The 69,190-nt window shown below is 38.7% G+C and overlaps 2 protein-coding genes, 3 long non-coding RNA genes and 2 other non-coding genes across 7 annotated transcripts; 5 read left to right on the top strand and 2 right to left on the bottom strand.

Annotated features, from left to right (window-relative positions):
- The first annotated feature begins 3,675 nt into the window (after nucleotides 1-3,675).
- LOC131246579 (uncharacterized) lies at nucleotides 3,676-7,582 on the top strand. Its single transcript, XR_009171443.1, has 4 exons — nucleotides 3,676-3,920; nucleotides 4,569-4,743; nucleotides 6,226-6,318; nucleotides 7,478-7,582. It is a non-coding gene; the product is annotated as an uncharacterized LOC131246579 (long non-coding RNA).
- Nucleotides 7,583-8,557: 975 nt separating this feature from the next.
- LOC131246580 (uncharacterized) lies at nucleotides 8,558-9,473 on the top strand. Its single transcript, XR_009171444.1, has 3 exons — nucleotides 8,558-8,684; nucleotides 8,786-9,067; nucleotides 9,156-9,473. It is a non-coding gene; the product is annotated as an uncharacterized LOC131246580 (long non-coding RNA).
- A 464-nt stretch (nucleotides 9,474-9,937) lies between these two features.
- LOC131246576 (uncharacterized) lies at nucleotides 9,938-11,469 on the top strand. Its single transcript, XR_009171440.1, has 3 exons — nucleotides 9,938-10,151; nucleotides 10,331-10,459; nucleotides 10,746-11,469. It is a non-coding gene; the product is annotated as an uncharacterized LOC131246576 (long non-coding RNA).
- Nucleotides 11,470-12,315: 846 nt separating this feature from the next.
- LOC131247139 (protein SEMI-ROLLED LEAF 2-like) lies at nucleotides 12,316-14,054 on the top strand. The gene is made up of 5 exons (XM_058247574.1): nucleotides 12,316-12,463; nucleotides 12,612-12,904; nucleotides 13,243-13,396; nucleotides 13,675-13,759; nucleotides 13,898-14,054. The coding sequence occupies exons 1-5, from the start codon at nucleotides 12,316-12,318 to the stop codon at nucleotides 14,052-14,054; spliced, it is 837 nt and encodes a 278-aa protein (XP_058103557.1).
- Nucleotides 14,055-18,135: 4,081 nt separating this feature from the next.
- On the top strand, nucleotides 18,136-22,030 carry LOC131246573 (chalcone synthase 2-like). The gene is made up of 3 exons (XM_058246836.1): nucleotides 18,136-18,146; nucleotides 20,437-20,624; nucleotides 21,015-22,030. Exons 1-3 carry the CDS (start codon nucleotides 18,136-18,138, stop codon nucleotides 22,013-22,015), a joined length of 1,200 nt encoding a protein of 399 aa, XP_058102819.1. The 3' UTR covers nucleotides 22,016-22,030.
- Nucleotides 22,031-31,005: 8,975 nt separating this feature from the next.
- Nucleotides 31,006-31,112, bottom strand: LOC131247539 (small nucleolar RNA R71). Its single transcript, XR_009171822.1, has one exon. It is a non-coding gene; the product is annotated as a small nucleolar RNA R71 (small nucleolar RNA).
- Nucleotides 31,113-36,635: 5,523 nt separating this feature from the next.
- Nucleotides 36,636-36,742, bottom strand: LOC131247629 (small nucleolar RNA R71). The gene has a single exon (XR_009171905.1). It is a non-coding gene; the product is annotated as a small nucleolar RNA R71 (small nucleolar RNA).
- Between the last annotated feature and the right edge of the window lie 32,448 nt (nucleotides 36,743-69,190).

Here is a 69,190-nt window from a genome sequence, read left to right as displayed (position 1 = left end):
CTAACAAGGCCTAAGGGAAGGTTACAATGAGGACATCTAACCGTCATTGCCCATCAATGTGGATATTCAACCAACATTGCTCCCAAGTAGTGGCCCATGTAGAGTCAAACATAAGGTGGGCCCAAATATCCAACAGGTGGCCTCAAATAGTCATCACAGGTGGGCCTTACACATGCAGCACGTGGGCCTACACATCACGGTGGGTCGATACATTGGGCCGCACCGTTAGCCTAATATGCACATCACGGTGGGTCGCATCATTGGGCCGCATCCATGAGCCGCACTAATGGGCCTTATACACATCAAGTCGGGCCTCGATAACTGGGCTGGAAACATTTCATAATGGGACACGACATACGGGCCAGAAATACGTTGCAATGGGCCTCGACCCATGGGCCAAAAATACATCTCTATAGGCCTTACCAAATGGGCCATAAATACATCCTGATGGGCCTCAACCATGGGCCTCTAACATATCATAACGGGTCTTGCATCAATGAGCCGCACTAATGGGGCTCATGCACATCAAGTAGGTTGCATCAATGGGCCGCACGAATACATAATAGGTAGGCCCTGCACATGCAGCAGATGGGCCTCACCAGATGGTTTGTGTGGATATAGAATGCATACATCTAGTGGGTCACACATCCTACGGACGGTGTGAATAAAACATACATCGACGCTGGCCCTATATGACCGGGACGGTTAGGGCGGAACATATGAGGTGGGCTCTGCTCACGGGTTCCAAATACATTACAATGGGCCTTACCAAATGGGCTTTGAATACGTCTCAATGGGCCTCAACTCATGGGCCCTGATATATATCATAATGGGGTGCCTGCCCTGGATGGCGTGGATAAAAATACATCATGGTGCATCCCATCCAAATAGTTGGACAGTATGGACATAACATATATATCATGTGGGATCCATGTGTACAACGGATGCATCAAGGTGGGTCTCACACAGATGGACTGCATGGAACAAAATACATATGTCACACGGGTTCCACATCCCACGGCCAGAGATTGGGTGATGAGGATAAATAAATACATCATGCTGGTCCACACTGCATATGGACGGTATGCTTATTCAACACATATACTAACATATAGTAAGGAGGGCCCCACCATCCAGTAGCTGTTGGACGATGTGAATATGGAGTGCATGCATCAAGATGGGCACCTCGAATGGACCACAAAATACATCAAAGTGGGCCTCCTCACATGGTCATACGTACATTAAATGGGCCATACCAATGGACCTCATGTATATCAAATGAATCACACCCAAATAAAAGTGACGATAATGATTTCCACCATTTAAGTTCCTAAGGCTCACCATAACATATGTTTCCTATCCAACATGTTCATAAATTAACATAATGATAGATGAAGTGGAACAAATATCAGCTTAATAGGAAACTCCATTGGCCCTTAGAAATTTTGAACGGTAGACGTCATTGTCCATTACCTTAAATGGTGGGGTCCACTTGAACTTTATATCTGACTTATTCTTTAGCTCATGTCATAAAAATGAGTTTTCAAAATGAGTGGACAGATTGGATGCAACACAAGCATCATGGTGGGGGTCCACATGAACTATGAATCTGACTCATTCTTTAGCTCACGCTATGAAATGAGCTTACAAAATGGATGGACATCTCGGACGCAACACATGCATTGTGGTGGAGGTCCACATAAAGGCCCACCATCATGTATATGTTATATAATATAATATATATAAAAAAATCTATATATAATAGATATGATATATACAATATAATATATATACACACACACGTACACACATCAGCCCACACGCGGGGTGATCCCAACGTCGTTGGTGGGGTCCACTAGCCATCCAGCAGCAGCTGGACGGAATTAATAAAACACAAGCATCACGGTGGTTCCACCGTCCACCTGGACGGTAGGAATAAAATACGTACATCACTGTGGGTCCCACGTGGGGCCCACCATAATGATTAAATGCCATCCAGTCCGTTCATAAGGTCACGTAGACCCAGATGAAGAGGGAGAACAAATTTCATGTTAATTCAAAACTTCTGGATGCCCAAAAAGGGGGGGTTTTAAAGGCAGACGTTCAATCACACTGTTGCCTGTGACGTGGGCCACTTGAGCTCCAAACACAGTTGATTTTTTGGGTAGGGCCCACTTCCCTAAGAGGCCTACCACATGCACGGTGTAGATGTTCTACTCACATCACAGTGGGGCCCACAGTTGAGACCCTTGTCCGTCCGTCCACAGCACAGGACGTCCTGCCCGTCCTCAGGAGTGTCAGCAGCAGCAGGCGCTGCTGCTGCTCTCTGCTTTTTTTTTTTAAATTTGAATTTTCAGGGTTTTTCATACATGGGGCCCGCATCAGGTAAATCCACTCCATCCATTACATTCCATGGCTCGAGACAGTCTGAACGAGTCCAAGTTTGGGGTATTTTGAATATATATAAATATTATGGTGGATTTTCAATGGTAGAAAATACTATTTTTTATGGTATGGCCCGTCAGAATATCAGATTCATTTCATTTTTTGGTTCAACGCCCAAAATAATCTGGGGAATGAAATGGGCAGCTTGGATTAAATTAACATATCAAGGTAGGGCCTGTATGAATGGCCCACCCAAAAGTCTAAAATCTCACCTATGTTATGTATATATATTATATTTATATATTTGGGTTAGCTTGCCAGTTCACACCCATGCCAGTTCACGCCCTCCATGTTAGCCAGCTTCACGTCCAGCGTCCCTGGATGCTGGACGGCATGGATAAACCCAGTATCATGGTGGTCCCACCTGTATGCGGCCCACACTTTATTAAGTAGGGTCTCACATGAATGTGGCCTACCTAATAGGTCTGATAGTGCTTTCTCATCATCCATAAGGTAGAGTTCACAAGACTTGGATGGTTTGGATAAGACATATATCAAAGTGGGGTCCATTCTAAGTGGGCCACACATCACACAAAAATGAAAAGAGAGAGAGAAGCACCCACCTTAGATCTTGGACTCCTTCTTCCACCAATGTGATCTAGAGCTCCAAAGGAACAAGATTCGATGGTTGAGATTGATTTTAGAGGGTTGGATTTAGGGGTGGAGAGCTTACAAAAGGGTTGGAAATGGAGAGCTCTAATGGACGTTGGGAGCTCTCTCTCTTGTTAGGAAATAAGAAAGAAAGAGGGAGGGAGAGAGATAAGAGAGAGAGAGAGAGAGTAATAAATGCATGTCATAATGAATGTAAGGGAGGGATTAGGGGTCTAGACTAGCTATAGGTGGTTAGGGGTCTAAACTAGCTATAGGTGGCTAGGGGTCTAAACTAGCCATAGGTGGGTAGAAAATTATGAGGATGATGATGTCATGCATGCATAGGGTGGCGTGCCATGCCATAGGTGGGTCCCACAAATGTGATCAAGGTTCAAATAAAGCGCAGCCTACATCTTTTGATGTATATCTCGGATTGTCATACGAGATGCGGCATTGGAACTGCAGCGACGATGCGGTCGCAATGACATAGGTCTTAGGTCAAGCCGACTCGAAATTACAGGATGACACTCAAGGTCGCATGCAAATGCTATCTATGCATCGCAGGTCGCCAGAATTAGATCGGGAGGACCGCAGGAGCCTATGGAATGGTATAGGCGCTAGGATACAAGTCTCACAAGTAGTCTAAACATTAACACATCCATCCAATCTTCTTCTCCTTATTTCTCTCTCTCTCTTATTTATTATTATTATTTTTTGTCTGTCAGCACCAAGTCGATGAGAGATGATGGAGGAATTAATGTGATTAAGAAAGCCATCGAGAAGCTAGGCTTGCGACACAGGAACACATTTCTGCATATGGAGAGGGTAATGAAAGAAGATTGACGGGTCGTCATGAAACTGCAGATATCCTCACATTTTCTTGGGTAAGGAAAATAAGTGGGATGAATACACAAATATTGGGAAAAACTAGCTTAGCCATTTTGTTTTCTTTTTGTTTCTCTCCAAATCCAAATAACTCGATTAAGGTCGAGTGGTTATCAAAATTTTTAAATGGATTTGCTGTCATACAACATACATACACACTCGATCCTGGACTTTAAACATTATTCATATCTCATCCAAAATCTTCATGGAACCTTAATTCGATTAATCTAGGATCATTAGATCGGTGTGGTTCTTTGTGTGTGGCCAAACATATGAATGGTCTAGATCCCATAAATGTGAGTGCTTGTTAACTAACTTAGACATTGATGTTTATAGCACCAGGTCACACACATCAATGCTGGTATTCATGGGACACCCAAGCCATGTATCAGGGGGAACCAATAGTGTATTTCATTTCAAGCTAGTTAATTGTCATGTAGACCATACATTTTCTAAAAAAATAAAATAAAATTGGATGGTCTAGAATAGTTTCAAGTTCCAAATTGTTTTGGTCCATCTGTTGTTTTTATATCATACCTGCAGTGAAGAGAAATGGGTTGGATTTTATAAACGGATCGTGTACTTTTTTAAATGGGTTGGATTTTGTTAAATAAAATGAAATTGCTGATTTTATAAATGTGTTGCAGGTAAAGATATTGGCCGGAGTAGTGTTTGGTTCAAAATAATGTGATATTGGCTACTATTCATGGTGGTCCACACTTGGTGAACAACCCAAAAATGAGCCCTTCGTTGATGATATTCCACAGTTTGAGGTCCCTATTGCTGTGATCCATCCTGTTCCAAGTCCGGTAAGAAATGAAAGTATTTTTATTTCTCTTGATGTGGGCTCATCTATTCTACATTTTTCAGCTAAGACACATCATTTGTTCTCCTTCTTATAGTTAGGATACAAAGATACTCCAAATAGTTAACATATTTGCATTGTATATCATCCTATACTTCAATTTCAAGTGTAAATATGAAACTCGTGGCATATCAATGTTGCAAGTGGTACAATAGACCAGTCGGTGCTGTGTGTGAGGTTCCAAAGGGAGTCACAGGGGTTGTTTAATGACTGATGCTATGCATTTCAGCGGTTGGGAGTTTCTTTCCAGCTGGCAACCAATCACGTCCAGAAAGCACTTAAATTTTTAATTGATTGTTTTGTTTGCTTCTCCAACTGGAAATTGGCACTGTTTATGGTCATCAATCATTATATAGCCCATGTTGCATGAGAATGCCATTAACACTTGAAGAAAGAAGGCAAATGGAATGCTTCAGTTTTGTCTGCTTCCCCAACTTTCAAAAAATGTTTGTGAATGAAGAGGCTCTAATCTTGAATGAAGGCAAATGCTTAGCTATGAAAAAATGGCACACAGTTTATGTGCAACTAATACTTACAGAGTTCTCATCTGGGACCTTTCCAATTTCTGATTAGGTTTTATTTTTTTAATTTCTCAATGATATTGTCTTAAAAGTTGAACTGAATGATGTGCAATTTCAGTTTTAATAATTCATTGCTTTGAAGCATTTCTAGACATTTTTGTTATGTGTATGCATGATTTGCACACGATCTTATTTTCTTTCTTTCTTACTTTCTTTTTTTTTTTTAATTTTTTTTTATTTATCTCCAATGAATGTTGATGCCCACCTAGGATCTCTTACAAGTATGTCATGTTGGCCCATTGACGCTGTGAAGGAAACACTGTTCGCATGTAGTTTCTTGACATTTCATGTTATACCGATAATGGTAGAGTGAGGGTTTCAACAACAAATCTTGACTCTGATTTTTCTAGACATGTACTTGTGAGTTTGATTTATCTGGCATTTAAAGTAGCTGCTGATTATTTAATATCTAGAATTCTGTTTGTCAGGAGCCACGACTGCAATATAGTTGTTTGTTTATTTATTTATTATTTTAAGATGTTTAACTGGGAGGTCATGAGATTGATTTCCCATGTGGTGTGGGTGTGAGTGTGAGTTTGTGTTAAATAAAATTTAAAAAAAAAAACATTTTCATCCTTCATTCCAATTGGATTATTTTGAATACATTTTGCTGGAGATGAACAAATATCTTTCATGTTAAAATCATCCTTGCAAGTTGTTGGCTTCGACTCGGGTTCTCTTCTAGAAAGATGAGTGCAAAATAAGCTTCATTGACTCCTTTGCCTATGGACTTTTGGCAGTGGACACAATTTCATGCCCATGTATAAATATGTTGAAATATATCTACATGCTACATGAAAGGAAGAACCTCTCTCGACATATATCTAATCTCTTCTAAAATCTACCTCTCATTTGTAGGGATATGAAGATATCAAGTGAAGAGGAATGCCGGAGCTTGTGCTGAGGCTACAATGCCAGAGCTGCAAACATTTATCCCAATGTCCAATCAAGGTTGGTTTCTCAATTTTATTTTATTTTATTTTTTGTTTTTGTTTTTGTTTTAGGCAAGCATTTGGCATTCCATGCTAGGCGTCACTTTAGGTGGTCCCCACATTATAAGGATTTTATTAGACTTTTGGCATGCAACTGGATGATTAATAGCATGACTTGGCTACAACTTGGAACCAAATCTTATGGTAGATGCAAATCTGACCGTATATGCACCTTCGGCCCACTTTGAACCATCTTGATAGTTTTGGAAGAAGTGGGCATCACACACATGTCGAAGGAAATGAACACAGAGAACTTTAAATTAAGAGCAATGCGACACTCAAAACTGTTCTTGCTGAATTTTCTTTATACCATGCAGAAAATGAAGAAATGATCACTCTTTAGATTTGGATGTTGAAATGCTTCATATTCTAGTTGATACAAACATCAATTTCTTTAGGATTAGACCTGTCTCCATCTTCCTCCAATGGTTCAACTGCTTTATGAAACTTAGTTAATAGAGCAGGATTAGAAGGTACAATAGAGACAAGCATCCCTATGAAGAGAGGTCGACATCGACCATGGTAATTGGTCTGATGATTTGCACCCTTCACCCTAGATTTGACAATCATTGTGTATCAATAAACTCTATTATCTTCAAAGTAGAATGCTCATTCTTAAGCTGGTAAAACCATGCCATGAGGACCATGGAAGAGGTACAAAGAGGGAATTAGAAAAGTGGAGGTACTTTTGTTATTAGGAAAGACTCTAGGAAACCAGATTGATACAAACCTGTGTTGTATCCACATAAGGTTCACAATTTAAGGGATGTGGTTTGCATGGTGTCCATTACAACAAGTAACTTGGTGGTGTTAGGATGTGGATTGCGTGGCTGTTGGAAAATATTTCACAAAATAATAATGAAAATGAAAAGATAAAAAAAAAATTAATTAATTAACACTAGGCTGAAGTTTTGGAAGTAAGAATACATTAGGTAGAACAGTGATAACGTAAGGCCTAGGTGTGGAACCAGCTGTCCATTCCATTTCAAGCAACTTTCGGGCCGTTAATGTCAGCCATACATGTTTCTCTAAGTTCTCAACCATCCTAGTTTTACGTTTTCCTTGCATTTAATTTTCATCCTTCTTCAATTGACTGATTCTTTGTTTTTATGTTGCAGAGTCCTCTAGTGGTGGTTCGCCCTCAAATAATTATAGAAGCCGCACAGGAGAAGTTATCGGTATAGCTGTTGGATGTGCAAACAGACTCACCAAGATTTGTATTTTCAGCATTATTGTAATTGTAATTGATTGAATGAAGAATTGTAATTGATTCATTATTGAATGATTGATTGTAATTAAATGAATGAATAAATGATTATGCAGGTGGTAATTGAACGAATGAATGATTATAATTTTTTTTTAAATGTATGCAATAGCTACGGATATTGACTGTAGCTGGTAATCTGACAACCGTAGCTATTATTAAATTCGGCATATTGCTACAAATCCAGCAGTACTACTTTTAGCTACAAATACTTACCATAGCTGTAGGTATTTTTGGCTACAGAAATAATTGATACGGATTATATCTGTAGCTATTATAATCTATGGCTACGGATTAAATCTATAGCCATAGGTTTTAGACCTATTGCTACAGGACCTACAACTATGGTCGTGCTACGGACTAAAACCGTAGCCATAGGTCTTTAGCTACGGATTTTATCCGTAGCCTTTGCCCTGTTTTCTCGTAGTGATAACTTATTTAAATAATGATAGAGAAAGAAGAGGGCTAATGGGGAGGATTTGACCCGAGTAGATGTGTTCTTGTTGACACATATACGCAAGAATGGGATGCATGTGGATGAGGCCTCATCAAGAGCAATTATATGTATATGTATCTTCTTATTTTGTTTAATCTTTTAGTATTATACAATTTAAATTGGTGATTTTTAATTGTAGTAACAATTAAATGAATGAACTTCGCAGCAGCCAGAGGCTTCACAGAACAGCACTGGGAGGAAAGATATATTCTCAGAAGTCATGGTGACGAACGACATGGCCGTGTCCACACTTACGGGTTAGGTCCCTCTCCTTCTGATATATGGGGCACAACATCCCATAGTGTCCAGTCCCAAGGGATGGCCTCTAATGCTTAAAAGAGAGATGAAAAATATGAGGAATTGCATGCTGAAATATCTTCCCTAAGAGAAACTATGGCTGATAGAGATGCTCTAATATCTTCACTAAGAGAAACTATATATGGCAACATTTATGGCTGCCATAACGAATCCAAGCATTAATCTACCTATATTATTAGGTGTTTCAGCTAATCCCAACTTGAACTAACCCTCCTCATCATCAAGCCACTTGGTTCCAACCCCTCAGGTAATTATAATATATACATGTATATTTTTACATGTAATATGTTTTCAATTATACATAGTTCGAGCTGTATACAATGATTAGCATTGATTTATCATTTGTAGAGAGATTTGGCGAATAAAGGGAATTCTATGGGTTGCACTAATGTGACTCAAGTTCTTCTTAAGAGTATTGTAAGGCCTGGGGATACTATAGCTAAAGGAACCGTTTTGAGCATGGATCCGTTGACAAAAGTAGGGGGGCAAAAACTTGGAGTTGGTTTCTGGGAAGTATCTATTCAAGTGGTAATGGTACGTGATGAGGATTTGAGAAGGATCCATGGACGATATAAAACAATTGGGGATGCAATTGGAACGAGTATTGCTTGGCCCACTACTTTATGTATGGTATTTTTTTATTTTTTATTTTTAAGCAATAGAACTTATTGTATGAGATTGTAAATAGTAATTGATTTGTTTTTGTTATTTTTTATAGGTTGTAGACAGAAATGGATGTTGACTACATGGGAGAAGTTTTTATTAAGTACTTGGAACTATAAACATCTTTTATAAGTAGGGGTAGTAGGGATCCGTGGTTTTAGACTTTTGGATTGAGTTAGACACATCTAAACAGTTTATTTTTATCTTAGTTTAATTATAGAGGGCACATCTAAACTCATCTGATCTCTTTAATTTAATCTTAGTTTTATAAGATTATGATTTGTGATTTGAATTCTGCATTTGGATGTCTTTAATTTAATCTCTTCTGTTTCTTTTCTTTTTACATGTGGTCACTTGGTCATCATATTTGTAGTGTAAGAGTTCCTATCATACCTTTTAATAAATTTGCATATAAGTCTTAGGCACCATTTGGTCATCACATCGATCTTTATGAATATAATTTTTTCTGAAACCATATGGAGCTTAAGCTCCTTTTTAACTCCGCCAATGCAACTTCTTGCATTAATTGCCGGTCCCAAGCCCGGGTAAAGGAGGAGGGAAAAGGGCGTCAAGGTGAGTTGTGTCATTTTCTTCCATTTTATTTTACATACAACGTTAATCTTCAGGTCACTCGACTAATTTTCAAGTCACTTGACTAATTTTCAGGTCACTTGACGTAGTCGGCATGTCCCACGCTCTATTGTTGCAGTGTTTTCCGGATGGTAAGTGGTGGGTTTTAATTGTATAAATAGTTGTAGTTTTGTTAAAGCATTCTTTTCGGATGTCAGAACTTCAGGATTCTGATGGTAGTTGGAGGTGTTAGATGACACAGGAGTTTTTGTTTTCCCGACAATTCAGGTGCTGCCGGTTATGATAATGGGAGCCTTCTCTCTCTCGCCTCTGGTTTTTGGATTTTCAAGTTCTTTGTTGTCTTGAAAAAAGAAGAAAAGGGTGAAAAGCTTTGATCATTTACACTCTGCTGGATCAAACACGGCATGACGAAATCCGCATTATTGGTTGCCAGACTCTTTTTTTCTTTGTAAATAGTCAGGTAGGCACTGTCTTATTCTTTGGGGCTTCATGTTTCTTACTCTGGAAGTCAGATCTAGTCTTGAGAAATTAGACACTGGGATCACTTGTGTGTGGTCTAATTGGTCATAGATCGTACACGCATGCTAGTAACTTTCTCTGAGAAAGTTTAGATTCATGTCATTTTTCTTATTGTAATAGATGGATGGTACTTACATGTTCAACTTAGAAGGCTTGATTCCCAAGCTCTGTCAGCTAGCCCAAGAAATGGGAGAGGATGAAAGGGCATGCCAACTGCGTTCAGAAGGGCTATAGGCCCTTTCATCAATGGTATCTTCTCTCTCATGGCCATCTGATTGTATATTCAATATCATTTCCATAGAATGTGTCTTATACTAGCTATATATTTTGTAAAAAATCATTTATTTCTTGTAAATAGATTTTGTTCCTTTCCTGAACTAAGTTAGAAAATGTTCTCTTGATGGTTATGGGAAAGAAGTTTGGCAGTGTATGATGCTCTCTTATCGTTCATGTCACCTGATTGAGATAATGAAATTCCTATAAAATGCAATTTCCTTTTAGCCTTTCGTTTCACTATTTATTAAATTGCATTCAGGAGTACACACACCCAAATGAGAGCACTGAGATTACTTTAATGTGATTTAGAGGGCCCAAGGGTCATCTTTTCTTTCTTTTTCCTTCTTCCCACATGAACACCAAGCTAGAAAGAGCCCAAAAAGTTCAGTATAAAAATTCACTTGCAATCCACAACATATTCCACAACATATCTAACTGATATGGCTACAGAGTACAGATACCTATATCTTGAACCTTGTCATTAAGTGAACAAGCCTTCACATTAGGTATTTTCCTCATCCTTTTTCTAGGTCCTTTCAACGGTCATCAAAGTTACCCTCATACTCAGCCTGTCTCCAGTTTTTTAGCACATGACCGAACCATCTCAATATGCTTCTATCATTTATCTCCCATTGGGGCTACTCTTAGCTAGTTAGGTTACTTAGGAGGACCTCATTCTTGATTCTATCCTTCCTAGTCTTCCCACACATCCATGGCAACATCCTTGTGTCTACAGTGCTCTCACTCATTTCATGTTGCCTCCCAATTGCAAAGCACTTATCCTCATATGGTATTGTCAGTTGAATAATGACCGACCTTTAGTTTCATTGGCATGCGAGCAATCACACAACAATGTAGAGGCACATCTCCACTTCATCCAACCATCTCTAGTTATATTGGAAACATCATTATAAATTTCTAAAAGTTCATATGCTTATTGATGAATATTCCAACAAATTCATTTCATTGATGAATCCTAAATGCTTTTTATGGTGCTAGTGTCCTGATGATGTAGCACCACTTACATAGGTTTGACGACGTAGCACCACTTACATTACATAGGTTGATTTTTCTTAGGACTGTACTCAACAATTTGTTAAATTGCCATGGTACTGTCAGCTTCTTTCTGAGATATGTCATGCCTCCCTTTTGTTGTATAATTGTGCTCAGAGTTTCACATCTAGCCTTCTTCTCAACCTTTTTTGTTTTTGATAATTGAATCTTTTAGTGAAGACATTAGACAGTTAGCCTTCTTCATTGTAATTGCTCAATGTACACCATATGATCTAGAGAAACAAACCCTACAACACTATATTGACTGTGGAAGCTTTACTTTGGGATCTGTTATCTCCTTTTGTTATTGGATTTCTCAAATCAGAAATCCATTCATATTCCTCCTCCAAGATAGTTTTGCTCTATTAAACTGCACTTCATTTTATTACTCCGTAGAGATTTCATGTTCTGTTTGTGACAGGTTGTCTCAATGGTCTTGGAAAATTATGGGAGTCCTCAAAAAATTTCAGAGAATCCTGACCAGCAAGGCCCACAAAACTATTGGGTACAAGAAGTGCTTAAAGTTGAAGGCTAAATCTCTCTTTCTCCTGGTGTCATCTCCACGGTTCCTTCTTGGAAGAGCATTGTGAATGACAGAGGCGAAGTAAACCTGACAGTGTAAGATTGCATGCTCTGAGATTCTGTAAATGGGATTTAAATTTAAATTTCTTTTTCTTTTCTTGCAGTCAATCATGCCTTCTCTTAAAATTCTGGTATGTTTCAATAGGGAAGATGCCCAGCGTCCCTACTTTTGGTCTAGGGTTTGTGTGCATAACATGGCTAAGCTAGCCAAGGAGGTTACAACTGTACAACGTGTCTTGGAATCTCTGTTCCGCTACTTCGATAATGAAAATCTCTGGTCGCCTCAACATGGGCTTGCCCTTGCTGTCTTGTTGGATATGCAGATGTTAATGGAAAAAACTGGTAGAACTTTTCTCTACTACTTTAAGGTTATTTTTCTATTTTCAAATTTTATTACAACTCCTTGGCAACGAAAAGATCTCTTAGGAGTGATTGACACGAACATGATTCTGGCTTTTTATACATTTTATTGATACTTATTACCATGCAGGTCAAAATACACACTTGTTGCTCTCTGTCTTAGTAAAGCATCTTAAGCACAAGAATGTCATTAAACGACCCGACATGCAGCTTGACATTGTTCAAGTTACCACCTCCCTTGCTCAGCAGTCAAAGATTCAGACTTTTGTAGCAATAATTAGTGCAATATTTGAACTAATAAAGCATTTGCAAAAATGCATACATTTCTCACTCGATGATGGGAACCCAAGGGATGACATAATAAAATGGAATGCAAAGTATCAAGCAGCAGTAGATGAGTGCCTTGTGCAGTTATCAAATAAGGTGGCATGGCATTTTCTCTCTAAAATTCTTTGTAGTAAATAATAATTAAGATGACACTTCTCTTTCTAGTAAGGTTTCCAAAGTAGATATCGTTGCTCTTAGAAACCATGTTAGAAACTGATTCTGGTATTAAATATGCTTTCATCGTTGCTATTAGAAAGCATGTTGGAAACTGATTCTGGTATTAAATATGCTTTCGGTTCTTATTAATAGGTTGTTTCAAGTTACAGAAATAACTACTTTCTATTTAAACCAGGATCTACAAAGATTTGCTTGGCACATTTTGTCTTTGGACAATGAGTACGGGACTAAGAAAATGCTGGTGTCTTGGTAAACAGGTTGGGGATGCTGGGCCGATTCTTGACATTATGGCTGTTGTGTTGGAGAATATCTCAACCTCTACCATTGTGGAAAAAACAACAATTTCTGTTGTTTATCATAGTGCACAAATAATAGCAGCAATCCCAAATTTATCATATCATAACAAGGCAAGTTGATAGGGTGTATATTTGGCTATTTAGTATTTCTTCAAACTGTCACTTGGTTTTGGTTCTATTTTGCCATGGTTGCATTTAATAACTATTTTGACTCACAGGCTTTACCTGAAGCATTGTTTCATCAATTACTCCTTGCGATGGCCTATCAGACAATGAGATCCTTTCTCACACTTTCTGTTTGCTATTGTGACGGAACTATTTACTACACTCCATTTTCTAAAGGTGGAATGTCCATTGACCTTTGCTATTATGTTTTTTGACTGATTCAGGCAGTAGCAATGGGCTTCCAAGTCATGGCAGCAAGCTTTAATCTTCCAGGCTCCGGAACTTTATATCTATCTGTTGGTGGGATGCTACTGTGAGTAATAACACCCTAGCCTGGAGATGCGATGATCTTGAAGAAGATACTAAATACTTATTCATTAGCTTGATTTTCCACTAGTATTGGCAAGATAATATGTTGAATGAGTTGACAGAATTGCATGTTTCTCATCAGTGCTTACGGTATGATGAATGATGCAAGCATTCTGATGAATGATGTGAATGGTCATCATGTCATGTTGTATTACTTCAAAAACTTTAAGGAACATACTAAGGTAATTTCTAATGAAGTTTATCTGAATTATTACTATTTCTTTGGTAGAATTTTTTGATATCTGCCAATAGTATTTCTTTTCCTTAGTCATAGATGTTTCATGTCTGCATTACTTGATATCTGTTAGTCTTGTTACCAAACAGGGGCTTGTCACACAAGTTCTATATATTGATAAGTATTTTTAATTGAAAACATTTGAAGCTATCTACCTTGTAGTTTGAAGACTTGCTTTAATGATCTAAATAGGAAGTTGTTGAATTTTGAGTCGGGTTACTCTTGTTTGGTTGACTGTCTTTTCATCTCTATTCTCATTTTAGTTTTTATGAAATCGGATTATTGGGCAATTCAAATTCTTGTCATTCAGTCATAGGGTTTTGATAGTTATGCAGATAGAGATTTGATTGTAGGACAACAAAGGAAAGGATTAGTTAGAATCAGTAGGAAATTGTGTGAAAGGATTAGTAAAGAATCAGTAGGAATTTCTATTATTGGTACTTTTAGCGGCGTTTTTTACAGATTTTACTAGCATTTTTTGAATCTCTTGTCGGCATTTGTCTTTTAGCGGCGTTTCCTAAAATGTTACCCGTACTTGTTATAACTTTGAGCGGCATTTTACAGTTTTGCCGGCGTTTCTTATCTCTTCAGCAGCGTTTCTCATAATTTTTATCGGCGTTTTACTAGCTTTTAGCGGCAGCCACAGAAGCGCCGCTAATGATAATAAGCATCGGTAAACGTTCAACTTTTAGCGGCGGCCATTAATAACGCTGGTAGAAAGGTCGACCACCGGTGCGACGCCCCCTTTGGTGGCACGAGCCCGACCACCGGTAATACTTTTGCCGGCAGTTTTTGGGACTTTTAGGGGCGGTTTTGGCCGCCGGTAAAGGACTATTTTCTTGTAGTCGCAAATCGGTTGTCAAGGGTTGGAAACTAGGTGGGGCCCACCATTTTTCTTGTGATAAATCCACCCATCCATATGTTTTGTCAGTTCATTTGTATGGCATGAGCCTAAAAATGAGGCAAATTGAGATCTTAGGTGGACCACACTATACCACAAGAAACAATGTTAATTTGACACCCTTAATTAATGACTTTCTAGGGGTAATTGGATGTTTCTTTGCCATCCAACCAGTTGATTATGTCACTTAGACCTGCATGAAGGGAAAACACAATTGATCCAAAACTTTAGTGGCATGCCAGGAAGTTCTCAACAGTAGGTAATCAATTCCCATTGTTTCCGATGGTGTGGTCCACTTGTTCTTTGCATATCCCTACACCAAAATCGTCATTTAGGAACGGTTTAAAACTGTTCCTAAATGAGGCGTCGCAAAAAACAGGAACGGATCAAAATTGTTCTGGGTACTGATTCAAATTTTAGAGACAGAATTTTAGGAACGGTTTTAAACCGTTCTAGTGCCAACAGTCATATTTGGCAACGGTATTTTTTCTTATTTCGAAACGATTTTAAACAAAAAAACCTATTGTAAAAAATAAAATATAAAATATAAAAATATAAAAAGAAACAAATATATTTGAAGCCATATTCATTTAAGAATCAAGAGATAGTAAAAACAACCATGATGTAATCTGAAACATTATTTGTCTGACTTGCAAACCTAACAGTAAAAACTAAAATCTATAATGGAAGACTTGAAAATAAAAAGACAATTCAATGAAGTCCGTCAAGCAGATGAAGAGCTCCACAATGTGATGGCCTTTTATGTATTTATTTTGCTGTTTTCACGTCTAAGGCTCCTGTTTTATGTAAGGGAGTCCCTAGTTTTGTATAGCTTCATTTTTTGGAAATGAACACAGACACTTTATAAAAATAAAATAAAATTAAAAAAAATAAGTAAAAAATAAGAACAAGTGGTAGACTGAGTGAAAGATACCTTGTTTCAACATTGAGGTATTGGCATCGATTCCCTAGTGGAGGTGGCTAACAGTGAAGCGTGATTTGACAGTGGGTGTACTAACAAGCTAACAAAAAATAAATAAATAAATAAATAAATAAATAAAAACAAGTAAAAAAATAAGAACAAAAACATGTGAATAGATTGAAAGAACAATAATCAACTATCAAAACAGTGTGAAAAAAAATTGTGAGAATAGAACACATATGGGGGACTGTGTTGTTAGTTGACTCACTTGGTTTTTGGATATGCTCGATGCACTCCTGACCCGAGGGGAGCTTGTTCTACACCAAGCGGGGCTATGAATGGTAAGGGAGATGTAATCAATTCAATCTAGAGAAAGATTCTGAGGTTAAGATAGTTTGCCATGTTTATTGCGAAAACCAAACCCAATTGTTGAGCCTCTAATACAAAAAACAAACAAAATAAAGCAATGTCTAGCTGAATCATGTGAAGAGGCAATCCAAGTATAAGGCCATCAAACTCATCATGCAGACCATCCATGTATGCTAGATCAGACCATTGGCATGTCTGATTTAAACCATCCATTGTCTTTGTATAGTGTAGTCCACCTCATATTTGCACTAGGCAATCTTCACGGTGGATCATATGTCATAGACACATGACAAGTTGGCATCTGTGCACCCAATCCATCTGAAATCTAATCCAGCTATTGTAGGTGAATGGTCCTCTTCTTAAAACTCAGATGGGTGATGACCAAAATATAAGAATTCCACCAACCAAAGATAAGCCCTCTCCATATCATATGCATCTAATTCATTAGGTTATGCTACGTTAGGAAAGCTATATACGCAGTGTGCTTGAAATGTTGTTCTGGAATAGAAAAGAAATATATGTTAATGCTATGCTTGAGACTACAATAGAAAAGCAACTAAGAGATTGCATTACTTGAGTCTCCTTTAACCTACAACAACCTAGAAATTTTGCCAAAGAAGATTCGAAAGCCCTCCGTTGGGCTTCTTCAGCTTTCACCACCTCACACCACCCAGAAGGTCCACACGTATCAAAACACAAGTTTCAAGATGGGATGGGAGGAATCCAACTTCGAGAAGTGTTGCAATACACTAGTGCCCTGTTTGGTAGAACCTAAACATTGAGTTGATTTAAAAAAGAAAAGAAAAAAAAAAAACCTCAAATCATTCTCATTTTTTAACGCCAAAACTCTAGAGCATGCTATCTAGAAGTCTCAGCTTCGACCAGGAACAAAATCTAAATAAAAAAGACATGGTCTCTCTCACATGAAAACGTTTATAGAAGCATCCATGCCTTAGGACACCATCTAACCTAAGCCACAAGAGTGCTTGTAATAGCGGACCAAGCGATGGATCCTGCTCTCAACTAGGATCAACCTGAACTTAGAATCCTTGTCCTTCCTGTTCCTCCCCAGATGCTTCCGGATGGCCACTGCCTTCTTTATAAGGTGATACAAATCCTCCGGAATAATATTAATAACACTTATAATTGAAAACAACATGGATAATAAAGACATTATTCACAACATAAGAAGAAGAAGGTATTAAAGGATGGTCATCACCTCTTCAGATTGGCAACAGGTGGGAGCTCAACAACGGTCTATTGTTGTTGATGACTGTAGATGCGGCGGGTTGCAGCGGCTGGTGGATGTTGCAGATCGAGACAGGGAGAGGGAGATCGAGAGAGGGAGGGAGAGGGAGAGCGAGAGGGTCAAGATCGGGAGAGGGAGAGGGAGATCGTGTGAGAGAGTTCAAGAGGGAGAGTGCAAATAAGGGTTTCGGCCAAAAAAAAAAAAGGGCGAAACCATTTCGATAGGCTGTGGCACATATATGCTACTGTGTTGTTGGGGCCGTGTGGGGTCCACCGAGATCTCCTAATCAGATCCAATCCATCCATCTATTTTACAATGTAACAATTGAACAATATCCTAAAAATTAAGAATATCCAAAACCCAAGTGGGACACACTAACAAAATATTAGAAATAGCAACGTTGGTTGTTAAAACAGGTACAAATTTGAACAATAACAGTTCCAAATTAGACACGGCTTACAACCGTTTTCAAACCAAAATCCCAGCCATTTCAATTCTACGATTTTGGTGTAGTGTATGCTTTAATTTTCTCCTCATGCCTTAAAAATAAGTTGGCAAAATAGATGGACAGCATAGATAAAATATATATGTTATGGTGGGGCCCACGAACACTATTCAGTAGCTAGGAGTGTGAGTAATGTTAGATGATTGTGGGGTCATTAAATAAGGTATTAATTCTCGTTATTTAGAAAATAGGTTATTCTATCTTTATCCATAAGAAACGGTGGGCAGTAATATTACTAACCAATTAAAATGATAGGCACTGACATGAAAATAGTTCAAAGGAAAGTACTATTTTGGCAATAGCCTAAAAGGTAAGCACCCAGATGACAATAACTAAAAATTTTAAATAAATGAAAAGAACAAAAGAATTGCAATCAAATCACGATAAATTAAGAACAAAGCCCACATTTTAAAAATATATATTGTGAAATTATCATGATACTGCCATTCAGATAAATTTCTAGGAAAATCCGATGAGATTTTTAAAATCTCAGTGGCATTTATCACAATGCCACCACTTATTTTTCATTTTTTTCTCAATATTTTTTTATTATGTACTTTTAGCATTATATTGACAACACGGGTCACCAAGTCTCAGCAGTCAGCCCAAAATCATGTTGGACCCGACCACCCCACAAAAATGGATTTTCATCTCGTCCATGGGCTATGAAAACCTAGCTCCCTTTTTATATATATATATATATATTTTGGAAGAATTATGATACATATATATATATATATATATTGCAAAATCTTTACAGATAAGGATTCGGGTGGGCCCATGATTAGGGCCCACCTATCATAAGAGATGGCAGGAAAAACATAAGCCCAAACAGGCCGCAAAACTAGCCTACACGAGGCTGCCCAGCCCGGTTCTGTCTATGAATAGGAGACCTCTAATTTTGGCAGGGAGATCTTCCGGCGTCTGGAAAAACCGATCCGCTTGGCCAGCACTCCCCAGGCAAGCCAGCTCATCAGCCAGAAAATTGGCCTCTTTAAGACAATGGACAAAACGAACTTCGATTGAAAGAGTGAGGTCCTTAATCCTAGTCATCCAGTACCACATGGTCCAAAAAAGGAACGAGTCCTTCGAATGGTCTAAAATGACAGACTTTGAGTCGCAGGCTCCCTTTTTATACTCACTAAGGCAACTTAAATCAAGAAGTCATGTCTAATTCTAACATAGAAACTGGCCTTCACACTGCATGCAGGAAATGAAGGCTTACACGGTCCATGTTTTTAAAAGAAAAAAAAAAGAAAAAGAAAAAAAAAAATGTCCTCAGCACGATGGCAATGAGCTGGGCTGGCCAGCCTTGATTCAGGTCCTTAGCTCATTAAAATGTCCTCTTTTGTGAGTCTGGTTTTGTGAGTGAGTCGGTATATGATAGGTGTGGCTCCTTTTCTTTTTGTTGGAGCCAACCCGAAATTAGGTTGTAAATCTGTCCTCTTCTATTAATAAATTTCTTCTTTTTTTTGGTCCTTAGCTCATTATAAGCTGGACTTGGACATAGTCTCAGCTCCGCACAGCCCATTAACTACCACTCATCACATATATGCTTTCCAAAAGAGTCGTTACTTTCAAGAAACCTCCTTTAAAAATAAAATATCATGAAATTTCATAATATTTGGTGCAATCAAATGCACCCTTGTTTTTTTCCTTTGTTTTCTCTTTTTCGGTATTAAATTCTGACTTGGATCATTCCTAATTAGAAGTTTGGAATTGGTCAGGCTCATCAGCTCTGAGATTGAGTTAGGAATGATTTGGGATTCAAGTTCTATTGCTTTAAGGCGATGGAGTTCAATTAAGACCATTCATCCGGTGGACCGCACCATGGATAGAAAATGCACAAAAATCCCACTGATTAGAGGATCCTAGTTATCAGATTGTTGCAATACAAATTTACAGTTAAAGGCAATGGTCCAGTGATGGGGGATGATCATCTTATTGGCAACAGTTTTTAACATGAGCAACAGATAGTGGGCCCCAACTGGCTAATAGTCTCTATCAATTTCTGAGAAGACGAAATATACTGTGGGTGGGATGGGATGCTATTTAATTAATTCTATTTTTTAAAATTAATCTCTCCAATAAGGATTTAAGCCCACTTCTTCATTTTGTCTATTCTTCAAGTACTGTCAACTTAATTTCAAATCCACTTAAACCTTGGATCTGTCTCATATTTGGGCTTCATACCCTAATTTAGGATCAGTTAAAATGAATGAAAGGTGTGGATAAAATTCATACATCAAGGTGGGCCCCACATAACTCATGCCAAGACCGAGCCAAACCCCTGCCGTGTCCCCTTGCAACCTACCCTCTTCTATATAAATAACCTAATGCTCCTTCCTTTCACCAAACCATCATAGCTTCTTTCACACACCCTTTCAAAGAATTGTTACATTCTGGTTCTGCAGAGTGCACAACAAGGCGTGCAATCGAGAGCCATGTCTACGGTGCCGATCAATGATATAAGGAGGGCCCAACGAGCAGAGGGTCCCGCCACGGTGCTGGCCATTGGCACAGCCACGCCACCGAACGAGGTGATGCAGGCGGACTACCCCGACTACTACTTTAGGATCACAAACAGCGAGCACATGACTGACCTTAAAAAGAAGTTCAAGCGAATGTGTGAGTACATGAACAACGTATTTACCTCGTGGTATTAGCTTTATTTTCTTCATTACTCCTTAGGGCCAGCCAAGTTGGGTGCCACTTAAAACTGAGTTCATCTCATCTTAGTTAAGATTCATTTTATTTAATATTAACTAAAATAAGATGAACTTATTTTTCAGTTGCACTCAAACAGGTACTTAGCATTTTTTATGTTTTACTAGTATTGGAATCGTCATCATCATAAGAAAAAGTCCGCAAGGCAGATTTTTCCACGACAATCCTTCTTTACGTAGGCTTGAGACTGGTTGATGTATGAGTTACAACGAGTTTATACTAATAAATATTTTCAAATTGCTAAAATATGATCGGCAACTCGCTATAAATGCTATGTTTCGATCCATGCAGGTGATAAATCGATGATCCGAAAACGTCATTTGTACCTGACTGAGGACATGCTCATTGAAAATCCAGACATGTGTACCTCCATGGCACCTACCCTCAATGCCCGCCAAGACATAGTCATTATCGAGGTCCCTAAGCTAGGTAAGGAAGCAGCAGCCAAGGCCATCAAGGAATGGGGACAACCAAAATCTAAGATCACCCACGTAGTCTTCTGCGCCATGGGCGGCGTCGACATGCCTGGAGCTGATTATCAGCTCACCAAGCTCCTCGGCCTCCGTCCATCTGTCAAACGATACATGATGTACCAAATAGGCTGCTTTGCTGGTGGCACAGTCCTCCGCCTTGCAAAAGACCTAGCAGAAAACAATGCTGGTGCACGCGTTCTTGTTGTGTGCTCTGAGATCACCTTCGCCACCTTCCGTGGCCCATCTGACACCTACATCGACGGTCTTGTTGGTCAAGCACTCTTCGGAGACGGTGCCGCTGCAGTGATTATCGGAGCTGATCCTAACTCAGCCGAACGACCGCTCTTCCAATTTGTGTCAGCTGCACAAACCATACTACCTGATTCAGATGGTGCAATCAATGGCCATTTACGCGAGGCGGGCCTAACATTCCATCTGCTTAAGGACGTTCCAGGGATCATATCGAAGAATATCGAAAAGAGCCTAGTGGAGGCATTCGAGCCACTCGGCATCAATGACTGGAATTCGATCTTTTGGATTGCGCACCCAGGTGGGCCAGCAATCCTTGATCAAGTGGAGATGAAATTGAATCTGAAGACGGAGAAGTTAAGGGCCACAAGGCATGTGCTAAGCGAGTATGGGAACATGGCGAGTGCGTGTGTGCTATTTATTTTGGATGAGATGAGGAGGAAGTCTGTAGAGGAAGGGAAGGCAACGACTGGAGAGGGACTGGATTGGGGTGTGTTGTTTGGGTTTGGGCCTGGCCTGACTGTTGAGACTGTGGTCTTGCATAGCCTTCCTATAACTGTAGACCACTAAGATGTGGGTTTGGTCTAAAGTACATTGTCCACCAAATAAGGTTATGATTTGAATGGTTGAAATATTGTAAGGTTAAGTGCTATTACGTTTTGAGTTACATTCTGTAATAAATTACAAAAATTTAAAGAAAGGTTAATGAGAAACGCTCCAGTGCAGTCATAGCACTGTAAGGCATATTGCTTCTGGTTGCATTGGACCCTGAGTCCAATCAATCCATCTGAATTGTACGTCCATTATATCTTAGATTGAACACATTTCCAATCGAATTCATCCTTGATTTATCCTGATTTGTATGGCCACAATGAATGGGATGGTTACAATCCCTTGAAAAAGAAAGTGATTCTTTAGAATCTTCATAAATCCGATGGGCCCTAAATAAATAAACGGATCTAAGCGCCGATGGGATTTTATTTTTTTCTTCAAATGGGAACACACCACCTGTGACTAAGATGATATAAATAAATAAATAAACAGCCTATACAAAGATTTGAGCGGCTACCACAAAAATAACGGGCCACCTGTATTGTATAATCTAATTACAAGCCCCCACGAAAGAACCTAAACACAAAAGCATTGTACATTGTAAGACACCATCAGGTAGGCCACACATGATTATCAGCTTAGATGTAACTGTTGGATTATTCAGATTGAGTGATTCAGTAAGCCCCACTACAGTTGTGATAATTGCAAATAGGTTTGAGGAGGGACGTTTGAACGATGGTCCCTATACATAGTTATTAAGCCGGATATAGAAACTTACGGTGTGAAGACCCTAGATGTGTGATGGGTAAGCTTTTTGGGGCCTCTTTCCTATAAATACATATCTTGGTCCCCCATTCACATAATAGAAACCCTAGTTCCATTGAAGATTTTCTTGAGGGTGTGAGGTGCGGAAGATTAAGATTCCCGTCAACTACATTGAGGTATCTGGAATGTCTTTCCAATCAGATATGCTTTAAGGTTATGGCATTGAATCTCTATTATTGATGCATAGATGATCCATCAATTCTACAATTCAAATCTAACATACATAACTGAAACTATGAAGCTAGCCATCCACCTTTGAGGATCTCTTCAATATGGTTGCCCTCCTTGACATCCCAATCCTGCATGCATAGCCCAGCACAACCGAGCTCCGGATCTCTCTCAAGAGCTCCTTCCTACTACGATATAGACAATTTGGTCTTCCATTTACAAGCCTTGGATCATCTAGTTAGACGTACATGTGTGCTTCTTGTGAGGAGGATCAATCACCGCTATCGGAGTCTTAACTCTCTTTCTTGGTGTTTTTCTCAGAGAAAAGTTATAGTACTCATGGTTGCATTGGACACTAGGATAGTTCAATCAATCCATATGAACTATCCATAGGGTGTACATGCACTTCATGTGCTACCATGTAAACATCAAACCATCCAGACAATTCAAAGCATCTGATCAACGACTTACAAAATGGACGCACAAGATCGCTTCCAAGAAGTAGGTCCAACCAATAATTTGAATCCATCTACTCCTTGGAGCTTACTATGGATTGCTTTTCTTCCTAAGAATCACTCGTATAAGACCATCCTAAATATCCAATCCAAGGCTGGGAAAATGAATGGCTACAAAGAATAAGGCCAATCTACAGATGGATAGGATAATAAGGTTGGCGTGATTTTTGTTCGTTCAGCTATGAAACATGTGCCACCCCCAATCGACTGTCTCGTTCAAACGATTGGACTCTCAAAGTATCATGATGCAACTACGAGCACCATAACTTATAGTGCTCTAAGACCACGGGACCACTTCTCGTTTTTTTGCAAGTATACGTTAGTTACCACCAAATTGACTGTTTGATTAGCAAAGTTAATGATTTTTAATGGATTTTTTAAAAAGTAAATTAGGTGTTAGATGTGTTGGCACAATTGAATCAAACATAAGCCCACAAGTATGATTGGAGGTCTGTATTCAGTTTACGTGTGTGTTTAAAAAGTGTGGGCATGCCAGTTGTACTCGACTCAATTTTTGATTAATAGATGTTGACTCAGCACTGAAATGACTAAATCGACTAAATAAGACTCAATTCGAAAATCTAGATGTAGAGCCTGACACTGGTTGTGATTAGCGATTAGGCGATTTGCAAAAGAGCAGGGGTGAGTCCTTCCTAATGGATTCTTTTTGTCTTATGTCCAAAGACTTATTTTTTCGCCAATAATTACAGCCAATGTATTTCTCCAAATAATAAAGATGAATAAATAAAAAGAATAATAAAACAATATCGATTTTGTTAATATTTGAATAAAACTCATTACAATTGACAAAGTATCAGATAAATTAGACAAATAAATAAAACGAGAGATAAATACTTGATTCATCTGTAAGACCAAATGATCAAGGCAAATGGTCAACATGATGTGATCAGATACACAAGTAAGGACTCGGTTGATTAGGGTCCAACAAGTTAAGGTTGCAGATGTTTAACCTAATCTTATGGAATTGTATTCGCATGCTGGCCAGTAGCAATTTATGCTAAGATAAAAGTAAAAGAAAAGAAGATAGATTGTGTTTAGCATGGGCCTCGAGCTCTTCATCGATTGCTCATTTTATAGGTTGTTGAGATAATAAAATTCTCACTGGGTTTCCTTGTTGATTAAAGATCCTTCGCAATACACACTTTTGGTGTATTTCAGAATCTCATGTTTTTTCTGAGATTTGGGTGCAATCAGCGTAAATTGTATTTTTTGCTCCATTTTTATAAGAAGAATAGTTTCATGTGCAAAAGTGTTGTTAGGCTATTAATTCATTGCAAACGTAGCACGCTGATGATACTCCAATAATCTAATTATCAATTGCAATACTAAAATCAAATCAATAGAATGATGCAAACTATCCAAACGTTGACCATTTAAATGGATGGATATAGGTGAGTTGCTCATTTGTAGCCCACACAAGGTTTGAATTTCCCTATCTTTTGCCCAATGTATTTCAATGGGCTTATTACAATCATTTTGTCAAAGATCACATATGTATACAATTTTGGAATATTAAAATTGATTCAATTAATTAAAATTGAGTCTTTTCAATATTTTAAAGAATTTCAATTCATTCCAAATACAAGGTCCCAAATGGAAGGTTTGGATTCCAGTGCATTACAATTACAAACTGTCAGACATAGTTGAGGATTTGGAATCACCTTAATTCCATGTAATTTTGATTTGGATTCGAATGCATTTCAAACACAAGCTCCTAGATTGTGATGATACTGTGAATGCATGATTTTATAGAATAGGGCATCTAGGCAGTGGAATCCACCTTATGAATGGTTTGGATCTTACACCCATGCATGATAATGTCACATATGTGAGAATGGCATCTAGAAAAGTTGCGTGGTACATGCATGTCGGGTAAGCAAAGCTCATTAAAATTAATATGACAGCCCAAAATATAGAGCTCAAGAGCTTTGAACTTATCTCATTATTCTTTAGATCATACTTTAAAAAAGTCAATGGACATGGATGGAAAATGTACCCAAATGCCTGTTCCCACTTTCCATGAATCATATGTTAGAAATTGCAATGATTCATTTAGGTGTGTTTGGATGTTCAACTCCACCCAATTATCAAATCCAATTGTCAATTTGAGGCACGTCCAAACATGCTTAATTTCCATTTCTAGAAGAATCCGTTTCTCCTAATCTCGAAAGATGGTGAGAATATATATATATATATATATAAGAAATTCAAAAGATTTGATTTCCGAAAGCTCTTTGTCACATTGTGTTGAGATTCCAGACCTATCAAACAGACGTGTTTCAATGGATTAGTCAGCAATGATATATGTTGATTTATGAATTTGGAAGGTACTTAATTAGAATTTAAAAAATAAAAAAATAATAAAAATTACTGACTTATGTGGAACTGTCGGTTTTAACGGGCATCATTTGATGAAAAATCATTTAAATTGACCAGGGATTTGATTGTTTTTATGCGAGCAGAGCTTCTTAATGTTATAAATTAACAATATTTCAAAACCTCGGTCGGACTAGCAAGCTGGACTGGTTTGGACCGGACTGGACAGCCTTTGGAGGTGGGTCGCTGTCCTCGTCACATGTCTTTTTCGGTCGGGCCATCGAACCATTCAACACAAGACGAATTGACCACCCTCCCTAGCGACAAATATATATTGCTCTTGACAATTTCTCAGGAGATTTTTAGGTTTTAACATTTTTCTCTCTTTTTTATGAAAAAATATTGCTGAAAGTATTTTAAAGTATATATTATTAATTATTAATTATTAAAAACTTCAAATAAATGGGCAGAAAAGGATTAATTTAAGTTTTTAAATGATTTTCTTTATAAATATTGACGCAAGGATGAACGTGATGAGGATAACTACTCCGAATCCGCGGAGCTTCTCTGGACTCCTCACAGAGACTTCTCGAATCCACGAGGAAATAAAGCAGAAAATAGAAATAAATTCTAAGAAATTCAAAATTGATTAATTGATGAATAAAAACGAGTTCACAACCCTTTAAATGGGGGTACCAAGCAATGGGAAATAAATTAAAATCAAACTACAACTCAAACTCTTAGAATCCGCGACTTACTATAAATAGTAAACTTACTATTTATAGACGGTCGTAATGTCTACTAGTGCGCAAGGTTTTCGGCCAAAAATAGTAAGTGTCGTATTTGGCTTCACCAAACCATTCTCTTAATTATTCTAAGCTCTTTTCACATTGGGCACAACTCCTAAAGCCCGACGGATGAAGAGTTATAATCAAACTAAAACTTACTATTTATAGTAAAAACGAAATTAAAACAGGGAAACGACCGTCAATCCAGGGGTTTTTCTCAATTCTGGGCTACATAACCCCGCATAGCCGGGTTAGTTGGTTTCAGTAGCTCGTTCTACCCCAAAATCATATATTTTACGTCAGATAACTCATTCCGGATTGCAAGATACGCCCGATTTAAGGTTCAATGGTCTGGATTACTTCTGTCATCGACCGGGCCTTTTCTGATCCATCTTGGCGATGTAACTGTTCGCGACCCGCTCTACATCCAATATAATTCAAGCCATGAAAACCTCACTTCTACAATTACTAAGGCAACTTGAATCAACGAGTCATGTCTAGTTATAAGAGAAACTGGCCTTGGCATGGTATGGAAGAGATGAGAGCTTCCAAAGTTCAAGTTTTAAAAAACATGTCACCAAAACAGTGGTAATGTGGGCTGGCCAGACAAGCCTCAGTCCAGCCATTGAGTATTGAGGTCCATAGGTTAGACCCGGTCTTACATATGTTTAGTGGCATGAGAAGTAAGCCCAGCCCATAAAATTATTTTAATATGGCCGGTTGAGCAATTGGATGGATCCGATCCCAACCTAGATTGAGGTCCTTAGTTCATTAGTTGTAATAGGACATAATCAGTCTTGGCGAGTCCATTAATCACTTTTTCAGGGGATTAGAAGTGAATTTGATCATTCTGTCTATTTTAGATTACTGGGTGATGGAGAATTCATTATTCTATTGTTGTATGCTGATGATATGTTTATCGTCAGAGATAACATATTTAAAATCAACATATTGAAAGCTCGGTTATCCATAACATTTGGTATAAAAGATTTAGGGGCTACAAAGAGGATTCTCGATATCAATATATATAGGGATAGAGAAATGAATAGGATATGCTTGTCCGAGGAGTAGTATCTTGAGAATGTATCAAGCAAGTTTGGACTAAAAAAATCTAAACCGGTTAGCTGTTGAGGGTTAAATAATGCATATTAGACCCCAATTATTACTTGATTTTACGTACATGATAATGTTTAATGTCCTATTTTAATTGTGTTTTTGTTGTAAGGTGAATTTAAAGAGCTTGGACTGAAAAGGGTATTAAAAGTATTGATTTAATGCTCTAAAATGACCAAGGTAAGGGACGGACCCCAGGGGACCGAGATCGAAGAATATACACGCTAGAGATCCAAGAAAATCAAGTTTAAGAGGCCTGAAAGTCGTCCTAAATGCAAGATCATAAGGTTCTCACCATCCGTTTGGCTCAAAACTTTATATCTAGCCTGAGAACCCTAAATTAACCGTACATGTTGAAATTCAACACTTAGATCCCTCTAAAAGTGGCCCAACGGACAGATCATCCCACAAATCGTCAATCTAGGGCCCACCTGATATCTGGATATACTTTAATTTTTGTTTCAACCACTTAAATGGGGTGGCACAATGAATGGACGGAACGGAGTTTACATGTACAATACTATGGACCCCACGTGGGGATCCGTGTGCACACTGTACAAGTGCACCGGCCGTGCACCAAAACATCCAAAGTCGGTCAGCGCACGCTGACCGACATATTTCTTCAAAAGCTCAAGAACCGGCAGCGGACGCACGAGCTTCATCCCGTTTTGGCTAGTGGGCCCCACCCATAGTCCAAACGAATGATCTGGGTCTTCCATTGCGTCGTTGGGGTAGGGACGACCCTAACTATGGTGGCCTTTTGGCCCAATACACACATACACACGTTGATCGCCAAAAAACGCAGAATAGATGGCGAATTGATTTGATACAGTGGACCGTACCAAAACTCGACCAAAACCACTCCTTTCTGACTGAAATTTCTCCAGTAATCCAATGAACTAGGTGGATTTTACCAAAAACATCACTGTAGGTCCCACTGAACACGTCAACATAATAACTTTCTAAAAATGGATGCCCAGACGCGTCCGGGATTGCGGGGAGTTGTGGCCCACCAACCTTGATCAATTAGATGATCTGAACCGTTCATAGGAATTCCAGGCCAAAAAATACCAAAGCCATGGAGAAAAACTAGGTTTTCGACGTTACCTGTGGCCGAAAATTACATCCAAACGTGGGTCACTTTGCGGTTTCCACTGCATAAACTCCACAGGCTAGCACCGACCTCTCCAGCTTATAAAAGAGAGAGATAAGGACGTGGGAATACCATTCTGAAACGTGGAGAAGAAGGAAGACAGAAATCACGTGGAGTGCCGCCGGTTAAAGGAATTTTTCTTCTTCCCTTTTCTTAATTTTTGTTTATGATTTTTTATTTTTTATTTTTAAAGAGATTTAAGCTTGATCATGAATATGTCAAGCTAAACCTCTTAGCTAGGGCTAAGAGGTGAAGCTTATAGCGTGATGGGTTGATTTTCTACAACTTTGATTCATGTGTTGAACTTTCCTTGATTTAATTTTTATTATAAGATATACTTTTAGTCTTTAATGGTTTGTTGTGACTTAAATTACAATGAATCTGCGATAGCTTGAGTATATTCTTTTCATTATAAGGATTGTGAAATTGGGAACTCTGTTGTTCACCATCGTCTCCTGGGCATGGTTGGATGATGGAACTCATCCTAACGTTCACAACTCCCTTAGATTGGATGTGGATTGGTTAAATTTTGTTGTTTGCTTTATCTCATGGGCATGGTTTTGTGATGGAATCAATTCTAATTCTCATACCTCTCATCTCTTGAAAACTAGATCAAAAGATGTTCAGCTTTAGTTTTTAATGTAATATCTTCCAACTGGATAAAGATGGGACTCTGATTCTAGTTATGTTTGTGAATCAAGCATAGATCGCCCTGATCTCTACAAGTGGATCCTTAGAAACCCTAGTTTTCTACCTTTGAATTTCACAAGTTTTAGTTTAAGATTTCACCATTGCTCTCTAAAAATTTCTGATTTTGATTACATCTTCGCCTAGTTCTAGTTCAAGTTACTTTCAGATTGTGTACAAGGTTCAGTCCCCGTGGATTTGACCTCGGTCTTACTGAGATTATTACTACATCACAATCCTATACTTGGGGTGTGAACAAGTTTTTAGTGCCGTTGCCGGGACTGACGGTTACGTTCTTCTGAGATTAACTAGTTTTAGAATTAGGTTAAGATTAGGATTTTTCTAATTTTTATTTTTAGGATTAGGTTTTCTGTTTGATTTCTAAAAACTAACCTAACTTTCTTATTTTGTAGGACCCTGTATAGGCTTTCTGATTTGGTAATCTCTTCCTAATTTTTTTTCCTTTCTATTTCTATATTAGGATTTGTTTTATATTTTTAGAAATTTTCTAATTATAGGACTTCTTTTATTTTTAGAAACTTTCTCATTTTCTAGGATTTCTTTTATTTTTAGAAACTTTCTCATTTTCTAATTTAGGTTTAGAAGTTTCCTAATTTGTTTTAGAAATTTTATATTTCCTTATAGGAATTTTTCCCTTCTTAGAAACTAGTTTACTTTCTATTTTAGGATCTCTTGTTATTTCTAAATTTTCTATCCTTAAAAACTAACTTGGTTTGTTTTATTTTGCAGGATCTAACTTAGGAACTTCGAATTTGGTAACTTCCTTCTAACTCTTTTCTCTTTATTCCTAGATTTCTATTTCCTTTCTTTTACGTTAGGTTTAGAATCTGAATTGAGGGCTGCGAGTGTTTCATGCCCAAGTGGATCCGTGATAACACTCGACATCTCTTGACTGAAGGAGGATTGGTTGAGGGGTTGACTATCCATCGCAGGACTAAACACCGCTCGAGATCCCCATAGTTAATTGAAGTGATGGCTGCAAACCAACCTCTTCTACCTCAACCTAGGGTGGAAGACATCCAGGATGAGAATGAGTTGCATCAACCACCCCTGCCTCATACTTTGTGACATTATTTACAACAGGCGGGGGTGAGCACACCCTCATGCATGTTTTTTCCAGAAAATACAGGACACATGAATATCAAACCAGGGGTGTTCCAACTCTTTTCAAAATTTCATGGGCTTGAATATGAAAATCTGTATCTACCCTTGAAAGAGTTTGATGAGATCATAACCACTTTATATTTTCCAAATGTATCTGAGGACAAAGTCAAGTTGAAATTCTTTCTGTTTTCTTTGAAAGAGAAAGCTAAGACGTGGTTACATTCACTACGTCCTATATCTATTGGCACATGAAATGATATGCAAAGGGAGTTCATAAAGAATTTTCATAAAATGAACACCCTTAAAAAGTCAATCATGAACTTCACCCAAAAGGAGGATGAAACATTCTTCCAATGTTGGGAGCGGTTCAAGGATCTTGTCAGCTCATGCCCACAACACGGATTTGAAATGTGGCACATTACACACTTTTTCTATGATGGGCTAACATCTTCTATGCGCCAATTAGTCGAGACAATGTGCATTGGGGAATTTGTGAATAAAAATGTCGATGATGTGTGGGATTAATTGGATAGACTTGCTGAAAACGCACAATCATGGGACACATACCCAAAATCGAGTACCACTTCTAGCCCACTCAATCAAAGGAAAGAGGCAGAGTATACCTTCTGAAACAGGATGATGATATCAATGTTAAAGTGGCTAATCTCATAAGAAAATTCGAGACCATGGAATTAAAGAAGGATAAGAGTAAGGAAGTTGTTTGTGGTATTTGTGGTTGGAACAGTCACACAACTGAAAATTGTCCAACTATATCTGTCTTTTAAGAAGTACTAACTAAGCAATCCAATGTCATAAATAATTACCAAAGACCTTTCAATGGACCCACCTCTAATACGTACAATCCTAGTTGGAAAAATCATCCAAACTTCAATTGGAGGAATGGACAAACTGCTTCCCCTCAAGGTTTCTTCAACCAAATTCAAATTCTAAATCAAGGGAAACCTCAAGAGGATCCAGTTGTAAAACACATTTAAGACCAAGAACTATTTAATCAGAGTACGACACAAGCAATCCAGGAAATCAAATCCGTGATTGGAACGCTTGCGTCGTCTGTCCAAAGGATGGAGTTACAATCGGTAATTTGAGGAAAGGGAATGCTTCTTACTCAACCTCTATCCAATCGGTAATTTGAGGATAGAGATAAGTGATACCAGCTCTTCAAATCAGATGGATCAAGTTAAGTCTATCACCACTCTTAGGAGTGGGAAGATAATTGACAAAACTATTCTGGTAAGGGCTAAAAAGCCTAAGGACCTAGAAAATGACAACGATGATAAACCTAGCATTGCCCCCCAAGAAATAGAACTGGAATTTCAGGGTAAGCCAATTACTCCATTTTTCCAATGATTGGTTGCACCAAAACTTCTCTCTAACTCTCAGGACATTCTAGAGGTGTTGAAAAAAGTGAAGATCAATATTCCTCTACTTGATGTCATAAAACAAATACCTTCATATGTTAAATTCCTGAAAGACTTTTGTACAACCAAAAGACGGTAAAATATTCAAAAGAAAATTTTCTTAACTGAGAAAATGAGTGTCATCATAAAGCAAGATGTGCCGCAAAAATTCAAAGATCCCAGTAGCCCAACCATATCATGTATAATCGGAAATTATCAAATTGAGCACGCACTTCTTGACTTAGGAGTGAGCATTAATCTAATTCCCTACTCGGTGTACAAGTGTTAGAATTTGGTGAATTAAGACCTACCTTAACCACATTACAACTTGTTGATCGATCTGTTCGTGTACCGAGAGGGATAATTGAGGATGTGTTGGTTTAGGTTGACAGATTTAACTACCCTATAGATTTTATCGTCCTGGATACCGAACCTATAAGTAACATGAGCACTCAAATTCTCGTCATTCTTAGTCGCTCATTCCTTACCACTTCAAATGCAATCATTAATTGTAGGAATGAAGTCATGAGTATGTCTTTCGGGAATATAACATTGGAGTTAAACATCTTTTTCAATACATGCAGATGGTCAGAGGATGATGACGATTTCCATGACATTAACATAATTGACTCTTTCATGGAAGAAAGAACACCTTTGACCTTATCCTTTAATCCTCTAGAGACATTGTTGAGGGTCAAATATTGCATATAGACCCTAGTTATTACTGGATTTTATGAGCATGATATTGTTTAACGGCCCAATTTAATCGTGTTTGTGATGCAGGGTGTATTTAAGAGCTTGGATTGAAACAGGTGCTAAAAGCTAAGATTTAATGCTCAAAATTCACCAGAGAAGGGACAAACCCTAGGGGACCGAGATCAGTAGATTTACACGCCAGAGATTCAAGAAAATCGAGAAACTGAAACTCAAATGGCCTAAAAAGGTTCTAAAATGCGAGATCACAGGGTTCTCACTATCCGTTCGGCTTGAAACTTTAGACATGGTATGAGGATGAGGACCATAAATTAACCGTACACGTCAAATTTCAGCCATTGGATCCCTATGGAAGTGGGCCAACGGATGATCAGCCCATGAATCTCTAATTTGGGGCCCAGCTGATACCTGGATATGCTTCAATTCAAATCTCAACCATTTAAATTAGCTGAATAAATGGACGGATAGATTGGATTTCTCATAAATATCACAGCAGGCTCACACAAATGCTGCACATGCACTACAGCAAGTGCACTCGCTGCGCACCAAACCATCTGAAACAGTCAGCGACCACTAACCCATCAGGATTTAGAAATCCAGAAATTTCGCCTCTGTTTCACATACAGAGCTTGCGGAGGACGCTCGGTGGGCCATTATCACCATACTTTTGAATGATCCTCACCGTTCATTGGATTCAGAGGCCTGAACCAATCGCAATTTAGGAGATCTGGGACCGAGACTTGTCAAAAATGGTCCTTTTACTCGCTGGATGGTGGAACCATCACTGAATGATTGATCAAGTGGGCCACGATTACAGCACTCCAAAACCAACCATCTCAGAACCGTTTTTGAAGCAGAACCTAATGGACGGTGTGGATTTCTCGTTCGCTGCTGATCAAAGGGCCCACCATCAGCACTGCGCAAGGCTCGCGCAGGCGCTGTTTACGGTGCAACCGAGACCCAGTTGATCCGGGCCATTTATCGATCATGGCCAGGATCGGTCCAATGATCATGGCCGTTCAAAATCATCCCTAGGTGGGACCGACCAGAGCCATGAAGTCTAAACGGCCCAGATGGCGCGCCGGGAGCTCTTGTAGCCGAAAATTCCACTCCAACGCAAATTGGTTGCGTTTTTGCTGCGAAAGGAGTGGTAAACTCCAGCTTCCGTCCGCATTCTCCATGCACCGACTGCATGAACTGACTCTAGCCCTTACGCACTCCCAGCCGACCTTCACAACTATAGAGAAGAGAGAGTTGAGCACATAAAGGAGATCTGGAACGTGAACGTGGAGCCGTGAACGAGTGGAGTACGAGCGATCTTCAAAGAGTTCTTTTTCTTCTCTTTTGCTTAATTGCTGTTTACATTTATTTGAGATTTAGCCTAATCATAAACATGTCTGGCTAAACCTCTTAGCTAGGGCTAAGAGGTGAAGCTTGTAGCGTGATGGGGGAACCTTTTGCTTGTGTTTATTTTGACTGAATTGAACTTGATACTAGTTTGATTATGGGAATGCTTTTAGTTTTTAATGGTCTGTTGTGACTAAAATTACAATGGGTCTACGATAGCTTTGAGCATATTCTTTGACTTATTTTGATTATAATGTCAGGAAGCCCTGTTGTTCCCCATCGTCTCCTAGACATGGTCGGATGACAGAACCCTTCCTAACCTTCATACATCAATGATTGGTTGCCAATTAGTTTAATTCTATTGTTTGCTTTGTCTCCTGGGCATTGTTTGGTAATGGAATCCATTCTAATTCATACATCTTTCATCTCTTGAAAACTATATCAAAGGAAGTTCAGTCTTGATTTTTATGGTTACACCCTTCAACTGGATGAAGATAGACTCCAAGTTCAGATGAGTTTTTAATGCAGGCATAAGATCTCCCTGATCCTACAAGTGGATCCTCTGAATCCCTAGTTTCCTACCTTTGAATTCTATATATTTTAGTTTACTATTTCATCATTATTCCTCAAATCTACCTGATTTAGATTTCATCTTTTTCTAGTTCTAGTTCTAGTTATTTTCAGATTACGTACAAGGTTCAGTCCCTTAGGATTCGACCTCGGTCTTACCGAGTTTATTACTACATCATAACCCTATACTTGGGGAGTGAACAAGTTTTTGGCGCCATTGCCGGGGATTGACGGTTACGTTTTTCTGAAATTAACTAGTTTTAGGATTAGTTTAAAATTAGGATTTTTCTAACTTTAGGTTTAGATTTTTCTAATTTCTAGAAACTAACCTGTTTTCCTGTTTTATAGGATCCTGACACAAACTTCTAAATTGGTAATCCCTTTCTAATTCCTCTACTTTTTTTATTTTTAGAATTAGGGTTTGAGTTTTAGAAATTTTCTAATTCTAGTATTTTTCTATTTTTAGGAAATAGTTTATTTTTAGAAACTTTCTTCTTTTGTTTTTAGAAACTAGGTTAGTTATTTCCCTTTTTAGAAATTCTTTTTAATTTTAGAAACTAACTCATCTTCCTTTATTTTACTTTTAGAAACTTTCCTTTTTAAAGAATTAGTTTATTTTTTAGAAACTTTTTAATTTTAGGTTTAGATTTTCTATTTTACAAACTAATCTCTTTTGTTTTCTTTTACAGGATCTTAACATAGGAACTACTCATTTGGTACCATCTTTCTAACTTCTCCTCTTACTTTCTATACTCTTCTAATTTTAGATTTAGATTCTTCTTTTAAGTAACTTTCTATTTTCTAGTTTTAGAAATTTTTCCTTTTTTTAGAAACTAACTTTCTATTTTTATTTTTAGTAACTTTCTAATTCTAACTCTTTTAGAATCTAAATTTGTTTCCTAATTTATTTTTAGAAATTTTCTACTTGTAGACTTTTTGTTTAGAAACTAACTTTCCTATTTTGTAGGCTTTTAAGAAAGAAATTTGTAATTTGGTAAGCTCTTTCTCTACTTTCTATTTTTCAGATCTCTTTTAGTAACTTACTTTCTAGTTTAGGACTTTCCTAATTTATTTTAGAAATTTCCACTTTCCTTTAGGAATTTCTTCTTTTAAAAACTAGTTTACTTCTATCTTTCTTTTTAAGGATTTTCTAATTTTAGACATTCTCTTTAGAAACTGACTTGTTTTGTTTTCTTTTGCAGGTTTTTAACTTAGGGACTCCAATTTGGTAACTTCTTTCTAACCCTCTCTTTCTTTCTAGATTTTCTTTTCCTTTCTTAGGATTAGGTTTCGAATTTGATTGAGGGCTACGAGTGTTTCATGCCCAAGTGGGACCGTGACAACACTCGACGTCTCTTGACTGAAGGAGGATTGGTTGAGGGGTTAACTATCCGTCGCTGGACTAGACACCACTCAAAATCCCTTTAGTTAATTGAAGTGATGGCTGAAAACCAACCTCTTCTACCCCAACCTAGGGTGGAAGACATTCAGGATGAGAATGAGGTACATCAAGCACCCCCGCCTCGTACTTTACGAGATTATTTACAACCAGCGGGGGTGAGTACGCCCTCATATATGATTTTTCTTGAAAATACAGGACATATGGACATCAAGCCCGGGGTTATCCAACTCCTTCCTAAGTTCCATGGGCTTGAATCTGAAGAACCATATCTACATTTGAAAGAGTTTGATGAGATCATAGCCACTTTATATTTTCAAAATGTGTCTGAGGACACAGTCAGGCTGAAACTCTTTCCTTTTTCCTTGAAGGAGAAGTCTAAAATGTGGTTACATTCACTGCGTCCAAGATCCATTGGCACATGGAATGATATGCAAAGGGAATTTATAAAGAAATTTTTTCCACATCATAAAACGATTACCCTTAGAAAAGCAATCATGAACTTAACCCAAAAGAAGGATAAATCATTTTACCAATGTTGGGAAAGGATCAAGGATTTGATCAGTTCATGCCCACAACATGGCTTTGAAATGTGGCGCATCACAAATTTTTTCTACGATAGACTGACATCTTCCATGTGCCAAATAGTTGAGACAATGTGTAATGGAGAATTCATTAATAAAAATGTCGACGAGGTATGGGATTACCTCGATAGTCTTGCTGAAAAAACACAATCATGGGATTATTACCCAAAATCGAACACCACGTCTAGGCCGACTCAATCTAAAGAGAAAGGTGGATTGTATCTCTTAAAGGAAGAGGATGATCTCAAGTATAAGGTGACTACGCTCATAAGGAAATTTGAGGCCATGGAAGGAAAGAAGGATAAGGTTAATGAAAGTGTTTGCGGCATCTGTGATTACAATATTCATACAACTGAAAATTGTCCTACAATACCCGCCTTTCGAGAAGTGTTGAATGAACAATCTAATGCCGTAAATACTTATCAAAGACCTTTTAATGGACCAACCTCTAATACGTACAATCCTGGTTGGAAAAATCATCCAAACTTTTGTTGGAGAAATGGACAAACTGCTACCCCTCAAATTTTCTTCAATCAAAATTCAAATCAGGGGAAACCTCTAGAAGAACCGGTTCAAAATTTCATGCAAGAGCTGACCCAGGCAATGTGAGATTTTATGCAAAAGATGGATTCACGTATGACGGTTATAGAAAGGGGGATGCTTCCTGCACAACCGCTCCCCAATCCTAAACCGCAATACGAGATAAGTAATCTCAGCTCTTCAAATCAAATGGAGCATACTAAATCCATCACCGCTCTTAGGAGTGGGAAGATCATTGATAAAACCCTTCCGGTTAGGCCCGAAAAGCCTCAAGAACCAGAAGAGGACAACAATGATGGATCTAGTAAGGCCCCATAAAAATTAGAACCGAAACTTTTAGAAAAGTCAGTTGCTCCATTTCCCCAACGGTTGGTCACACCAAAATCTCTTTCTAACTCTCAGGATATCCTAGAGGTGCTGAAACAAGTGAAAGTCAATATTTCCCTACTTGATGTTGTAAAACAGATACCTTCATATGTCAAATTCCTGAAAGACTTATGCATGACCAAACGACGGTAAAGTATTCAAAAGAAGATCTTCTTGACCGAGAAAGTGAGTGTCATCCTAAAGCAAGATGTGCCACAGAAATTCAAAGATCCCGATAGCCCAACCATATCATGTGTAATCGGGGACCATCGAATTGATCATGCACTTCTTGACTTAGGAGCGAGCATTAATCTGATTCCCTACTCAGTATACAGACAGTTAGGTTTGGGGGAATTAAAACTCACCCTAACCACACTACAACTTACTGGTCACTCTGTTCATGTACCAAGAGGGATAATTGAGGATGTGTTGGTCCAGGTCGATAGATTTTACTACCCTGTAGATTTTATCATCCTGGACACCGAACCCATCAATAACATGAACACTCAGATTCCCGTCATTCTTGGTCGCCCATTCCTTGCCACTTCAAATGCAATTATCAATTACAGGAATGGTATCATGACTATGTCTTTTGAGAATATTACATTGGAGTCAAACATCTTTTTCAATAACGGCAGAAACTTAGAGGATGATGACGACTTCCATGAGATTAACATGATTGACTCTTTCGTGGAAAATACGACACCTTTGACCTTATCCTCTAACCCTCTAGAGACGTGCCTGGCCCACTCCCATGATTTTGATGATGAATTAGGGAGACGTGTGCCTTACTTGATACTACACCAGTACTTGAAGTTAACCGGTGGAGGCCACAATTTGAAGAGTTGCCCCAAACTGATGTAATGCCTCTACCGTTTAACCTCAAGCCACTGAAGCTTGACCTAAAACTTATACCCTCTGATTTGAAATATGTTTATTTAGATCAAGATGAGACATACCCGGTGGTGATCTCTGCCCACCTGGAGAAAGAACAGGAGAGTATGCTCATATCTACTCTCATTGAGCATAAGGGAGCCCTTGGATGGACGATAGCGGACCTCAAGGGAATCGACCCCTCGATTTGTACTCACCGCATATATCTTAAGGATAATGCGAAGATAGCTCGGCAATCACAACGTAGACTAAATCCAAACATGAGGGAAGTGGTTAAGGCCGAGGTTCTTAAACTATTGGATGTGGGTATCATATACCCCATATCCGATAGTCAATGGGTGAGTCCAACTCAGGTGGTTCCTAAGAAGTCCGGGATCACCATCGTAGCCAATGCCAATAATGAACTCGTGCCAACTAGAGTTACTACTGGTTGGAGAATGTGCATTGACTATAGGAAGCTGAATACCGTCACGAGGAAGGACCACTTTCCTTTGCCCTTCATTGATCAAATCTTGGAAAGGCTAGCTGGTCATTCCTATTACTGTTTCCTTGACGAATATTCGGGCTACAATCAGATTGAAATCGCCCCTGAGGACCAGGAAAAGACCACATTTACATGTCCCTACGGCACCTTTGCCTACAGAAGGATGTCATTCAGATTATGTAATGCCCCTGCCACCTTTCAGCGATGTATGATAAATATCTTTTCTGACATGGTGGGAAAATATCTAGAGGTCTTCATGGACGATTTCTCTGTTTTCGGTTCATCTTTCAGCGAGTGCTTAGAGAGTCTTAAATGTGTGCTGAAAAGATGTGAAGAAAAGAACTTGGTACTTAATTGGGAGAAGTGTCATTTCATGGTTCATAAGAGAATTGTCCTTGGACATATTATCTCTTCCAAAGGAATCGAGGTGGATAAGGCAAAAATTGATCTTATCTCTAACCTACCTCCACCCAAGAACATACGGGACGTGTGATCCTTCTTAGGACACACTGAGTTTTACAGAAGATTCATAAAGGACTTTAGTCTCATCTCTCGTCCTTTATGTAATCTACTTCAAAAGGATGCACCATACGAGTGGACTGAGCCATGTCAGGAAGCTTTCACTAAGCTCAAGGGCATGTTGACTGGTGCACCCATCATACAACCACCCGACTGGAGCCTTCCTTTTGAGCTTATATGCGACGCTTCTGATTATACTCTTGGAGCAGTTCTAGGTCAGAGAAAAGATAAGAGGCCTTACATCATTCATTATGTGAGTAGGACTCTAAATCCTGCCCAAGTGAATTACTCAACTATGGAAAAGGAACTCTTAGCTGTAGTGTTCGCCTTGGACAAATTTAGGTCCTACCTGATCGGATCCAAGATCATTATCTACATAGATCATGCGGCACTCAAGTATCTTCTTTCTAAGAATGATTCTAAGCCCCGCCTGATAAGATGGATCCTTGTACTCCAAGAATTTGATTTGAAAATTAAAGATAAAAATGGAGTAGAGAACATAGTGACTGATCACCTTTCTCGCCTTAATACCTCTGATTCCCTTGAGGCGACTCATATCAATGATATGTTCCCTAATGAACAACTGTTCAGAGTCTCCCATTCACCTTGGTTCACTGATATTGCTAATTATCTTGCCACAGGTTCCATACCGACACATTGGACTACGCAAGATAAGAAGAAATTCTTTACCAAGGTACGTAACTTTTTCTGGGACGATCCATATTTATTTAAATATTGCCCAGAGCAAATCTTAAAGACATGTGTGCCAGACGTTGAGCATCAGAGTGTCATCTCTTTCTGTCATTCACAGGCCTGTGGTGGTCACTTTTCTGCCAAAAAGACCACAGCCAAGATTTTGCAGTGTGACTTTTACTGGCCCACTATGTTCAGGGACACTCATAAGTTTTGCAAAGCTTGTGAGCGTTGTCAGAAGTTGGGAGCGTTGTCCCGTCGAAATATGATGCCCTTGAATCTCATTCTTATCATCGAGACATTTGATTGTTAGGGCATTGATTTCATGGGACCATTCCCCCAATCTTTTGAAAATCTATATATTTTGCTCGCTGTAAACTATGTCACTAAATGGGTTGAAGCAATTCCATGTCGGAATAATGACCATCGCACGGTCATTAAATTCCTAAAAGAGAACATCCTTTCCCGATTCGGAACGCCTCGAGCTATCATTAGTGATGGGGGCTCACACTTTTGTAATAGGTCATTCAAGAGTTTAATGAAGAAATACGGTATCTCTCATAAGGTGAGCACCCCATATCACCCACAGATAAGTGGGCAAGTTGAGATTTCTAATAGGGAGATCAAACACATTTTGGAGAAAACGGTTAACCCTGACCGTAAGGATTAGTCAATCCGATTGACCGATGCCTTATAGGCTTACCGTACTGTGTTTAAAACCCCTATTGGAATGTCTCCCTTTAGACTTGTCTATGCAAAGGCTTACCACTTGCCTGTAGAGTTGGAACATAGAGCCTACTGGGCAATCAAAAAATTGAGTTTCAATCTGGACAATGCTGGCTCGCTACGCAAACTTCAGTTGAATGAACTCGAAGAAATCCGGAACGACGCATACGAGAACTCAAGAATTTATAAGGACAAAATGAAGGCATTTCATGACCAACGTATTCTACAGAAATCATTCACACCTGGTCAGAAAATTCTTTTGTATAATTCTCGATTACATCTCTTTCCAGGTAAGCTTCGATCTCGTTAGACTGGCCCTTACATTGTGGTCACTATGTATCCTCATGGGGCCGTTGAGATAAGAGATCCTGACAATGGCAATGAGTTTAAAGTAAATGGACATCGCTTAAAGCCATTTGTCGAGAAATTTGATTCAGAGGACATGTCCATACCTCTGACTGATCCTGTTTACCAGAATTGATCTCCTAGTCTGATGGAGGTATAGGTAGGTTTCCTGTTTTCATAGGACTAGGGTAGTTTGCTTTATACTGTTCTAGGTTAATTTTCTTTCTACATTGTTTTAGGATAGTTTTCTTTTGTTGGTTTCTCTCTTGTGCTGACTTGCTTTCATGCTGAGATCTTTGTGTAAAATCTTCGTGAATCCCTCGTCCAGGTACAATCTTCCCATCACTTCGCATTTACTTTCATTGTCTCATGTACATTGCGAGCATATCTTTTACATTGTGGACAATGTAGATTTTTAGTTGGGGGTGGGAGATTAGGTTACCTAATCTCCATTTTTTTGGTCTTGAGCAGAAATTGTGAAAATTTTTAAACTTTTCTAGAATTTCGTATGAATTCGAAGTGATTTTGACGACCATCTTAGATTTAGACTTACAAGATACATGATGTTGGTGATTTATGTCTCTTGGATTTAGTTGTTTGATAGATTTCATAGTTGAGAGCGACTTATCAATCCATGATTAGAAGTTTTAAACATTGATTGAATCATAATTTTACATGTCACATCTCGCTTACACATTAAGGTTTCAGTCGATATTGAAGGATTAACTTGGTAATCACTAAGCACAAAAGGGACCAACCTTCGAAGTTCTACCATCATGTTTATAAAGAAGAATTGAAAGGATTGGGCGAATGGTCTTCACCATAGGTTTGCTCCCTACAGGTGAAGGTTTGATTCCCCAAGGTTGACATAAAAAAAAAATTTATTGGGCGACTGGTCTTTACCTTAAGTCTGCTCCCTATAGGTGAAGATTTGATTTCCCTTCTTGGCGTTACTTTTAATGAAAAAATCAAAAGCTATAAGAATGAAAAAATGATCTGTGAGGTAAGTTTTGGTTTAAGTCTTGGTTATCATAAATTCTATTGTTGGGTTCCAATGATATCCTAAAATATAGAAATGGATTTTAATGATGGTAAGCTGAGACTATACTATACACCCATGGAACTTAAATGTTTAGAATTTTTCTAATTGATGGATTAATACTTTGAACTTGATTATGAAGTTTACCGTGCGCTTGATTCCAGGAGACAGTATTGCCCAACATTCATGAATCTTGGATTTCTAGTATCTTGATTGTTTTAAAAAATCGCTCGAATTTTTAGAGATTGTCCTGTATTTCTCAACTTATTTTTCGCATACTTTGCTTGGGACTAGCAAGATGCTTGTTGGGGATTGTGTTGAGGGTCAAATATTGCATGTAGACCTTAGTTATTACTGGATTTTATGAGCATAATACTGTTTAACGGCCCAATTTAATCGTGTTTGTGATGCAGAGTGTATTTAAGACCTTGGATTGAAACAGGTGCTAAAAGCTAAGATTTAATACTCAAAATTCACCAGAGAAGGGACAAACCCCAAGGGACCGAGATCAATAGATTTACACGCCAGAGATCCGAGAAAATCGAGAAACTGAAGCTCAAGTGGCCTAAAAAGGTTCTAAAATGCGAGATCACAGGGTTCTCACTATCCGTTCGGCTTGAAACTTTAAACATGGTATGAGGACCATAAATTAACCGTACACGTCAAATTTCAGCCATTGGATCCCTATGGAAGTGGGCCAATGGATGATCAGCCCATGAATCTCTAATTTGGGGCCCAGCTGATACCTAGATATGCTTCAATTCAAATCTCAACCATTTAAATTAGCTGAAAAAATGGACGGATGGATTGGATTTCTCATAAATATCACAGCGGGCTCACATAAACGCTGCACATGCACTACAGCAAGTGCACTCGTTGCGCACCAAACCGTCTGAAACAGTCAACAACCGCTGACCCGTCGGGATTTAGAAATCCAGAAATTTCGCCTGTTTCACATACAGAGCTTGCGGAGGACGCTCGGTGGGCCATTATCACCATACTGTTGGATGATCCTCACCGTTCATTGGATTCAGAGGCCTGAACCAACCGCAATCTAGGAGATCTGGGCCCAAGACTTGTCAGAAACGGTCCTTTTACTCGTTGGATGGTGGAACCATCACTGCACAATTGATCAAGTGGGCCACGATTACAGCACTCCAAAACCAACCATCTCAGAATTGTTTTTAGAGCAGAACCTAATGGACGGTGTGGATTTCTCGTTCCCTACTGATCAAAGGGCCCACCATCAGCACTACGCAAGGCTCGAGCAGGTGCTGTTTACGGCGCAACCGAGACCTAGTTGATCCGGGCCATTTATCGATCATGGCCATTCAAAATCATCCCTAGGTAGGACTAACCAGAGCCATGAAGTCTAAACGACTCAGATGGCGCGCCGGGAGCTCTTGTAGCCGAAAATTCCACTCCAACGCAAATTGGTTGCGTTTTTGCTGCGAAAGGAGTGGTAAACTCCAGCTTCCGTCCGCATTCTCCATGCACGGACTGCATGAACTGACTCCAACCCTTACGCACTCCCAGCCAACCTTCACAACTATAAAGAGAAGAGAGAGTTGAGCACATAAAGGAGATCTGGAACGTGAACGTGGAGCCGAGAATGGGTGGTGTACGGGCGATCTTCAAAGAGTTCTTTTTCTTCTCTTTTACTTAATTGTTGTTTATATTTATTTGAGATTTAGCCTAATCATAAACATGTCTGGCTAAACCTCTTAACTAGGGCTAAGAGGTGAAGCTTGTAGCGTGATGGGGGGACCTTTTGCTTGGGTTTATTTTGGCTGAATTGAACTTGATAGTATTTGATTATGGGAATGCTTTTAGTTTTTAATGGTTTGTTGTGAGTAAAATTACAATGAGTCTGCGATAGCTTTGAGCATGTTCTTTGACTTATTTTGATTATAACGTTAGGAAGCCTTGTTGTTCACCATCGTCTCCTGGATATGGTCGGATGACAGAACCCTTCCTAACCTTCATACATCAATGATTGGTTGCCAATTAGTTTAATTCTATTGTTTTCTTTGTCTCTTGGGCATGGTTTGGTGATGGAATCCATTCTAATTCATACACCTTTCATCTCTTGAAAACTATATCAAAGGAAGTTCAGTCTTGATTTTTATGGTTATACCCTTCAACTGGATGAAGATAGACTCCAAGTTCAGATGAGTTTTTGATGCAGGCATAAGATCTCCCTGATCTCTACAAGTGGATCCTCTGAATCTCTAGTTTCCTACATTTAAATTCTACATATTTTAGTTTACTATTTCATCATTATTCCTCAAATCTACCTGATTTAGATTTCATCTTTTTCTAGTTCTAGTTCTAATTATTTTCAGATTACGTACAAGGTTCAATCCCTTGGGATTCGACCTCGGTCTTACCGAGTTTATTACTACATCACAACCCTATACTTGGGGAGTGAACAGACATGCCTAGCATGGTCCTAGGATTTTGATGATTACATGATTAGAGAGATGGGTGTCATGCTTAATACTGTGCCGGTACTTAGAGTTAACCGGTGGAGGCCACAACTTGAAATATGATTATTTAGGTCATTTCTAATGTAGTGCCTCTATCGTCTAGCCTCAAGGCACCGAAGCTTGACCTAAAACCATTACCCTTTGATTTGAAATATGATTATTTAGGTCAAGAAGAGACATACCCAGTGGCGATTTCATCCCACCCTGAGAAAAAATAAGAGAGTATGCTCATTTCTACTCTTGAAGAAGATAAGGGAGTTATTGGGCATATCATCACAGATCTCAATATAATGAATGAACTCCTTTCAACTGAATATTTTGACTCTTTAGAAGATTGCTCAGTACACTTTGTGGATAGAAACAACCCCATGATACAAAACATAGTGGATACCTGGCAAGACAATACCTTGGTAGTTGTTACTGACCGAGAAAACCCTTATTCTAAAGAATCTCCTCCCCTAGATCCTGAATGTTTACCATTAAAGGAGGAGGAGCTGAAAATTGAACCGAAGACTGCAACTTCGGAGTGCGTTGAGACTACACCACCTACTAAAAAAATTTTGAATTTCATCTATATGTAGTCTCTGATTCACCATGTTATACTGATATTGAAACTTTTTCTATCACATGTGAATCGTATATACTTTGGACACCTTAGGAGATTAAGAGGAAACCTTATGCTGAGGTCTATAAATTTCTTTGGGAATTCATGTTCCAGAGTATCCAAGCCTATTGCAAAAAGGGCTTTTGGATGATCTTGTTGAGAAACTTTCTGAGAAATTTATCAAGATATTGGCCGGAGGAAGAACCTTGCGGCATGACTGAGTAGCACTTCCCTTCATCTCCTAGTCTGATGGATGTATAGGCGGGTTTCCTGCTTTCATAGGACTAGGATAGTTTACTTTGTGCCGTTTTAGGATAGTCAGCTTTATGCCGTTGGGTTAGTTTACTTTCCAGTTGTTTTAAGATAGTTTGATTTTGTTGGATCAACTCTTATGTCGAGCCGCCTTCACACTGAAATCTCTTTGAGAAAAAGCTGCTTAACTTCGTCATTAGGTACTATCTTTCCATCACTTCTCCTTAATTTACTTTCACTGTCTCACGTGCATTGCATGCTTTTCTCTTTTATATTAAGGACAATGTAGATTTTAGGTTGGTGATGAGAGATTAGGTTACCTAATCAGTGTTTTCTCAGTCTTGAGCAAAAATTGTGAAAACTTTTAAAACTTTTTCTGGAAATTTTTGTGAATTCGAAGTGATTTTGACGGCCATATAATTTGATTTAGACATATAAGATACATAATGTTGGTAATTTATGACTCTTGAATTTAGTTATCTGTTAGATTTCACAGTTAAGTCGAATTGTTAATCCATGATTAGAAGTTTTAAACATTAATTGAGTCATGATTTCACATGTCACACCTAGCTTACACATTAAGGCTTCAATTCGATATTGAATTGTTAACCTGTTAGTCACTAGACATGGAAGGAGCCAACCTGGGAAATTTGTCCATCACATTCAAAATAATAATAATAAAAATAATACCTAGCTAAAAAATAGTTTTCTTCGAAAAGGGTTGGGTGAATGGTCTTCACTATGGGTTTGCTCCCTATGGTTGAGGGTTCGATTCCCCTCCTTGGCTTTACCTTTAAAAGGTTAATTAACATAGCATGAAAGTCATTGATGGAAAAATCAAAAGCTGGAAGAATGAAAAGTTAAATTGTAAGGCAAGTTTTGGTTTAGGTTATGGTTATCTTAAATGCTCTTGTGATTATCAATGTTATCATGAAAATAAAGAATTGAGCCTTTGGTTGTGATAAGCTTAGGTTTCACTATACACCCATGGAACTCAATGTTTAGAATTTTTCTAATCGATGGATTAATACTTTGAACTTGACTATGAAGTTTACCGTGCGCTTGAGTCTAGGAGATAGAAATGGCCACCATTCATGAATCTTAAAATTCTATTAAATGGATTGTTTTTCAAAAATCACCCGAATTTATAAAAATTTATCCTGTGATTCTCAACTTATTTTTAGCATATTTTGCTCGGGACTAGCAAAAATCTGGTTGGGGATTGTGTTGAGGGTCAAAGATTTCATATTAGACCCCAGTTATTACTTATTTTACATACATGATAATGCTTAATGTCCTATTTTAATCATATTTTTGTTGTAAGGTGAATTTAAAGAGTTTGGATTGAAAAAGGGTATTAAAAGCATGGATTTAACGCTCTAAAATCACCAATTCAAAGGACGGACCCCAGGGGACCGAGATCGAAGGATTTACACTAGAGATCTGAGAAAATCAAGTCTAAGAAGCCTGAAAGTCGTCCTAAATGCAAGATCACAAGGTTTCCAAAATTCGTTTGGCTCGAAACTTTATATCTAGCCTGAGGACCCTAAATTAACTGTACATGTTGAAATTCAGCCCTTGGTTACCAATGGAAGTAGCCCAACAGACAGATCAGCCAACAAATCATCAATATGGGGCCCACCTGATATCTGGATATACTTTAATTTGGACCATAGCCGGAAATAAACGGCAATTAAGGGATCCTAAGTGTCTGATCAACATTTTCCCATTGATTTTGGTCCACTAATTTTTTTTGAATTCTTTTCTTTTTAAAAAGGGAAAAAAAATAGCATTACGGTGGGCCTTAAATTTTAATGGTGGGCCTTTACTTTTTGGGGGGTCCCCTTTTGGATTGATTCTTCTTTGGCCGCCTTAAAAAAAATTTTAAAAAGGGAAAAAAATTAAAAAAAAACCCAAATAACGGGAAAACTTTTGTGGTTTTTTAATTTCCCTTTTCCCTAGAAAATTAAATAAAAAAATCACTAATTAATTAAATGAATTAAAGGGAAAACCAAAATTCATTTAATGGAAACCCTTTTTGTTTTTAAGGCGGGGAAATTTCCCCTGGTTTTGGGGCCCATTTGATGAGCTTTTTGGTCTCCCTTTTCCCCCTTTTTCTTCTATTTTTTTTAATAATTTTAATTTTAAAATTTTTTTTTCCCAAAATTAAAATAAAAACAAAGGAACTTTCTACCTTGTTGGGGTTTATTTTATTTTATTTTAAAATTTTAAAAAAATTTGGAAAACCAAAAACCCGGGGGTTTTTATTGCCAAAAGAAAACCCCCGTTTTTGTCCAAAACTTTTGGGGAAAAAAATTTTAAAAAAATTTTCCCAAAATTTTAATTAAGTTTTTAATGGTCAAATTTTTTTGGTTTTTCCTATTTTTTTACTTAAAATTAAAAAAAAAAAATAGGAATAAAAAACCCAATTTTTGTCTCAACCCCTTAATTGAGGAGGTACAACGAATGGATGGAACGGATTTTACATACACATTATGATGGACCCCACGTGGGGATCTGCGTGCATGGTGTACAAGTGCACTAGCCGTGCACCAAAACACCCAAAGTCGATCAGTGCACACTGACCAACTTATTTCTTCAAAAGCTCTAAAACCGCCAACAGACGCACGAGGTTCGTCCGATTTTGGCTAGTGGGACCCACCCATAGTCCAAACGAATGATCTCGACCATCCATTACGTCCATAGGATACAAACGACCATATCCATAGTAGCCTTTTGGCCCCATACACATGTACACACGTGGATTGCTAGAAAACACAAGATGGACGGTGAATTGATTTGATACAGTGTACCGTACCAAAACTCGACCAAAACTACTTTCTAACTAAAATTTCATCAGAAATCCAATTAATGGGGTTGATTTCACTAAAAACATCACTGTAAGGCCCACCGAACACGTCAGCGTAATAACTTTCTAAAAATGGACGTCCGGACGCGTACGAGATTGCGGGGAGTTGTGGCCCACCATCCTTGATCGGTTCGATTATCTGAACCATTCAGAGAAATCCCAGAAAAAAAAAAAGACCAAAGCCATGGAGAAAAACCGGGTTTTTAACGTTTCTTGTGGCCGAAAATTGCATCCAAACGCGGGTCACTTTGCGGTTTTGCGGTTTCCACTGCGTAAACTCCAAAGGCTAGCACCAACCTCTCCAGCTTATAAAAAAGAGACATAAGGACATGGGAAGACCATTCTGGAACGTGGAGAAGAAGGAAGAGAGAGAAATCACGTGGAGTGCGGCTGGTTAAAGGAGTTTTTCTTCTTCCCTTTTCTTAATTTCTGTTTATGATTTTTTTTTTTTTTTTTTATAGAGATTTAAGCTTGATCATGACTATGTCAAGCTAAACCTCTTAGCTAGGGCTAAGAGGTGAAGCTTGTAGCGTGATGGGTTGATTTTCTACGGCTTTGATTCATGTGTTGAACTTTCCTTGATTTAAGTTTGATTATAACATATACTTTTAGTTTTTAATGGTTTGTTGTGACTTAAATTACAATGAATCTGCGATAGCTTAGAGTATGTTCTTCTCATTATAAGGATTGTGAAATTGGGAACTCTATTGTTCACCATCGTCTCCTGGGCATGGTTAGATGATGGAACTCATCCTAATGTTCATAACTCCCTTAGATTGCATGTGGATTGGCTAAATTCTGTTGTTTGCTTTGTCTCATGGGCATGGTTTTATGATGGAATCAATTCTAATTCTCATAATTCTCATCTCTTGAAAACTAAATCAAAGGATGTTCAGCTTTGGTTTTTAATGTGATATCTTCCAACTGGATGAAGTTGGGACTCTGATTCCAGTTGTGTTCATGAATCAAGCATAGATCACCCTGATCTCTACAAGTGGATCCTTAGAAACCCTAGTTTCCTACTTTTGAATTTTACAAGTTTTAGTTTAAGATTTCATCATTACTCTCTTAAATTTCCTGATTTAGATTACATCTTCACCTAGTTCTAGTTCAAGTTACTTTCAAATTGCGTACAGGGTTTTACTTTCAGATTGCGTATAAGGTTTAGTTCCTGTGGATTTGACCTTGGTCTTACCGAGATTATTACTACATCGCAACGCTATACTTAGGTGTGAACATTAGCACACCCTACGCTACTCACCTTCGGCTTCTTCCGGAGCAATGTCCTATATTAGATAAAGAAAAGCATTCTATATATCGTGTGTCCTATTCGAGCACAGTTGGCGGTCTTATGTATGTCATAATCTATACTACACTAGATATTTCATATTTAGTGGGTGTTATAAGCAGATAATGTCAAACCCCAACAAATAACATTGGGAAGTAGTGAAATTATTACTTCATTACATACGAGGTATGACAAACTACGTCTTAGTATTCAAAAATTCTGAAGAGATATTGTAAGCTATGTGGATGTAGATTATATAAGAAATATGGTTAATAAAATGTCAATTTTTAATTACTCATTTGTGTTAGTGGGTGAACATTAGTTGGATGTCGAAGCTTCAGTTTGTGCTTGCTCTTCTCACAATCGAAGTTGAATACATATTACTGATGAAAGCATTCAAGGAAGTTGTTTGATTGAAAGAGATGATGAATGAGTTTAGGCTTCAACAGGAAGTTGTGCCTTTGCATTGTGAAAGGGAGAGGGCGATCATTTTGGCGAGAAACTTGGTGTATATCATTTCTAGACTAAACACATTAATATGTATCATCATTTTATCCGGAAAATGCTAGAATAATGATGTGTTACTCTTGAGAAGATTCATACATGGAAAAATTTGACGAACATGCTTACAAAGGTTTTTCCTGCAGACGAGTTTAAATTTTACTCGATTTCTCTTAGCTTGGTAAAGAAGAAATGGATACAAAGTATACATAACAAGTGATGATGATTGTGTTACTATGAAGATAATTAAAAATGGTGATAGCTATTTAGAGCAGTGGAGTAGAAGATTAAAGCCACGATGGAGATTGTTAATCAAGTGACTTTAATGCAGTACAAATTTCTTTCTCGGTTGGGCTGGCTAAACTCGTCAGCTCTTCTCAGACGCACTCCTTCTTCCCCAATGTTATTGACCTCCCTTGGTCAGTTCATGGGTCCGTCTTCATTGATAAAGCGGGCTTCGGCTCCTTAGTCACAGTCAAGGGGTTTGGAGGGGTAGCTAGGGGGTTTCGGGGTGTTTTATTTTCTTGTGCTGTCTTTGTTGAGAGGCAGTTCATTGCTGATTTTGGGCGCATAGCTCTCATCTTTCGTATATGATAGGTGGGGCCCTCCCTTTTGTTTGGGCCCCTCCTGAAGGTCTGTAAATTTTGTGATTAATAGAATTGTGGCAAGAGTTCCACCTTAAAAAAAAAAAAAAAAAAAATTCTTTCTCAGTTCAATCAAAGTATGTTTTGGTCGACCGTTGCATGTTGTAATGTATTCGGTCAACCGAAGGTCCAATTAGTTTACCAAAGTATGTTGTAAAGCTTTTAATCAATCGAAGGTTTAATTACATTGATTGAACGGGCGTGTAAGTGTTTACGTAAGTGCAAGTTTTGTTTCCTAATTCTGTACGGTAGTATATAAGTACGTCCGTAGATGTAATTAGGGTAATTTTAGAGACGTTTTGGAGGATTGCCTATTGATAATGATAGTAGTTGTTGAGGGTCAAATATTGCATATTAGACCGCAATTATTACCTGATTTTACGAACATGATAATGCTTAACGTCCTATTTTAATCGTATTTTTATTGCAAAGTGAATTTAAAGACCTTGGACTGAAAAGGGTATTAAAAGCATGAATTTAACGCTCTAAAATCACTAAGGCAAGGGACGGACCCCAGGGGACTAAGATCGAGAAATTTATCCGAGAAGATCAAGTGATTGGGTTTAAACGGGCTTGAAAGTTGTCCAGAATGCAAAATCACAGGGTTCCCACCATTCGTTTGGCCCAAAACTTTATATCTGGCTTGATGACCATAAATTAACTGTACAAGTTAAAATTCAGCCCTTGAATCAGTGTATAAGTGACCCGATGGGCAAGATCAGATAATAACCATTAAGAGAGCATCTTAGTCATCCTTGAGAGATTAGGGCCCAAACTTGACCAATGAAAAGAGCACAAAAAATGAGGAATACCTGCTCAATTTTAAGGAAATCGGATGGTGCATTCAAATATAACGCACTTCAGAAGACGGTGGCTAGAATGATGGCAAATCTGTAATTTAAGGAACTCCATATGCATGTACGTAAGTGAGAACAAAGGTTTGCTTCAACAGTGGGTATTACCTCATCACAGGTGGATGGTGTGGCCCACCTAGAGCTTGGATCTACTTCATACTCTGACTTATGGACTTACACGTTACTAAGAAGGTGATGAGCAGAATAGATCTCCAAGAATGTCATCAGAAGTGGGCCCCACCTATTTTTTGAATAAGACATCTAAACAGTGCCCTTCTCCCGTAAAACGCCCAACGGACGCACCTGAGTCGATTGGGTTTTGATAGTGGGCCCCACCCATCATTCCATTGGATGATCTGACCCGTTCGGTCGACTCAGGGGGTGGAGATGACACCAGCCATGCTTTCCTTTTGGTCTCATGCACGTGTACGCACGTGGATCGTCAGAAAACACAGGATGGACGGTGAATTGATTTTATACAGTGGACCGCACCAAAACTCTACTAAAACCACTCCTTCCCGACTGGTTTTTTGATAGGAATCCAATGGATGGAGTGAATTTCTCTATGTACGCTGATCATGGGCCCACCGAACGTCTCAGTGCAAGAAAGTGCGCAGGTGAGTGCGAACTTAAGCACGGACGCCGCCCGACCCACTGTGGGTGGTTATGCTAGCAAGATCATAGTTGAATCAATGATCCTGACCGTCTAAATGCTAGAGAATGGGGTTTCAACTCCGTGGTCAGTTTGAGCAGATGAGACTGTTTTTCTCCCCAAAACCACTTCAAAAGCAACCTGCTTTCGTGTTTTCGCTGCGCAAGAGAGACTTGCCAAACAAAGTTGGTCTGACTCCAAACCGACTCCCAGCCACCATCCTCCTTGCTTAGTCTATAAAAAGGAGAAGAACATGAGAGGGAGATCCATCTTGGGCAGCCATCGCGGCCATAGACATGGAGAGTAGAGAAGAATGAAGAGAAAGAGAGACGTGGAAGAGCTGGCTAGCTAGGGAGTTTTCTCCCTCTTTCTTCTAGTTTTTTTCTTCTTTTTCCTTTTATGTTTTTAAGAGATTTTAGTTCATCATGTTTGTGATGAGCTAAACCTCTTAGCTAGGGCTAAGAGGTGAAGCTTGTAGTGTGATAGGAGACTTTTTCTTTATACTTTTTTATTCATGTTTACATTGAAATCTCTTTGATTATAGTTTGATATTAAAGAATATTCATTATTTTTAATGGTTTGTTGTGACTTAAATTATAATAGATCTGTGATAGCTTTGAGTATGTTCTTCTCATTATAAGGATTGTAAACTTGGGAACCCTATTGTTCGCCATCGTCTCATGGGCATGGTTGGATGATGGAACCCTTTCTAATGTTCATAAATTCCTTAGATTGAATATGGATTGGCTAAATTCTGTTGTTTGCTTTGTCTCATGGGCATGGTTTTGTGATGGAATCAATTCTAATTCTTATACCTCTCATCTCTTGAAAACTAGATCAAAGGAAGTTTAGATTTGTTTTTAATGTATTATCTTTCATCTGGATGAATATAGGACTCTGCTTCCAGTTGTGTTTATGAATCAAGCGTAGATCTCCTTAATCTCTACAAGTAGATCCTTGAAAACCCTAGTTCCCACCTTTAATTTCATTAGTTTTACTCACTTTAATCACAATTATTTCCTCAAATTATTTCAAATTTAGATTTCATCTTCGCCTAGTTCTAGTTCTAGTTACTTTCAGATTACGTACAAGATTCAGTCCCTGTGGATTCGACCTCAGTGTTACCGAGATTATTATTACATCACAACCCTATACTTTGGGTGTGAACAGTAGTCTTAAAGCTGTTCTGTTTTAGAAGACCATTAGCACCACGACCATTTTGTTAATTAGAACTATTATTGATAATTTATTCTGCATTTTTTTCCTTATCTGCTTATTATACTTCATTTATATTTAGATTAATAAAATTGGCAATGTAACCTTATTTTCTAGTTTTTCTATTTATATTCCTTTTATTAAGTAACACGACCAAATTACTATCGTTATAAGAAATGTCCTTGTTTTCAAGGAAAAAAGAATCCATTTGAAGGACTAAACCTCCCACTTGCAAAATTGTCAGATTACCAAGTGGTTAAATTGACATTCAATCTTCATAAATCCAATCTTAATCAGTCTAGCTATCTTGACACCAAAGGTCATAAGTTGTTCTGCTCGATCTGAGTGAAATACAATTTTGACGTGTCTGACACTTACATAGTCACACACGCATAATTGAAATTGTGTTATTTGTTATATTTGTGGCCACATGTTCGAATTGAATAGCAGTAACATTAAAAAAGCCGTTCTAGCTTAATCTCTATATTAGAACTCAATTCTTTTACACTCATTTGGCATTTCTTATCTAATCCAATAAGAGTCAGGGAATTAAAACTTGTTGTTCCAGCTCTTATTTTAGTAAGCTCATCTGATAAAATTACTTTTTAGAACAAAAAAAGTTAATCTTATGTGAAATAAGGATGTTTAGTAAAACATTTTAATAAGAGCCTTTTTAAAGGGTATGTACTGTAAAAGCTTGCAACACTTCCATCTCAAACAAGCAGGTCCCTTCATGCATCTCACCTTGGATGTGAGTAGTCCATCATATCGACATTGGGTGTCCATCGTCCATCATTTGGAGCCCATCTTTAACGTGGACTGTCCATTGTATGAATCCAACCTTCAAAGTGAATCGTCCATCATTCGCAACCCGCCTTGGATGTGGACCATTCATTATTAGGGGCCGACCTTTAATGTGGATTGTCCATTATGTGGTGCCCACCTTGATGTAGGTCATCCATCATGTGGGGCCCACCAATAATGCCAATTGTCCTTTATGTAGAGCCTTTCAATGTCCACTCCCCGTCACATACAACCCACATTTGATGTGTCTATTATGTGGACCCCACCTTCAAAGTGGTTGTCCATCATGAAGGCTACCTTGGATGTGGGTTATTCATCATTAGGGGCCGACCTTTGATGTGGATAATCCATTATGTGGGGCCCAACTTGATGTAAGTCATCCACTATGAGTAGCCACACTTTGATGTGGGTCATCTTTCATGTGGGCCCCTCCTTCAATGTGAGTTATCCATCATGCGAGGCCCACTTTTAATGTCCATCGACTATCATGTGCGGACACACCTTCCATGCTGATCATCCAACATGTTGGGTGACTTTGGATATGGCTCATCCATCATGTGAGACCTTGGATGTGGATCGTCCATTATGTGGGGCTCACTTGATCTAGACAGTCCATCATGTGGGGCCACACTTTAATATGGGCCATCCATCATGTGAGGCCCAATTTTGCATCATAGGGGGCCTCACCTTCAATATGGGTCATTCATCAAGTGGGTCCACTTTGATGTCAGTTGTCCATCATGTTGGCACACCTTTAATATCAACCATCCTTCATGTGGATCACACCTTCTTCTTCTTTCTTTTTTTCTTTTTTAAACAAAAAAGATTGATCTTCATATATTTCTGCCAAAATTTACACCAATCCCCGGGGACAAAAAACAGGGACTGAGGTTGAGAAACCAAAAAAACACCTATAAAAGTCTCAACAACTATCGAAATGAAGAACCAAACCAAAGAAAAGAAACCAAGAAGAGTGGAGAGAAAGCGGCTTATCTACACATTCTTGAACAGGTTCTGATGGAGCCTAATCCCATCTAATCCCATCTTGTCCAGAAAAAGAAGACCCCTGACTTCCTGAGGTAGATCGTCGAAACTGGAAAAGAGAGTTGAAGCTTGATTCTCACTCCCCATTCGAGCCATCGCATCCGCAGGGGCGTTGCCCTCCCTAAGAATGTGGGAGAATACCATTTGCCCAAAATCAATCATTAACCGAATCCTAGAAAACCAATATCTCCATTTCCAACTAGGAGCGGTTTGACACAGCAGAAATCTGATAACGAGCTGTGAATCAGATTCAATTATAATCTTGTTCGGCCCCTTGTCTAGACACCTCTGAATACCATCATAAATGGCTCTAAGCTCCGCATGAATATTAGACCCAAACCCATATCCTTCAAAGAAGGCGAAAAGAAAATTACCTGAATCACCTCTACAAATACCACCCCCCCCCCCCCCCCCCCAAAGATGGACCTGGGTTTCTTAAGGCTGATTTGTCAACGTTGGTTTTGACCCATCCTGCTAGGGGCCGTTTCCATTTCACCACCAAGCAAAGAGGTGCTGTGGAATGATCATTGGAAACAGGATGTGCTAACAATGGTCCCACCGACATCTTTAGTCCTAACTTAGCTCGATTTCGACTAGATCGGCAGTAGGAAATCCACCACTCAATATGTGCATTTAATTTGAGCTTTGAAGGTATCAGCCCATCAAATACAGCTGCATTTCTCGAAATCCAAATTTCCCATAGGAGAAAACAGGGGGCTAGATTTATGGTCATTGAATTTGGATGACCTGATGCCGATCCAGACCACCACTGCATTAGCCTCTGCTCCAGGGAAACAGAATTCTGAATCTGAATTTGGAACTTCCTCCCTAGAAATTTCCAGGCCGAAGACGACAAACTACCAGTAAGAAACAGATGGTCGATTAATTCAATATCATGGTCTGACCGCCCAAAGGCCTGATCTACCTTACAACACACACATCTCGAAGCTAGTTGAACACCTCTGACTTGGATCCGAGTTTCAACAGGGATAGCTTTAATCAGGATTTTCCATACCAACACGAAAATTTTTAGAGGAAGATTTGCGTGCCACACCCATCTGGCCCAACTCTTTTGGGTCTGGCCCAATCTACAAATGCCCCAAGCCAACTTGAGCGAGAAGTTACTGGACGGAGTGAAAGGCCAGGAGGCTATGTCTGGGCCTAGGGACAGGCAGAATCCTGCTTGAAAAATAAAATTGATGACATCTTGAGGGAGATACAAGAAGGCCGCAGAAGGAGGAAGGGGACCACCGTTGCCCAACAGCTGGTTTACTATCATTAATATGGGCCATCCATCATGTGAGGCCCAATTTTGCATCATAGGGGCCTCGCCTTCAATATGGGTCATTCATTATGTGGGCCCACTTTGATGTCAACTGTCCATCATGTCGGCCCACCTTTAATATCAACCATCCATCATGTGGATCACACCTTTGATGTGGACCATCCATCAGGTGGGCCCACTTGATGTGGATTATCTAGCATGTGGGACCACAGTTTGATGTGTCCCATACATAATGCGAGACCCACCTTTGATGTGCATTGTGCATTATGTGGGCCCACCTTGATGTGGACCATTCATTATGTGGAGCCCCACCTTCAATATGGGTCATTCATCATGTAGACCCACCTTTGATGACAACCTTCCATCATGTGGGCCCACCTTTATGTCCACCATCCGTCACCTAGGTCCCGCCTTTGATGTGGATTGTCCATTAGGTGGGACCACTTACTGCAGATCGTCCATCATGCGGGGCCACACCTTGATGTGGATCTTCCATCTTGTGGGGCCCAATTTTAATGTGAATTGTCTATTAGCCTACCTTGATGTGGACCAATCATCATGTATGCCCCACCTTCGATATGGGTCATTCATCATGTGAGTCCACCCCTGTGAGAGAGATCACAGGGAGAAGAGAATATGTGGTAAGATAGAAATTATTTCTTTAAAATTTTAGGGGCAAAATTGTTCCAAAATTAGTTAAAAGATGTCTACTTACCAAAGTTAGCTCTTAAAAAATTAGTAAACTCTCTGTGTTTTTAAGGATAGATTAAAAGGTAAAATCTACAACATCTAAGATAAATAAATGTAAAATAAGCTATTACCAAACAATGTATTTTTAACTACAGGCTTACTTGTTTTTTAGAAACAATTCAATGAGGCAAAGATGCCAAACGGGCCATAGAATCACCCTTGCGACAAACGAGTTAGATTCTTCAAACAAATACAAAAGTCAATCATTGATTCTCAAGAAAATGTTACAATAACAACACGAGCTCAACAATAAAATATTGAAATAATGTGCTTATAAAAATCATAGAAGAACATACAACACTTAATGAGGTGAAGACACGTGTCCAAGTCAATCCAACGGCCGTCGATGCAATCCTGACCCGCCATTGCTCTTTTGGCCCTATCATGATATGTGTTTTATTCACACAGCCCATTTAATTTGCTAGGTCATACAAGGGCATGGGCTCAAAAAGCAAATCCAAATCTAAGTTGGGCTATACCACTGGAAAAAGTGGTGATTGAACACAGCATTAAAACCTCCCACGGGTAATAAAAGTTTTGGATCAATTAGATATTTGTGTTTTTCATTCATCTAAGTTTTTATAAAGGCTTGATGGCAAATGAACATTCAATCATCACTATTTTCATGTGGTGTAACCCACCTTAGATTTGGATATATATCATTTTTGGGCTGATGCCTAAAATGAGCTTAAAAAATGGATAAACTGTGTGGATAAAGTACATACATCACGGTGGCCCCAAAGCACTGAGCTGCTGGCAGGTCAGTAGTAAGTTACTGCATGCACCGGGATGCAGTTGAGGTCCACGGTGATGTTTGTGAAAAATTTATTGGGTACCTTCAGTTTTCTTAATCATTTTACGACATTAGATCAAAACTCCGGTGGATCCAAAACTCAAGTGAGCATAAGAGGGAAAATTGAAAAAAGAGTTACACCCTGATCCATAGCTCAAGTGGTAGACAGATCAGTGAAAGATACCTGGTTTCAACAAGTGGTAGACAGAGTGAAAGATACCTCATTTCAACACCGAGGTCTTGCTTCGATTCCCTAGTGGGGGTGGCTAACAGTAAAGTGTGAACTGACCGTGGGTGTACTAACACGCTAACCCAAAAAAAAAAAAAAAAAAAAACTGAAAACAGAGTTCCCTAGGATAAAGTGAAAGTACAAAAAAACTTAACTTGATAAGAAGCTTTTGTGGCCATACAAATGTTTCAACGGTGGTAACTGAATTCCCACTATTTCCTCTCATATGGCCGCTTTGAGTTTTGGATCCACTTGATCTTTTGTCTCTTGCCCTAGTATGATTCGAAAAAATGAATGGACAGAGCGGATTCCTCAAAAACATCACAGTGAGCCCTATCTAGCAACTCGCATGAACTTCTTTCACAGGAAATCTGCATCTGGGTGAGCATGCAATCAGCATCCCCTAACCAGCGACGTGATTGCCTGCTGACTAGGGGTGTACATCGAGACGAACCCAGCCGAGCTGGCCTCAGCTCGAATCAGCTCGGCCACTAGCTGACCTTAGCTCGAACTCGGCTCGACTCGATCCTGGAGCCTAACTGGCCAGCTCAACTCGATTCAATCAGTAGCTCGGGCCAGTTTGAGCCAAGGTCAACCCGAGTTCTGTTGTACAATATTTTCACCAACACCTATATTGCACCTTCAAAATCTCACTGTATTGAGACAGTGGCAATAGTTTTATAGGTATTTTATCAGACACCTTCCAAGTAACATAAAAAATTTTAAAAAAAGGATATTGGCTTCATATACATACCTTCTTTGCCACCGGCCACACTTCGTTGAGTCATTTCATCAAACACTTGGTGAGCAACGTTAATATCAAAAAAACTGAGTCACCGAACAAGTTCAATCCGAGTTCGATTCGAGCTTGGTTCGGTCCGAGTGGAGTCGAGCTAGGGCCCGCTCGAACTCATTTTCGAGATAAAAAAATCAGCTCGACTTAGCTCAAACTCAGCTATGAACCAAGTCAAATTCAAACTTTTTAGAGTCGTGTTGAGCGAGCTAACCGAGGTAGCTTGGTTCATGTACACCTCGAGAGAGTAGCCTGGTGGCCACTGAGAGTACTCTTTGGGCCCCACCAGGATGTATTTGTCCTATCCTTGCCATTCATCCATTTTTTTCAGAGCATTTTATGTCATGAACACAAAAATGAAACATATTCAAATCTCATATGGACCACACCAAAGGAAAGAGTGGTTATTGAACACTCACCATTAACAACTTTTTAGGGTCGACGAAAGTTTTGGATTAAGCTGATTTTTTTTTTTTCTCTTCATCAGGTGTGAGTGACCCAATCTATAGGTTAGATGAAATATAAGCATTATGGCAAGCCCTAGGCAGTTTTTAATGGTGTGCATTAAATCGCCACTATTTTCTTGTCGGGTTGTCCATTCAGATTTTGATGTCCCTCATTTTTTTATATCAATAATATGAAAAATAGATGGACGGCTGGGATAAAACACATATATTTCATGCGGGGCCCACAAACACTGTAAGTAGCCACCTACGTAATCAAGTCCTAACCGAGTGCGGATCCTCTGCCTCTCGGAGGCAGGAACTCCCTGCCTCCAGCGTTTTCATTGGTGAACGTCACTGTAAGTGCCACGTCATCAGGTTTTTTTAATATATTAAAAAAAGTACATTTAATAAGAAGTATAACGGAGACGTTAAACGGAAGCGGTTTGCGTGCTGTTGAGTAAAGTCTGGGAGCCCACCATCATCCGTGCATTGTATCAACTCCATCCATCTCTTTTATCATCTAATTTTAGGGTTTTAAAACAAAAGTTAATCATATCCAAAGATCAAGTGGACCACACCACCTGAAACAGTGTGAATTGAATTCTACCGTTGAAAAGTTATTGAGGGCCCACAGAAGTTTTATATTAAGATGATATTTGTTTTTTCCATTCATTCATGTATTTGTGATCTTATGAACAGTTTGGATGAAAAATAAACATCATTGGGGGCTTAGAAACATTTCAATGGTGAAAAGCAATACTTCCACTGTTTCCTTTGGTAGGGTCCACTTGAGCTTTTGATATACTTCAGTTTTGGACTCAACCCCTAAAATGATCTGAAAAAACGGATGGACAGCGTGGATAAACCACATGAATTCAAAGTAGGCCCAACAGAGTTTACTCAGTACGATAAGACTGGTATGCAATCCGATTTCACGTATGTAATGGCGACGCGGATTTCCTGCCAAAGCCTTTTGCAGTAAGATTCTGCACAAGGATTCTGGATTGGCCCACTGCATCGTTTATGATAAATCCAACCCGTTCATCCATTTTTAGATATCCTTTTAGGAGATAATACCAAAACTAAGGTGTATACAAAACTCAAATGGGCCACACGGGAGGAAACAGTAGGGATTTAGTGTCCACTATTGAAATATTTATATGGCCACAAAAGTTTTGCATCAGTCTAATATTTTGGTGTTTTCACTTCATCCTAGTAAAAATGACCTTATAAACAGTTTGGATGGCATATAAACATCAAGACGCCTAGGAAAGTTTCAACGATAGGAATTTCTTTCTCCACTGTTTCTTGTATGGCCCATTGAGTTTTTGATCATCTTAATTTTTGGTTACATGCTTTAAAATGAGCTCTAAAAATGGATGAATGGATTGGAATTCTCATAAACATCACGGTGGACCCCACCATACATCCCAGCGCTGGAACTTCATGCAAAAGGCTTTCCCCGGTGAATTCGCGTCCATGGTTTCCATTGGAAACGGACTAGCTACTCCCCTGCCACTCGGTGTTATGTGGGCCACCATGATGTATATGTTTCATCCATGCTATCCATTTATGTCTCTAGATCATTTTATGGTCTAAGACCAAAAATGAGGTATAACCCAATCTCAAGTGGACCGCGTTACATGAAATAGTGTTGAATGAACGTTGACCATTAAAAACTTTTTGGGGGCCATAAAAGTTTTAGATCTAGCTATCTTTGTTTTTTCCCTTCATCTAGGTCTTTATGACCAAACCAACAGATTGGATGTCAAATAAACAGTGCAGTGGGCCTTAGGAGGACTTTAATGATGGATATCCAATCACCATTGTTTTCCTGTGGTGTGGTCCATATGAGATTTATATCCATCTTATTTTTAGGATCAACCCCTAAAATTATATGTAAAAATAGATTAATGGAATGGATGAGACACATACATCATGGTGGGGCTTACAGAGTACCGACCACAACCACCACCGGGTTGGTGGTAGGGGGAGTAGCCAATCCGCTTTCATTTCCATTTTGGATTCAATGCCACATTGAGCAGTGAGACTTGCTAATAAAGTGATGTCGCTTATTTATATGGGTTCTACTATAATGTATGTTTTGTATCCACACCATCCATCCATTTGGAGAGATCATTTTAAGGCATAAGACAAAGAATGAATCAGATCCAAAACTCAAATGGACCCCACCACAAAAAACAGTGGAGAGAGTCATGCCCACCATTTATTATGACTGAATCCAATCCAAACCTCGTCACTTTGTCCACTGAACTCCGTCACTTTGTACTGCAGCCTCGTCACTTTGTCTACTGAATTCTGTCACTTGGTACCGTAACCTTGTCACTTTGTCTAGTGGACCCCATCACTTTGTATTGCAACCCCATCACTTTGTACCGCAACCCTGTCACTTTGTTCACTGAATGTTGTCACTTTGTACTGCAACCCCGTTACTTTGTCTACTAAACTCTGTCACTTTGTACTACAATATCGTCACTTTGTCTACTGTACCCCGTCACTTTGTGCTATAATCTCGTCACTTTGTCTATTGAACTATGTCACTTTGTACTGCAACCTCGTCACTTTGTCTACTGCACTCCGTCACTTTGTGCTATAACTCCGTCACTTTGTCTAATGAACCCCGTCACTTTATACTGCAACCTCGTTATTTTATGTTGTAACCTCGTCACTTTGTGATGTAACCCGATCACTTTGTTTACTGAACCCTGTCACTTTATACTGCAACCTCGTCACTTTGTCTATTGAACCCTGTGACTTTGTACTACAACCCCATCACTTCGTCAAATGAACTCGTCACTTTGTCTATTAAAACCCCGGCATTTTATTTGACAAGCCGCTACTTTATCTAGTGAAATCCTCTCACTTTGCACAGTAACATCATCACTTTGTTTAGTAGAACTCACTCACTTTATTTGAAAACTCGTCATTTTATCAAGCGAAACCCTATTTTCCGAAAATCTGTAACTTTATCTAATGGAACCCTATTTTCTTTGTCTCGTTTTACCTTATTACTTTGTTTAGTGAAATGATGTTGCTTTGTTGGGCAACCTCGTCACTTTGTTTAATATAACTCTGTCACTTCATCTAATAACCTCGTCACTTTGTCCAATGAATCCCGTCATTTTGTCGGTGGCCCAACATGATTTAAGGCCCATGTTGAATTGTGCCCTATATAATGTAGGTTAGAGGTGGGCATTGAGTCAATTCAAACCGTGTTAGGGCTGATCCAACTCGATTCAGTTTTGAAATAGGCCTGACATGAACTCGACCTGACTTGGTACGGAGTCTAACATGCCTACCCGATCCAAGTCCGGGTCTGTCCTAGACTAATTTGGACTAAATCTGACCCGATCACAAGTACCGATTCAAATCAAGTCTTAAAATAATATGAGAAAACAGATGAATGGAGTAGATATACAACGCATAGATCAAGGTGGGCCCACGGTGAGGATCCTACGGACATCACTCATCCTGGGCCATAGCTAATATTCCTTGCTAATCAAGGAGATTTTGTAAATATATTTTTTTTATCTTATAAAATTGTCATGAGATGACATGACGTAATTAAATTTTAGAAGAGAGAAATTAGAGGTGGATTAGTTACCGACACATTGAGTATCTAGACTCGCTACTGAAGTGACACCACCAAGTTCTGTGGGGCCCACCATGATGTACGTGTTGTATCCACATTGTACATCCATTTGGAGAGATCATTTTAGGGCTTGATCAAAAGAATGAGGTAGATCCAAAGCTGGAGTGAACCCCACCATAGAAAATAGTGAGGAGAGTGACGTCCACCGTTGAAGCCTTCCTAAGGTCCACCGTAATTTTTATTTGAGATATAACTTGTTCATAAGTTAACACAAATATTAAAGAAGCGGAAACACAAATATCAGCTTGATCTTAAACTTTTGTGGCCCTTAGAAGTTTTTAATGGTGAGTGTACTCTCTTCACTGTTTTTGTGGTGGGGTCCACTCGAGTTTTGGATCTGATTCATTCTTTGGCTCATGCCTTAAAATGATCTCTCCAAATGAATGGACAGTGTGGATACAAAACATACATCATGGTGGGACCGACATAACTATGTGACGTCACTTTAGTAGTGAGTTTCGCTACTCAACCTATGCACTGAATCCCTAAATGAAAACTTAAATAAAAATCACAGTGAACCTTAAGTTAACATAGACATTAAAGAAGGGAAAACACAAATATCAGCTTGATGGAAAACTTTTGTGACCCTTTGAAGTTTTTAATGGCGGGCAAGACTCTCTCCACTGTTTCTGTGTTCGGGTCCACTCGAGTTTTGGATCCGATTCATTTTATGGCTCATGCCCTAAAATGATCTCTCCAAATGGATGGACGGTGTGGATACAAAACATACATCATGGTGGGTCCCACATAACTAGGTGATATCACTTTAGTAGCACTCTCGCTACTTAATCTGTGCGCTGAATCCTCAAATAGAAGGTAGCTGATTGCGGGAACGGATTGGCTACTCCCCCTACCACCAGCCCAGTGGCTAGTGGTTATCCATTTTTATATATAATTTTAGTGCTTTATCCAAAAAATTAGAGGTATATAAATCTCATATGGACCACACCACAGGAAAACAACAGTGATTGGATATCCATCATTAAAGTCCTCCTAAGGCCCACCGTACTGTTTATTTGACATCCAATCTGTTGGTTTGGTCATAAAGACCCAGATGAAGGGAAAAAACAAAGATCAGCTTGATCCAAAACTTTTATGGCCCCCCAAAAGTTTTTAATGGTCAACATTCATTTAACACTGTTTCATGTAATGTGGTCCACTTGAGATTGGGTTATACCTCATTTTTTGTCTCAGACTATAAAATGATCTAGCAAAATAAATGGACGGCATGGATGAAACACATACATCATGGTGGGCCCACATAGCACCGAGTGGCAGGGGAGTAGCCAGTCCGTTTCCAATGGAAATCGTAGACGCGATTCACCGGGGAAAGCCTTTTGCATGAAGTTCCAGCGCTGGGATGTATGGTGGGGTCCACCATGATGTTTATAAGAATTTCAATCCATTCACCCATTTTCAAAGCTCATTTTAAGACATGTAACCAAAAATTAGGATGATCAAAAACTCAACTGGGCCATACAAGATGAAACAATGGATAAAGAAATTCCTACTATTGAAACCTTCCTAGGCGTATTGATGTTTATATGCCATCCAAACTGTTTATAAGGTCATTTTTACTAGGATGAAGTGAAAACACCAAAATATTAGACCGATGCAAAACTTCTGTGGCCATATAAATATTTCAACGGTGGACACTAAATCCCCACTGTTTCCTCTCGTGTGGCCCATTTGAGTTTTGTATACACCTTAGTTTTGGTATTATGTACTAAAATGATATTTAAAAATGGATGAACGGGTTGGATTTATAACAAACGTCACAGTGGGCCCATCTGGAATACTTGTGCAGGATCTTACAGCAAAAGGCTTTGGCAGGAAATCCGTGTCCCCGTTGGACATTGCATACCAAGTCTTATCATACTGAGTAAACTCTGTTGGGCCTAATGTGAATTCATGTGGTTTATCCACACTGTCCATCCATTTTTAAAGATCATTTTAGGGGTTGACCCAAAACTGAAGTATATCAAAAGCTCAAGTAGACCATATCAAAGAAAACGGGGGAAGTATTGATTTTCACCATTGAAATGTTTCTAAGCCCCCAATGATGTTTATTTTTCATCCAAACTGTTCATGAGATCACAAATACATGGATGAATGGAAAAAACAAATATCATCTTGATATAAAACTTCTGTGGGCCCCATCAACTTTTCAACGGTAGAATTCAATTCACACTGTTTCAGGTGGTGTGGTCCACTTGATCTTTGGATATGATTAATTTTGTTTTAAAACCCTAAAATTAGATGATAAAAGAGATAGATGGAGTTGATACAATGCACGAATGATGGTGGACTCCACCGACTTTACACAGCACGCTTACCATACTGATTTACTCAGTACGCAAACCGCTTCCGTTTCACGTCTCCGTTATACTTCTTATTAAATGTACGTTTTTTAATATATTTAAAAAATATAATGACATGGCACTTATAGTGACGTTGACCAATGAAAACGCTGGAGGCAGGGAGTTCCTGCCTCGGGAGGCAGAGGATCCGCACTCGTCCTGACCAGCTTAAGAGAGAGTGGCGCGGATTTTAAGTGAAACAGGGTAACATCTTAGTGGGTGTGGCCCTGACCATGGGGCCCACCTTGATGTATTTGTAGTATATCCACACCGTTTATCCCTTTTTTCATTTTATTGTGCGGGGCATGATCCAAAAAATGAGGCAGATCCAAATCTCAGGCAGACTACACCACAGAAAAACTTTGGTGATTGAACATGCATCATTAAAAACTTCCTAAGGCCCACTGTGATGTTTATTTGCCATCCAACCCGTTGAATAGCTCACACAGACCTTAGATGAAGGGAAAATACAAACAACAGCTTGACCCAGAACTTTAGTGGCCCATCACCTAATCCGTGCCCAAGGAGGGATGAAGCCCGAAATCATCCCGACGGCAGATAATGTGCTGCGCTGGAGCTGGCAGGATCAGAATATGATGGAGACATCCCTGCACGTGGCAGGTGGGTATCAATCCGGACCGTCCATTTAGCTTTTTGTACTGCAGATGGTAAATGGTTCAAAATAGACATCTATCAGATGATCCTATCCACCAGATCAGTGGCCTTCAAAGCAATGGTAGTGGACAAAAGAATAGCAGTCAATGTTTTTTTTTTTCTAACATAGAACATCCATATATGATAGGTATCACTAGACGGATGGCTCAGATTATTAATGCATCACCCTGCCACATTCCAGCCATCATCTCCACGTAGGAATATCATCCATGCATTGTTTCCGATCAAACATGGAGACCTTGCGTAGATTGTAGTAAATATTGTCTGCATATCAGATTCAAACATCGACAAACCTAATTACAAACGGATGAATCAGTCCACAAAATGGCCAAAAAATCATTCTCGTTTCAAGCAACTAGAATATGAAAATGAATAGCTGATAAAGAAATAAATACCTGCAGATGGGTGGCTAGTGCAGACCGTCTATTTAGTTTGGATGATTACAGAATTTCCCATTAAAGTCAAAGTGTCATTTGCATCGACAGACAAAGAGTTACAAACAAGGGGAGAATTTTAAAACTTGGATGACGATAATAACAGCAACAATGTCTATGGAAGAAATGGTAGGTGTTAATGGTGACTTAGAGCTAGTTTACACCTTGATCCATAACTCAAGTGGTAGACTGAGTGAAAGAGGTGACTAAGTGAAAGATACCTCGTTTCAACAATGAGGTCTTGGTATCGATCCCTAGTGGGGGTGGCTAACAGTGCAGTGTCAACTGACAGTGGGGTTTACTAACAAGCTAACCCCAAAAAATAATTTTTTTAAAAAAATGAAAAAAAGGACTTAGAGCTAGTTTGCCATAGGCTAAGATTCGGCCCCACTTTTAGGCGAAGGACTTGACCTGTTCTGATTGTAAGGTGCGAAATCTGCGCCCAGGCTCTGTCAATATGTTGGTGACTTCTTCCTACGGAGACTTGTTAATGGAATGGATACGGCTTACATAGGTCCACTTACCTCTTTATTTTCTTATTATCTTTTGTTTAAGTTCATTAGAATAGGTGAGATATGTTTGTTTCTGTTACTTAAAATACATAATTGTCATATCAGATTTGTTAAAATGAGAGAAGGGGATGTCTAATTCATTGGGCTTTTCTTTTCTTCTTGTGATTCCTAACCATGTGCCCAATACATTTACAGTACTGCTACAGTGCCACACTATAGTGTGGTTGTAGGTTTTTTTTTTTTTTTTTTTCTTTTTAATTATATAAATTTATAAAGAGGCGTAACTTTGTTGATGTGGAAAAAGATATACAAAAGAAATAAGGAAAATCCACGCAATACATGGACTATAAATTTAGGAATATACAGACCACAACAAACTCGAGATTCCGTGGTGCTATTGTAATATGGTCACCATGTGCCCATAACAAATTCATGAATGCTCTGATACCATGTAACTTGAGACTTGTTCATGAATAGAAGGAAGAGCATTCATGAATTTATCTTCCTTCTATCCTACTTTCATTTTCTCTTCTTTTGCTTTTGGTTCTTCTCATCGCTCTTGTGCTAATTTTTTTATTTTTTTTTATAGAAGTCAGGGTTTTGTTTCTCCTTGATGTGTTGGACCATTGTGGTGGCTAGTGTGTGAGAATGGGAAGAAATATTCGTGATCATCCCTCTCATGCATAGGACATGTGGACGTGTGGGTTGGCATGGATGTGTGGGCGGATTATTCTTTTGGGAAAATTATTAGTTTCAAGCGGCTAGTACTTCATGAATTTTAATAATTTTTTCTTGAATTCAGGATAAAATGAGATTTTGTATTGTGAAAATAGACTTGATGAAGAATTACCATAAAATTATAAAAAGTAATCATTAATTATAAGCACTAAAAACATTACAAGCAACAATTTTATTAGAACTAAAAAATTCTATAAACGGAGAATAACTTGACCGGTATGTGTTGGACTTAGTCACAAACCAAAGAGAAATTATTCCACTCTTTCTTTCATTGAAAATTTACAGAAAATAGTTTTTTAGAACATAAAAATGGATTCCTTTCTCATTGCAAATACGTCCTTACATAGACTAATTACAACAACCTCTTACAAATACATTGATAACAACCTTAGGATCTTAATGTATATAACATCTTTGTAAGAAAAATAAAAGTTTCTAAGCCATGCAAAATAATCTCAAGACATGTAATTGAGTTTTTTTTTTTTTTTTTTTTTTTTTTTTTTTTTTTATACAACATGGTCCCAAAGCCATACGTCATAAGGACCCGTGATTGGGTTGGAAATCATGAGTTCATGGGTTGGACTTTTTTCTCTTGAAATTGGCTAATAGAAGATGCATCATTCTCTCATTCTTTAAAAGAACTCATCCTCAAGTTTGAAATGCGATTCTTTTTTTAATTACCTTCTTCTTGGAAGTTGATGATGTAGTCCAATAATTCGCCATGGTTTGTCTTACTTAAACATCTAAATTAGTGCAGACCATTTGATATCATATCGAAGTAAATGTGTGACTTCTTCTTCGTAGAAAAAAAAAAAAAATTCATCTACTTTTACAATCATAAAGTATAAACCTTCACCTAGGAGATTGATGGAAGAGAAGATAATGGTGACTTCTTTATCATACATTGAAACTTCAACTTCACACCAAACCTTCTCATCTT

Source organism: Magnolia sinica, chromosome 5 (assembly GCF_029962835.1).
Source record: "Magnolia sinica isolate HGM2019 chromosome 5, MsV1, whole genome shotgun sequence".
Taxonomy (NCBI): domain Eukaryota; kingdom Viridiplantae; phylum Streptophyta; class Magnoliopsida; order Magnoliales; family Magnoliaceae; genus Magnolia; species Magnolia sinica.
Note: the sequence above shows the minus strand (reverse complement) of the source record. Positions and strands in the feature narration are given on the sequence as shown.

Excerpts from the sequence above, each read along its gene's own strand:
- LOC131246573 (XM_058246836.1), top strand. Across the intron at positions 20,625-21,014 it reads AAAGAAGTTCAAGCGAATGT|GTGATAAATCGATGATCCGA; the intron begins GTGAGTACATGA and ends CGATCCATGCAG.
- LOC131247139 (XM_058247574.1), top strand. The coding sequence starts at position 12,316 with ATGGCTAAGCTAGCCAAGGAGGTTACAACTGTACAACGTGTCTTGGAA. Across the intron at positions 13,397-13,674 it reads ATCATATCATAACAAGGCAA|TAGCAATGGGCTTCCAAGTC; the intron begins GTTGATAGGGTG and ends TGATTCAGGCAG. Across the intron at positions 13,760-13,897 it reads TCTGTTGGTGGGATGCTACT|TGCTTACGGTATGATGAATG; the intron begins GTGAGTAATAAC and ends GTTTCTCATCAG.